Source organism: Lottia gigantea (genome assembly GCF_000327385.1).
Source record: "Lottia gigantea unplaced genomic scaffold LOTGIsca_11, whole genome shotgun sequence".
Lineage (NCBI taxonomy): Eukaryota > Metazoa > Mollusca > Gastropoda > Lottiidae > Lottia > Lottia gigantea.
This window is the reverse complement of record NW_008707001.1, coordinates 2,647,519-2,719,607: the sequence shown is the minus strand read 5'-3', so window position 1 is coordinate 2,719,607 and position 72,089 is coordinate 2,647,519. Positions and strand designations below refer to the sequence as shown.

Sequence of the window (72,089 nt, the reverse complement as noted above, 5' to 3'; positions counted from 1 at the left end):
CTAGGCACAAGAACAGGGGAGTCTTTAGATGATGAGGTAGCAGTTTTTGGCAAATCCATTGAATCAATTTCCTTGGTTTTCTTTGGTAACATTTTTGAAGCATCTTTTTGTTTGGAAGAATTGGTTGAAACACGATCTTTTTCTTCGTTTAACAATCCCATTGCGATACCATCCAATGTAGCAGCTGGCCCTTTATCCTTCTTGCCACCATTTTGTTTTTTCGGTACATCCTTTGAATGTTTTTGTTTGTCAGAGGCATTACTGGCAGGTAATGGAGACACATTTTCAACATTTGATTCAGAGTTCTCTCCCATTTCTTTATTTTTCTTTTTCTTCTTCTTTTTATTTTTTGAATTCTGATCATTGTTTGGATTGGGTTCACTTTCCTTTTTAATTTCCAAAACTGGAGGCGGATTTTCTAAAGCTGCAGTTGGAATTTCAAAATCGTCATCACGAGACACTTTCGGCTGATGTTTTTTATTTTTCTTTTGACCCCATGAGAGGTTATTATTAGTAACACTTTGTGGGGGTTTCCCACCACCTAAAGAAGGAAAATCTTTTTGACTTTTAGTGTTGACAGGTTTGCCAGTGTTTGTATTGGGAATAGTTTTAGGCTCCACAGGCTTAGAACTCGAAGTTGGAAAATTACTTGGACTTTTCATAATTATAGGTTCAATGGGTTTAGAGCTTAAAGTTGGAAAATCACTACTTTTGATGTTCACAGGTTTGGCACTGCTTGTATTAGAACTAGATTTTGGCTCCTTAGTTTTCGTACTTAAAGAACTTTGGGAACATAGAGACATTCCAACAGATGCAAGAGAATTCGATGCACTTTGAGGTCTAGGTTTAGGAACAGTAAAATTTGATTTTTGAGGTTCAACTTGTATATTTGGTCGCACCAAATCAGTTCGCTGACTACTTTGTGTCCAAGCACCTAATTTTATTAAATTGGAATTTCTATTTTTACTGGATGCTAAATCGGGAAAGTCCTCCTCTTTTACTTTCTTAGAAGTTGGCACCGGTTGCATTACCCTAGCAACAGGGGATGTTCTCCCTGTATTCTTTTTGTCCTTCACATTTGGAGAGTTCCGACCAGATTTTTCACTTTTGGTGTTATTTTTAGCACTATTTTTCTTCAATTGTGGGAAAGCTTTCGAACTATCGTCCATTTTATCATTACTGATGCGAGCGGCCATGCTGGTAGTTGGAGCTGAATTTGTATTATCAACAGCACTTGACGTTGTTGTAACCGCAGACGTGGTTGTTGGAGTACTCGCTGTTGTTGATGTGGCTTCTTGACTGGACAAAGCTGGGAAATCTTGACGAATATCTTCAGCTGACCAGGACATTTTTTTCACCCCTGGTGCATCTCGTTTCGATGCCTCAATTGCTCTCTCCAGCTCTTCCTGGTTCCTGAAAGTAAAAAAAGAGAATTTTATGAATATTCTTATTTGGAGGTTAACTCATGGTATTTATTTCTATGACTGTTGGGTGGTAGATGAGAAGCAGATGCTGATATCAGAGACCATTTATGACTGTCATAATATGTAATTTTAATATCAATGACTTCACTGATGAGAGTCGGAAGTGGACAAATTCAAGGTGCTTTTTTTGTCAAATCTCTGTTCGCAATGTTCGTTACAGACTTACAAAAAATCAAAACCAGAGCTCTCGAGTCAATTTTGAAAATATTTCCTGAAAATAAATAAGAATATGAGAAAAACTATTAAATACTTACTCTTGATACATGTCAGGTTTACGATGACCACGCCCTCTTGATGACCCAGGTCCGTTATAGCCTCCCCTTCCTCGTGCCCCACCCCCACTGCTGTTAGCTTCATGCATTTCTTCATAATCTCTACCAGTTATTCTGCCTGTAATTAACAGAAATTAGTTAACAATTTATAAATAATAAAGAAATATATTAATTAGTTTCCGAAATTCTATCTATGAACTAATTGGCTAGAGTATTTCTTAGATTACTGCCTTTTGCAAGTCCATTGGTATATCGCATTTTACCACTTATTATAAGACATGATAATTTGAAAATCAGCTTCAAATGAACTTCAAACTATCATCCATTGAACAAGAATAGTTGACTTAATCTTGAGACTTGATCATAACGTAGATTTCAAATTTGTAATCTTGCTTCGTTCACTATATTTCTTAAAATCTGGATTTTTTAAATATTCAACTTTAAATAAGGCCCAAGGAACACCAATATGAAAAATAGGTAAGAGTTACCTCTATCTCTGCCCTGTCGTCTAGGTGGGAGTTGAATTTCTATCTCCAAACGACTAGCTTCACGTATCTGTGACTTAGACATGCCTTTAGTATGGTGAGAAGCTTTGTGAGCCTTGAAGTCTATACTATTACGAAACGCGTTTGTGAACTGAGTGGTTGGATTCCCACAATCCTCTTCTTCACACAGGTAATGAGAATCACGGAAATGGGTTTTGAGGTCTGGATAATCACTGAAAAATAAAAAAATTTCGTTTTGTCATTTTGAGGTCATTCCATTTCAAATCACACAATGCCTTGTCAGATATAATATCTGGTTGTCAGTGATACACAAGTGCTTGTAATATTCCCTCTGTGATATATAGATACAAAACTACCTTGTTAATATAAAATCCATATTTGGTGCTGTTTAACTAAAGCTTATGTCTACAATAGTCCACATATATCAATACACTGGTCAACACTGCAGTAAGTATCGTGATAAGCCTATTATAGCAATCAGAAAACATCACGCCCAGTTCTTCAGCCAATGGAGCTTCCACATTGCTTCCAAAGTGGAATCTCAACTCCAGCAATTGTCCCCTTTGAGTCAATCTGACCTCTATTTTTACTGCCATTTCCAGGAAAGCGACGCCAACCCTTCCAACAGTAACCCTATTTTCAGTTGGAAGTGAGTTGGACTGTTATCTGCTAGACAGCCCTGGGTCTGAATCCTCCAAGTAAGATAAATTCTGATGCCTGTGCCATTGCTTCTGCAAATTGGCTTTCTTCACCCCCTAATACCTATTGAAAGACATTTTAGTACCCCTAGATCCAGGTTGCCACAGTTACAAGAAAATTACTTACTTATAATAGTCATTTGACCCATCCGCATCACAAATATGACAGAAATAATGATCTTTACGTAGATGTCTTAACAATTCATCATTATCCATGTAACGTTCATCACAAAACACACATAATGGATGACCTTTATACGATTTGTCATCAGCGTCTCCAACTCGACGATGCGTTGCTAAATCTTTACGATTGTAAAACTTTCTCTCGAATGGAAATATCTGAAAGAAGAAAAAATGTTTATCAGGGAATAGTAATTGAAACCTTGTTCAGTGAGTTCAGTTAATTGGATAATATGCCTTACATCCTGTGGCAGTGGAATAGTTCAGTCGGTAGCCAATTGGATTGTCGTCTGCTAGACGATAAGGTGCTGATTCCTCCTCCAGGAAACAAAAATTCTTATGCCAGTGCCTGTGTCTGCTCTCACTCCATCATACTCAATTTATGAATTTTCAGTGAGTTTCTCCACTTTGAGTTTGTCGTCTGCTAGATGATAATTTTCAGTGCATTTGATTACTCCTGAAAATGAGAAAGATCATTAATCATTCAAACTTTGTAAATTCCCATGTCTTCACTTTGAAATATTTCCTATCAAAAAAAATTCTCGCCATTACCCAGTCTGAAAAATAATATTTTTCAACTTACATTTAAATGATTGAGACAAAGATCACATAAGAATAGCGTGTGTTCCTTTCTCAGATGATCTCGCAAACTATCAATAGACTTATCAGCTGGTCTGTTCGGACATTTTTTACACTGGATGGTCAATAACTGTTTAAAAGCCTTCTCTACATCTTCACTTTCTAAATAAATAAATTTAATCTCCTCCTTAAAATTCTCAGTGTTCACTTTCTCAAACTTATCATACTGTTTCACAAATAAAACCTGAAATAGAAGAAGAGAGAAAATCTAACAGCTTCTGGACATTAATTATTCAAATTTTAAACAAGAAAAACTCCAAAAATACAATACATTTTTTAATGTGTTAGAAAGAATATTTCTACAGAGAATATGCTTTACTCTAAACCGCCTTATCATGTTAACACTGATTCCAAATGCTATCAGAGACTATGTTTAAAAACATTATAAGCTTATCTTATATAACAATATTCTTAATATAGCCTACAATGACATTTAAGCCACGCTTTATTATCAATGACAAAGTAATGAAATGTTTCATGATGAAGATAAACTTCACACTTCAATGAATAATCTTACAGCAGACGACAATGACAAACACTGAAACAGATCTTCCATTAACTTAAGTTCAACTTTGAGTTGACATTGCTGAGTTTGCTATTTCTAATAGCAGATGATTGATTTAAAATCTTTACAATTCTACCTAACACAAGAAAACTTTTCTAATTGCACTGTGAATCTATGAATCAAATAAAAATTTTAATATTTACCTTTTGAAGATGTCCTCGACAAATAGGACAGTACATCTGTTCACAGAGAATTCTCATTCTGCTGGAACACCTGTAACAAATTGGATGATTACAAGCACCAATGGCCAAAATATCCATGTGTTCATGGCAAACGGTACAAACTTCAACGCTTTGGGATCGTTCCATCTTCTTGAATATTGTAGAAATTAATGTAATAACTTCACAGAATATTTGAATTTAAAATGAGTTGTATTTGTTGGCTAAAAATGGTGAAATCGAAACGGAAATGGGAAACTTATATAAATTTCATACACGTCCTTTCTTGATGATGGCGCAATGATGTGTACACGTCACAAAATTGTGTAGTCTAAAAATAGATTTCAGTCCTAAAAAATTTCAAACTGATAAGAAATAATTAATTAAGAATAACAATTAAGGAATTTGCTGTTTTAATGAATCCTATAATGAACCGGTCAATCAAGTTCCCCAAACAAAAAATACAAAAATAAATGATATTTCATGACGTCATTGGTTTTTGTGATCACATTATTCGCAGCAGGCAAAATGTCGAATCCACAGCAAGAAAGAGGTGCCTATGGTGCAGGAAAAGCCGGTGGGGCTTTTGATCCCCTCTCTTATATTAAAAAACCTCAGGTTATATTGAGACTAGCGTCTTTGGTAGGTAGATTTATGATTAATTTAAGCGATATCATTTCAAAATGGCTGATTTACAGCCTAAAACTCGATGGAACCATTACTATTTTTGTGACTTTCACTGCAAGTTTGGAGCTGTAGAGTTATTGATCTTTCCTAATAGTTGCTTTGATTTCTTTCTATATTGGATAAATAACAACCTTGATAGATGTCAACCATTCTTTTAACTTTAAAGATATTTTTCTTTGATTATGTGGAGTTATTCTTATCAGTTTTGCAGTAGGAAGATGGAACTGGATAAAAATATATTTATGATTCACATTTGCATGACCATTAATAAATAGATCTACTGACTGGGCTATACAGTACTCAGTAGTTTATAGATAGATAGAATTCATTCAATGTTATATTGATTAAATGAATGGAGATTCTTCTTCCTTTTTTTCTGTTGGAAAGGAAACTTAAATATTCAATCATCATGTTTAGAGCTATTAAATGTTGTAGTAAAATCCGAAAAACGAATAGTGCACGCGATAGATTTTGTTTTGAACTAGGCTTAGCATACTCTTACTGTGGTGAAGTAAAAGCCATGAAATATCTGATTCTATGTCTTTTTAATTTTAATAAAAGTTAAGTTTATATTTTGTCGTCATAGAGGACAACAAACAAAGCATCAAAAGACATTGATATGGTGCAGCAAACTGAAGATAAAGTGTTTGACATACCGTACCTCACTATATCACTTCTTTGATTTTGAACATTGGTATATCATACATATATAAGCTTATTATCCAGCATCTACAACAGCTGGGGCTCATTGTCAAAGCATGCTACTTGTTTGAAACACTGTTATTATAATAGCTATCAGAATGTTATGATAATCATGAATATAAAAAAAAAAACATAAACCGAAATCTTAGTAAAGTAACCTTAATAAGGAAAGTTGTTAACTTTAAAGGAACTATTCTTGTCTAAACCACTATGGGACGAACTTGTAAAGGGGGCAAACCACTACATGCCAACAGGCCTAGCTAGCTGGTTAAACGGTTTTCTATCCAAAGAAAGATTTGATTGAAAAGTGCTCATAGAATTATTCAAATTTTAAAACTTATGTTGCCAAGGCTTATATCAGTTGTCTAATTTTTATGTAATTTGCAGTCTGATTAGAGTGATAATCTATGTTAATCATTGACAATAATCAACATGATAATCACCTTTCTGTCCACAATAGTCAATCATTGGTATACAGTAGTTACCAATTATGTATGATTTTAGGATGAGGTTAATTAGACCATTATTCAGATGGATTATGCTAATTGCTGAACATTTGATTTAATAAGCTGATAACTGCAAAGTGACAAATGTTATTTTGAACAAAAATTTGAATCTATAGATTTTTGGTCTCACTTGAAATGAAACTGAAATAAATGACTAAATATGAATAAGAAAGACTGTCAAAGATCTTTGTATCTGGAATCTTAATAAAACTTTCCAAACATTGGAAAGGCTGGATATAATTTACATCTGTATATTTCAGTCTCTTGTTGTGTGTGTTTATATTTCAGATATTTCTATGATATTGTGTTCGTATATGATTTCAGATATTTTCTGTGATTGTTTGTATAATTTATATCAAGAATAATTTCTATGATAGTGTGCTGGTTTATATTTCAGATATTTTTCTATAGTTTTGTGATGTGTGTGTTTATATTTCAGATATGGTTGTGTTTCAGATTTATTCCATATTTGTATTTGTTTATATTTCAGATATTTTCTATAGTAAGGTGTTTGACTATATTTCAGATATCTCTATAGTTGTCTTTATTTATATTTCAGATATATTCTATATTTGTGTGTGTTTCTATATTTGTGTATTTATATTTCAGATATTTTCTTTAGTTGTGTTTGTTTATATTTCAGATATTTTTTATGGTTGGGCGTTAGTCTATATTTCAGTTATTTCTATAGTTGTGTTAGTTTATATTTCAGATATTTTCTATAGTTGGGTGTTTGTCTATATTTCAGATATCTCTATATTTGTGTATTTATATTTCAGATATTTTCTATAGTTGTGTTTGGGTGTATATCATCTAGAGGTTATTATGTAAATCAGTGTCAAATGAACAATAGTGGTGCGTGTGGATATGGAGTTGGTATAGGGGTGCTAGCATTTTTAATATGTATCGGATTTTTAGTCGTGGATGCCATGTTTGAAAATCTTAGTAGTATTCAACATAGGAAGTATGCTGTAATGGCTGATATGGGAGTATCAGGTAAGCCTGGTGTATTTTTTTCATAATGTACTTAAGCTGTGAACTAATATTGGTGTCTTTCAGTCTGTCTGTGCATTCACATATTTGAACAAAAATATGATTGATTTTCATGATTTTTGTGATGGATGTTGGAGTTATTGCCCCAGAATAGCAAGAATATGTTGAATTATGTTTATTTTCCAGTCAGAACTTCTAATGGAATATAAAGTTGACATTTCCAGTTGCAGAGTGGCTTAACGTCTTTTGGATAAGTGACGTCATTTTTATCTCTCTTGTAGGTCTATGGACATTTTTATGGTTCGTAGGATTTTGTTTTTTAACTGATGCATGGAGGAAAACTGATGTAAATGCTGATTACTACAACCCTAAACACAATCCTCAGGACAATATTCAAGCAGCCATTGCTTTCGCTTTCTTCTCTATTTTCACTTGGGTATGTATGATATTTTGTTCTATGGGGAAGGAGTGTGGGCCAAATGGAACTTGTAGTGGAAATGATTTGTGGTTAGCCCAACAAGTAGAATCTTTGTTTCCAAATGGCAGCTGAGTTATGACTATTTTAAACCCTTACAATTAAACAGGAAGAATTTGTTTCCATTAGGTCTACGCTATGCTAATCCAGGCCAATTCATAGGGTGTTGTAGTAAATAAAGATTATAACACAAAAAAACAAAACAAATGTTTGGATTTCATAATTATTATAGTTGACTGGTAAATACAATGAAATCATGTACTTTCAATATGAAACTTCTAGTTTTAATGTTGTTGAATGCTCTATTTTCAGGCTGCAACTACATTCTTTGCTGTACGTCAATATAGAATGGGTGCTCAGGATGCTTTCGCTAGTGGTTACGACCCAGAACCCAACGTGTCCTCCCCCTACTCCTCATTCCCCGGTAGTGATACAGGCGACCCCTATCAACAACAACCATTCAGTCAACCTAAAGAAACACCTGACTTCCAACCCCACACCTACTAGATTGGGACAAGTCATGGTATAATAGTATTATTCATTTTATTTTGTTGAAGATCTTAGACTGACTTTATTTGTAGAAAGTTTGCCACATGGACATTATACTTATGACTTCATTTGTAGATCCGACACATGGATAAATACTTCTGACTTCATTTGTAGAAAGTTTGCCACATGGTTGTTATACCTGTAGTTGTATGATAAGACTTCATTTGTAGATCTGGCACATGGACATTATATTTCTTACTTCATTTGTAGATCCGACAAATGGACTTCTGACTTCATTTGTAGATCCGACACATGGACATTATTCTTCTGACTTCAATTGTAGATCTGACACATGGACATTATATTTCTGACTTCATTTGTAGATCCGACAAATGGACTTCTGACTTCATTTGTAGATCTGTCACATGGACATTATTCTTCTGACTTCATTTGTAGATCTGTCACATGGACATTATATTTCTGACTTCATTTGTAGATCCGACAAATGGACTTCTGACTTCATTTGTAGATCTGTCACATGGACATTATTCTTCTGACTTCAATTGTAGATCTGACACATGGACATTATACTTCTGACTTCATTTGTAGGATGTGGTTGTAATATGTTAGGTATTTTTTATAAACTCCAATCAAAGGCTTGTCTAAAACATTGAAACTTAATAACTATGAAAAACATTGTTAATACAAAAAATTTGGCATTTTCCAAATAACACTTTATGATTAAGAAAATAAATTTGTATTCGGCAAAAGGTGGCATCCTTCCTAAATTTGTTAGGAATAGGTAGGTAGGTAAATGAACAAATTTCCATCAAACACAATTCAGTTTTATGTTGTTAAAATGTTGATTTCTTTCATTTATGTTAAACATGCAAGCTTATGGCAGCTTCAACAAGCTTTACAGGTACAGGGAATAATTAGAGTTGCCTCCCTTGATTGGCTATTGTATATGAGATTACTACATATTTGTCTTGCATATTGCTGGAATATTTCTAATAGTGATTAGGCTTAATTCTTTCAAAATTTGCACAAAAATTTGCACCAAAATGTTATCAGCTTCAATTTTTAGCATATAATCAAATTTAACGCTAGCATTTGATTGACAGATTGCCCCAAGATTGATTTAAGCTTGAATATTATGTAAAATATTGCAAAACATTTTTGTATGAAAACAAATTATTGAACATATCAAATTTCTTCGCCTGTTACATCAGACATTTTGAGGGGTTTCACGGATCTCATCCAATGATCGCAAATTCTTAAAAAAAAGGGTTCAGATTGACACTAGAAATGACATCTTTTGAATAAATAAACCAAGTACTAACGATCCAAACCACAAAACATAACCTGAAATCCAAACAACATATTGACGAAATGTTATTAGTCGCTAATGAACTTTTCACATAAGGAAGTATTTGAATCATAAGTGAGGAAGTATTTCATAATGAAAAGTGGTAAGGCCTATCAGGTGTCTAGATGAGTAAGGGCTATTTGAGATCCAAGAAATCCCAGGATGTATCTGTTTATGCTTTGTATATATTTAGCATTTATTGAATTTGGTAATTTGGTGTTGGAATTTGCTTGTTTGAAAAAAAAACCTTCAATTTAATTTAAAAAAAGATATATTTCAAAATTGATACTCACTCAAAATTACGCATCAAAAAATGTATGTTAAACGCAAGATATGTAAAAAATGATTTATTTAAAATATGTTAACTAGAATCATTCCATTAAATAAATCTGCTGGTTAGGAAAGTTATCACATATTCTTTGCTTAAATGTCACACTTGATATTCCAAAATATTCATTGTATATATGGCATTAAAAAACTTGGCCTGTATTTCACTAAGAACTTAGTTTAGATCTGGTCTTGCTATTATAACTTGTGGTACCGTGATCTGGTTGGTTTATGAAACATTGTGAAATTAATTTCACATATGAGATCAGAAAGACCAAAAACTTTGATATAATATCCAGATATTTAGCATCATTTCAAATCAACATTGTATTAATTTGTTGCATGATTTATATGACACATCTGAATTTTGAGAAATCTCATTCTAAGTAATCCCACTAAGAAGGTTTCATGATAATTCATATTTTGTCTAATTTATGCGCTGAATATATTTAATCATTACATTAATACAATACTCCACATTATCAAGACTAAGCAATCAAGACCTGCTTTAAATATACCTGTCAAGTATAAATCAACTAATATACACCTGTCTAAGAAATCAACTAATATACTGCAGTTTAAGAAGTCAAATTAACAAAATGCAGAGTATAGAGCCATTAATTGTCCCTATGTAGGTTACTAATGTATCAATCTGTATTGAAATGTATCAATCTGTATTTTATCAGGCAAGGCTGGGAATAGTGTGCCAGCCATCTTACTTGACACCCAGAATCTTACTGTAATTTAACATTTCTGCAAATACAATCCAAATTATGCAGTAAGTTTATTCAAAAAATCTGGGGCTTTAGTAAGGAACTTTGTAAGCTTTTAGACAATCATAAACAATACTAGGAACTTTGATTAATTGATGCTATAGAATTGACCTATCAGATTTCTGTAAGTTAAGTAACGAAGTTTGAGACATTCAGCCCTAGGGGTGTTATTTTTTTGTCTGGCACTCTATTTCCAACCTTGTAGCTGATACTAGTGAATATAAGACACTGTAGTTATTGTTAGAATATAAACTCCATTCCACTCTAGTATATATTATAGTTTAAATGTTTATTATAATGAATGAATGAAAGAATAAATGAATGTATAGTAATAGAGGGCACCTGTTTTAGTTTTATGCTTGAGTTTATAACATTCATTTCTTTTTGTTGCTGATAGGCTTTGATTTTTATTAATACATGTACATCTAATATATCTACAGATATATCATCTCATGTTTGCCAGAGTCCTTTTCCTGTTTGTCATTTCTAGTGCATTGAGACAAACCTTTGAGCCCATCCAATGCTGAAATTTTCTGCTAGTGTGTTTTTAATTTGAAAATTAATTTTCAGAATTCAGTATACATAAGAACATCACACTTCCTATGTTTAAGAGTTGATAATCTTCAACTACTATTGGGTAAACTGAAAAGAGTATGTTATATTAGTAATATTTTGTCAGGGCCTTATTCTCGAAAACTTTGAAATCTTTTAATTGTTTTGAAAGTTATCATTTTGGAGACATTTACAAAGATTTGTAGTTTTCAAAGAATAAGGCATTGTATAGTATTTATCATGCCCATGGCTTTATATTTTTGTTATGTTTTTTGTATAAATCTTCTTATAATTTTCTCTTATTACTCCTTATTTATTCTAAGTCTAAGGGATTTGGGAAGAGCTAAGCTTTGGTAATATATGCGCATATTAATTTTGTTAAAGCATAATAATGTATAGTGTCAATCTATTAGATTTGGTGAATGTAAACAAACAAACAAATGTCTTTATTATGGTTAGAACTATTTCAATAGCTCATACTTATACATTCAAAGATTTGAAGGCATGACCAAATGTAAAATACATTGGAATTATTTTTATGCAAAAAAAGATATGTTTGCAAGAACCCTGACATTACATAACTCAAGATTGAATAATGAATAATACAAAATAATATTTGAGAAATGCAATTGACTTTTACTGATACATACAAAAGTTTATAACTTAACAGCCAATCCCCCATAATCCTTAATTTTTGATTTTTTTTTGATATTTTAAGACGTAACTATTTGTAATAATTTAAGATTATTTTGTATATTTCTGATTCAAGGTGTAATCTGTATAACTTTTATGTTATTTATGGATTTGTTTATTTGTTTGTTTCTGTTGAATATTGATAAATGTAATTTAAATGGTAAAGTTGGTTAATCATATATGTATGGGCATCCATATTTTCTGTTATCAAAATATTAACTTGAATGTCTTTTGATTTTTTGGACGTGATATAAACAGAAATTAGATTTCATTCTATTTCAAAGGATATCTGAAAGTTAAAGGGTTTTACTATAAAGTTAAAGCAGGATAAACAAGCCATGTACCTAATTTACCTTTAGATAGAGTGAACTGTTCCTCTGGATGTGCATATATATATATAGTTGACCTACTTCTGTTATTTAGTTAAATATAGATATGTGATCATTGTGTAGAGTGTTAAGCCGGTGTGTAATATGTTACAAAGTTATCTTTATAATTTTGATTAGGAATAAATGAGAAGACGAAAGACTGTAGCTCGTTAAAATCATGTTAATTGTTTAATTAATCAACATTGCTTTGATTATATGTCTCAGGGGTTTTAGGAAATTTCATCATTTTTATTGTATGGAGAAACGTTCGAAAAAAATTCTGAACTTTTGTGCAAATATTCATTTATTTTGAATCTTTTAATTGTAATTATGTGCAGTAAAAAAAAAAAGGAGAAACACTCAGACAATTTGGCCATATTTTGAAAATGTGTTCAATGCTTTACATTGATTGGTCCAAATTTAAACTTCGATACAACTGGCCAATCATATCAAAGGATTTTAATACTCTTCATTGATTGGCTGTAGTTCTATAAGATTTCATTCCAACTTAATTCTGATTGGCTTACATCTCATTCTGTTTATACTCAGTGAACCAATCAATCTAATGTTATACTTATTTTGATTGGATAAAATTATCCATCCTGCCAATCGAAAGGAGATCTTCACATTGATTGGTCACAAATATTTTAAAAAGCCAATCACATTGCATTTATATGAGGAAATTTAAGGGTCTACCCTGAACATTATAGTTAACTATAGCACATTATGCACTTCCTATAGATATCACCATTATATATAGATATTTATAGACTATATCAGATGTCATACATATACTCTATTCATGTTTTAGAGCAGTCTATTGTTTAAAATGGTATCCTCCAATCAGTCATACAGGCCATTTGTCATACAGCTTATAACTGACCTTAACTCGGAGTGTTGGGTCATACCATTACAGCTCCTTACCTAGTTACTCGCCTACTCAACTGTATGACAATTAGCAAAAACAAGGTGGATTACAAATGGCCTGTAGGACTGATAGGAGGCAATCTGTGAATTATATAGTATATAGAGAATTATAATACATCATTAAAGGGATACATCTGTTTAATTTCGACTGAGTCTCGGCCACCTAATGGGAATAACACTTTGATTCTTCCTGTAGTTGTTAATGTTGGCACGAGACATCTGTGAATGAATACATCATCACTTGCAAATCATTTTGTGGCATGATTGGCAGTTCCCAGAATAAATGTCCTTAGGGAAGCACTAGAGCTACCATAGTCAAAAAATCTACAGGTTTAAATTCAGCTCTATCAGCTGGTTATAGTTCAAGTTAAGCTCTATCAGCTGGTAATATTTCAAATTGAGCTCTATCAGCTGGTTATAGTTCAAGTTAAACTCTATCAGTTGGTAATATTTCAAATTGAGCTCTATCAGCTGGTAATAGTTAAAATTAAGCTCTATCAGCTGGATATATTTCAAATTAAGCTCTATCAGCTGGTAATAGTTCAGATTAAGCTTTATCAGCCGGTCATAGTTTAGATAATGAGGACCATCAAAACATACCTTGATCAAGTGAATATGTTATTAAATATATATTTAGCTACAGTATAAGTGTGATAAGTGTGTAGCCATTTTATCATGGGCATCATCACATAATCAAGGCACTGTATTCAAATCTATATTCTAATATAAACTTTATATACCATCAACATATACCTTGGTCAATTGAAGATGTAAACAAATATGTATTTAGCTACAGTATATAGATATAATTGTTTGTAATGTAGAGTTAGGTTTAGGAATATAATAATTATTATTGTATATTAGCCCCCCCCCCCCCCCCCTCTCTCATTAATTTTATTTGTTTGTTGTTGTGTTGGGGCTTGTTTATTGGGATAATGGTTAACAATAAAATTAATATAGAATATTCTCTGGCTCTATATTTAGTCCAGGGGATCCCCGGGGGCAAGATTTGAGTCCCCTTTAATACTTCACTGCCAGCTTATTACTGGGCAGTGCAACTTAATACCTGATAGGATGTGCGGGGTCACATTTGTATTTAATCATGTGCCCTGTGGGAATCAAAAACCCAGTTTGCTGCTGTCTCATCAAGACCTTTATGTCTTGGGAGATAATGTCCTCAATGAACACTGGAACCATTGCTGTTAGCCCAATTAGACGCTTTATCCATCTTGTGTGATGCAGTTAAAGAGGCAGTCAGATTAATAACAGGTTGACAAAGTGTATTTGGAGACTAAAGGGAGATAAATCATGTACACAGATGATTACAAATTTGTATGTATTTCATAATAATTTACAAATTCTAATTACAATATAATTAAATATATTAACAACATTTACAAATTTAAATACATGTATATACATAAACATAACAATTATTTTTTACAATTTACATTTTCTATTAAATAAAATTTAACATTGGAAAAGGTTAATAAAGTAAAAGTTAAGGCCTTTACAATCAAAACACGACACGACACAACTTTTTAAATACACACCCATTTACTGAAACAGCACGACAATATAATATTGCTGCAGTATATTCAAATGATAATATCTGCTCAAAAATTAACATCGCAGTTTTGTACTGAAAACAAGTGAAAAGTGCAACTGACCTGACAGAAAATAGAAATTTTCCCACTTCAATTTGTCATGTCAGAGAATATTGTGCCCTGTCGTGTTGTAAGTGTGTATAAGCTATGCAATTTATCTTGTTTCTATGTTTTTGTCGTGTCTCACCCTGTCATGTTGGATCTGGTGTAAAAGGGCCTTTAGCCTTAAAAGAAATAACATAATTAATTTGACATCATAGTACATAGTAAGTAGTCGAAATAAACTTATATTGATTATTATTAAATTCTAGGCTCCAGTTCAAGAAATATAATTATGTTTTTATCAACTACAACAATAATCACACTTAACATATATGTTGACCTTTAAATTTTTGAAAATTAGGGACCTGGATGAAATAATTTGAAATGTACTGTGTTGACCTTAATACAATAACAATAACACTAAAATTCACTAAAAAAATTCCAAAAACTTCACAAGATTTCCTTAAATATAACAACATAAAAGAATAAATAAAATATAAATATAATTCAAAATGACATAATTGCCAAACTTAAGTTAAAAAATCATGCTTCCAATAATTAGGTACAAGATAAAAAGGCGTAGAATAATTAACATATGAAAAACAATAAAATCATTCCAAGGAAAAAATGCTGTTTCAATTTTACAAGTATAATCGCTCTGGCACTTTTGCACTTTTGCAAAATAAATTTAAGGAAGGAAATATTTTTGAATCTAATTGGAAAGTACACCAAAAATATTGTTTGTTTAACCTTCAGAAAATGTGCAGAAATGGCATGATTCAAAAATGGAAAATTGTCAAAAAATACTAGCATGTTATAATGATATTAGTTGTACTATATTTATAAATGATTGACTAGTTGAAGAAAATATAATATGTATAACTTCTTTATGAATTATTACTGAGATCAGGTTGGTTCAACTCAAGTTAACTTTTATATAGTCAACTCTTAACCATAGCAGTTTTAAATTGGTTTAAATTGGTTTTGAACACAGTATTAAAATATTTAAATTGTAAAACATCATATACCCTTCAATCTTCACAATGTCAGCTATTACTAACTCCGTCTAATACCTTAACTGCAATAGCCACTATTCTTGTATCATGTACAAATCTGTATATGGTGAGATTTGGTTGGATTGTACAAAAACAAATACAGCCAATCACAGTGATCAACAGAAAGTCTGTAGACAATAAGCCATAATGTTAATAGGGCTATGATTGGCGGTACTTGCTATTGTACAATAAAATCAATGCTGCATTCTGTGATTCAAGAAAGGTGGCTATTGCAGTCAAGGTATAAGAGGAAGTTTGTAATAGCTTGATATTGCAAAGATGATACCCTACAGACTCTCAAAGCTCAAAACGTCATTCACACACTTGCAAACTATAAAAATACAGGTCATATATGGCAGCATGGTATTAGATGTAAAAGCTTTTAAAGCAGATGAAATCAACTTGTTTGATGTACTTTGATAATGGTCCTCGTTACATACCACTTGAGTATATATCACATGATTTTATGATGGCGTGAGCTTTCACTGGTGTTCAAAAAATTCTATTTGTGAAATTGTTTAATGTGGAAATATTTTTCACATCCAGGCATGATTCAAATCATTAACAGGTGCAGTCCACATAAATTCAAATAAAATTTAAAAATTATCCAACCCAACCTTAAATGTGTTCCTTGCTTCTTAAAAGCATCTCAAAATTTTTGTCTTTATGTTTTTCTTAATACACATTAATATTACGTTCTGTCTCACCCCAACTTCTTGATGTTTTCATCTGGACATGGTACGTATTATTTACGGTAACAGATTTTTAAAGATTTGCAGCAGGGTCAGTAGGGATGCTATGGATATATATTTGTATTATATTCGCTATCACATCATATGATCGTTCCCGAATGTGCGTAAATGTCTCTGCTCCACTGGACCCTGACTGACTCCACATGATATTGATAGATAACAATGTAATCTTCCGCTATAAAATAGACACCGCCTTGATATTTTCACGTAACACAGAATCCATGACAACTTGAAACACGACTTGTATATTACTGGTATCGGTTGCCGTGGTAAAATGAGGGTAAATGACTTTGGAGGGATTGTTACATTGCATGGTGAATAAATGTTGAATATATCGGGCTGCTGAGTCTACATCATAGTCAGGACCTGGAATAAAACAAATCAGTCATGGTAACATTTAAGTCCAAATTAATAAAAATTTGGAGGAATATTTTGAAATAACTAATCTGACTATAAAACAAAGTGTTTGATAACGTCACTAACGCAAAACCCTAAGCGACGTCATCAAACAATTGGTTTCAGAATTGCTGGACATCCACAGACATCTGACTGAAAATTGGAATGGTGCAAATTGATGCTATCAGTGTTCCTGATAAACATAAATAGAAAATCTCCTTTAAGATGTACAGTTTGTAGCACACAGAATCTTGTCTTTTTGGCCCCATCCTATGAAACTTTATCCATATCATCACTCACAGAAGGAAACCAGGATAAAGATCTGAAGTTATTATCTCAGTCTTCCTTGAGATTGAATCAAACCTCTTCTTTCTAACCCTGTTGAGCTTTAGCTTCAGGGAGAATCACCTTACTCTCTGTTCTGGTACAAAACCTCAAAATTTGTAGAATTTTTTCACACACTAAAGACTAAATCATGAAAAAATAATATGAAAATCTTACCAGAAAAATCTGGGAAATAATAGCGGAGATGTCGACCAGAATGACGAATCTTATCTTGAAATAAATCTAACTTATTCAAAAATAAAATCTGAAAAAAATATTTAGGTTATTGAAAAGAACAAAATTAAATATTATTAAACAAAAATATAGCTGAATCTTTGTCCTTAATATGCAATGCCTTATTATTCTATGGTATATTTCCGAAAATAATACACAAGCATGTATAATGCAGTTAAAGCCTTTTTAAGAGTAAAAAACTGTGCATTATACACGCAAATATACAGTATATAGAGCATTATAACATTAAAATTTAGAGCTCAAGATCACATAACATTAAAATTTAGAGCTCAAGATCACATAACATTAAAATTTAGAGCTCAAGATCACATAACATTAAAATTTAGAGCTCAAGATCACATAACATTAAAATTTAGAGCTCAAGATCACATAACATTAAAATTTAGAGCTCAAGATCACATAACATTAAAATTTAGAGCTCAAGATCACATAACATTAAAATTTAGAGCTCAAAATCACATAACATTAAAATTTAGAGCTCAAGATCACATAACATTAAAATTTAGAGCTCAAGATCACATAACATTAAAATTTAGAGCTCAAGATCACATAAAATTAAAATTTAGAGCTCAAGATCACATAAAATTAAAATTTAGAGCTCAAGATCACATAAGATTAAAATTCAGAGCTCAAGATCACATAAAATTAAAATTAAGAGCTAAAAATCACATCTGAGCAACAACAAATTTCTGTTCTTCAATGTTCTGTTTTGAAATTCCTATACAAGACATTATACAATTACTTTAACCACAGAAATAGTATCAATGTTATGCGTTTTGTTCATTGAACTGTAGAATGTAACTTCTGCTTCAGTAATATCACATGATTTTCCAATCAGTCAAACAATAGCCAGTCTAGTTGTATTTACAGATCAATATCATACTAGAGCAAAATCTTATTTTGAAGTGTTTAAAGAGTTAAATAATACAATATTAGACCTTCTAGTTATGAAGACAAATTAATATGAGAACTATATATGCAGGTTTGTGCACTTTTAAGGCAGTGCCAAAACTGTTAATTCAAATTAGAAAGAAAATATTGTCTTTCAGAGAAAAATCACAGGCAGTCAATTTTTTTTTCAAATAAAGAAAATAGAAAAGAAAAGTTTACAGGTGATGAAGAGGTATTTCTAAGATTCTCTTCAAAACGCTCACCAAAATATATTTATGCAACGTCATAGAATTTATCATCGGGAGGGAAGTTGAAGATTTACTAAGATAACTACGTTTACATGTAAAAAAATATAACGAGTTATTTTAAAATAGTAAAAGTAAAAGTAGACTACTGTAAACTTACCGTTGCTGTATTATTAAAGAATCTATTATTAGCAATACCACGAAATAATTTCAGGCTCTCTACAAGTCGATTCTGTAATGGATAATAAAACAATAATGCTTTGTGTTATCATTTAAAACACAATTAAAAGGGATGACCAAACTATTTATTTTAAGCTACGTGATATTGTCAAGGTTACAAAGTAAGCAAAGCTAGACAAAATAGGAGATCGTATTGGAACATAGGCGCCCAATGAAATTCAAAAAGTTTCTTGGTGCCTACATGACCTGTCCAAAATGTGACAAAATCACCAATTACCAAAGGGATATAACTCACCACACTAGGGTCTTCAAACAAAGTTAAATCATAACAACTTAAAGCTGCTACGAATAAAATACATCGAACATCATCAAAACATTGGATCCATTTTCTTCTTTCTGACCTTTGACCTCCAACATCAAACATCCTATGAAATTCAAAATACTTTGTATACCGTACAAATCAAAAACAAAAATAAGCAGTCAACTTGATTTTTGGGTAGAATTAATAGAAATTGAATCAAACCAAGATAGACTTAATTCATCAAATAATACTTAAATTTAAAATCAAGTGAATTGTTAATATCTATGGTGTAAGAGGGGCATTAGTTTTATCATCCAATAAGATAACTGTATTTCTTAAAATCTAGATTATATAAGAATAACATCCCTGAAGTGATTCCTGTAGTAAGAATAGATGGTATGAAGAAATAATATAACATAAAACCTACCTGATAACTCCACCGTCAATTTTAAAACAAGTTTCTATAACACCAGTTGTCCTCACTCGTGCTCGTAAAACATCTGTACAAGATGGCTGAAACTTTATACTACAGATCCTATCCATGTTCTCAAAATAGCTGGAAATAAAAAACATTCATGAATACAATGCCATAAATGTGTAATCTATCGATGTTGACGGATTTCTACCGCTTTTGCATGTAGTCCATGAGTTGGCCAGCTATGCTCATATGTGAAATGTGCATTGATATACCAAGAATAAATAACAGAAAGGTTCATTTTTATTTCGATAGTCCTCTTCTTCGAAATCTGCTGTATCAGCCTAACTTGGTAGCCTATTGGCTGATACATTGCATTAAAAAAGGTTTCTGAATCTGTTTCAAATCCATAACATTTTTACTGTCACAGAATTAAAACTTACTATATTGCAGAATCATTCAGTTCAAACTCGTATCCTCTAGAAACAGCCAATCGGATTCCTCGATCTTTCCATAGCGATTTCAAAGCTTCGTATATCTCTGGTAACATGGCATGGAATTCTTTATCATAGCAACACATACAGGACAATATCTTCTGGGCATACAACTGAAAAAATGGAATTTAAAAAAAAATGTTCAGCAAAAGGGGTAAAAGTGAACTCAATGACATAGCACTGTACACTCTGAAGGATACCAAGAGTTGAAGACTGAAGCGTTCTAATTTACAATGAGGCTGACTAGAATGGAGAATGATGATTTATTCGAACAGCATATCCATAGTATTTAGCTTCTTATCCAAAACACAGAATGATATACGCTCTTGATAATCTACAAAGTGAAATGATTCAATGTTTCTGATTTTCATTTTAAATTTGATTGATAGTTTATGATATAATTCTATACTCTTACCTTATTTTTAGGGTTTTCTAAATTCACACGTAGCATGCCCATTCCTGCTAAAACAAACTTCATTGAACTGACAAGATTGTCTAAAACTGCTGTCTGGAATGAAATAACATGTTTAAATTGTAGACTTATCTAATGTCAGACAGCTAAAATTGAAATCTATCAGCTAAGACTAAAAATACAACTTAAGGCCAATTCAGTTTCATCCTAAAACACGAGTGTTAGAATGTAGACTATTCCAAAGTCAAACTTCATTTTTACAAAAGATACAGACAGCTGAAATAAGACTCCGTCTGAAAGAAAAGTTTAAGAGCAAAACAGATAGATGGTTAAGTAAAGGGAACTAAGGTCAAAGAATTCCATGGACATCCCTCTTAATTAACATGAGCGAAATTTGAAAATCCAATTCTTCTCAAACTTAGTGGACTGTTCACTTGAGCCTCCCATAATAAGGAGGTTCAGTTGACCATGTAATTACAGATCTTTATCAAATGATTTCTTTATTGAAGATAGCCAAAGCCAACAAACACTAAACTCAGTCAAATGATAAGTTTAACATAAATGGCTTCAGCCCGCTAGGGACACCTTTCATTGATCTAAACTATTCTATAGAGGGCCGTAGAAATTACAAGGGTATTATTCATATAGAGGTAATTCAAGTGAACAATATTTAATGTCCAACTCTCTCCGTCAATATGTGAAGGATGTCTAAAGAACTCCCTGCTGATTTTCTTTTTTTTGGTCATTTTTTGTGAAGCTCATTGATAAAATATTGACTAGTTTTGACCTGATTTCTACAATAACATTACTGACTGAGTAATTTGGCTGAATATCATCTGACAGAAGTTGGTAGCCAAAACTTTACTTAAATAAAATCCACATTTTAAGAAATACACTAACTAAATTTAAAACTAATTTAAGTGATTGACCAATCAGGTGACTGGAACACTAAAATCATCATGAGTTAAGTTTTGAAGAATTTAAGTCCCAGTAGTCCTAGTGCTCAAACCATGATGCCCTAGGTTTCCACATCTCCTCAAAACAAGCCAGTTAGTTCCAGATCTAGACGAAACTCCATCCTCCATTGAACAAATGATTCCATGCATTTTTCTTCCGATTAAAATTAAGCTTTACCTTAAATGAGCGTAACTCGTGTTTTGAGAAGCCATCATTGTGAATTATTTTCATCTGTTTCACCAGGGTACTTTTACCTCCTTCTGCTGCCCCTGGAAATAGAAAATTATCAATTTCAAAAGTTTGTCAGATATTTTTGGGAAAACTTCACTGCATTATTGTTACCTGGTTGCATACATGAAATGCAACAAGAAATCAAATCAAGAGAAACGAAGGTTTGTATTTCTACTTTTGACTGATTAGTCGAATTAAGATAGTTAATGCCTTGCAGTGTGCAATGAGGGAAATTTGCCAAGAATTAAACGGTTAACATTAGCTGAACAGTCAAACTGTTAAATAAATCTCCTATCAGTGATGCTGGTTGGAGGGGCTCACATGTCATAAGCATTTAATTATTCAGACAGAACAATAAACTGAAGCCATTTGTGCTACAGGCTCTCTCAGTTAAAGATTCCTTGACAGTTGGAAATTGAAAAAGAGTAGGCTATAATGCTGCTGTCCTGGCAAAATCTTATACAAACTACATGGAAGTGCCCATCCTCATTAGCCTATACAGGTGCAGAAACTTAAGATGTAAAACCCTGTTTCATTTCAAGTAATACGAATGGTTTAAATTGAGCTTAATCAGCTGGTAAAGTAAACAATTACACGACCATTTCAATCTTAAAGTAAGAGTAACAATAAGAGAGAGATTGTTTGGTTGTACGGTCTTTGTTGATAAACCTGCTTCAATTAACAAATACTAGATCTTGTGTCTATATTGACTCTTGTCATTCTTATATTACTATAACTCCCATTTCACTCCACTATAGTCTTTATATTCACTGTACTTTTACTCAACATTTCCTTAACTATTCATATTTAAACTAGACAAATCCCATCAGTGGGAGGAAATAAGTTCTTGAGATCTCTCAGACACTTAGTGCGTCTTTAATCTGACCATCTTCACACTGTCAAGCTATTGTGAACTGTATCTTATACTTTGACCGCAATGGCCACCTTTCTTGTGTCACTGAAGTTTAATAATGGAGTGATTTGATTGGATTGTAGGCTAGTGAATACAATCAATCAGAGGCCTCGAAAGTCTGTAAACAATAAGCCATAATGTTAATAGTCTGTCTGTCGAGGGCTCTGATTGGCTGTATTTTCTAGCATACAATCCCATCAACTTGCTTCATTCCATGATGCAGATGAAGTTCGCAATAGCTTGACATTGTGAACACATTTAACCAGAAGTTGGAGAAGCACCCACGGAATGTCTACCAAGAATAAGTTTTTCCCCTATGTCAGAAAAGGTTGGCTCCCTTGCCTGTCGTTCAGTTGCTAATGTACGTACTTTTGTTTAGAATGAACAGGCCAGGGTCAGAGTCACTGGTATCACAAGAGTAGGAAGCAATCATGGGAAGATCAAAATATGCTATTAAGTTTTACCCACTACATTACAAAAGGTTGACCTCAGTTCTTTATAGCTCAGTATCCCTTGTCAATTTTGCTAGTAGCATCAGTCATTATCACATTCAGCTGTCAAGAGATCTTTAATATGCACAATCTGAAGCACACAGCTTCAATTTTTTTATCTCACCTGAATGACTAGCTGCTTTTACCACGTTACCCCTCAGACCTACATCAATGATTTGTGTTTTAAATATGTCATTGAACTGATCAAGGTTATGTACTTGACTTTGTCTGTACAGACCTACTCATATTACCCTCAAATCTTCTTTAAGGTGAAAATAGTCCTGAATTTGATGGTGTAATTTAACCACATAATAGATTTCACAATACAGACTCACAATTTAAATCTAAATTAATATCAGACATCAAAGAAAATCTAAATTGAAAAAATCGAAAATGTTCTTAACAGGTTAAGTTAAGTTCACATAAAAATATAGAATTAAAAAAAAAAAAATACTATTAAAATAGGAAAACACCAAATTATTAAAATAGGAAAACACCAAATTATTAAAATAGGAAAACACCAAATTATTAAAATAGGAAAACACCAAATTAGATAAGATTGATGTAGTTAAAATTATTCATTTTTTTTTTTTTTCATGTAATGACGACACGTGTAAATTGTGTTGACACATTATGTGCTTTGTTATTAAAGAAGTGTGTTATACCATAATATACCCCTTGTGTTTTTTGTTATATCTACTCTCCACTTCTAAATGTCTTTCAAATCTTAAAACTATTCATATAAATAATGATATATCAACACATCAAATTCAAACATTTATTAAAAATTATAAGACTTTAAAGGTGATGAGGGTTCATTTCATTTTTATTTCATTTCAGTTTTAAAAATATTGAGAACACACAGTTTTCTTCATGAAAAATTCTTGAAAACCTAACCTTGACAACACAAAATTATGATGAGTTTAATATGTTATATATGTTTTTGCCTAATTAATAAAAGGTATATCCAAGCAGTATTTTGATAAATTGTTAAAATATTCTAAAAAAAATGTGAGGCCTCTAGGACTGTTTGATATTACATCAGATTTTAAAATATCTTTTATTTATAACAAACTGTAGGTATCTTAGCCTCAAGTTATTTATTTTTACCATCAAAACTAGTTTGCTAAACTATTCACAGGCATTAACCCATTTTGAACACAAATTTACCGCTCTTGAACACAAATTTACCTGTATCAAACAGAATTTCCCTAATTTGAAGGCCTCAGTGGTATACATGTACTGTATATACAATAACAGGATAGTACGAAGTAAAACTCCATTCAATTCTACTTTATCTTATAAAGTTAATAAAACTTTCCTATTTTAAAGTCCTTATATATGTATATACAATATAGAACAGTAGGATGTAAAACTCTATTTCATTTCAAACCTATCTTATAAAGTTAATATCTCAAACCAAAACAAACACAAGTAGTGTATAATATAATGCATTAATAATAGACTCGTGTAAAGGTTTATCTTTCTCCATTTACATGCTTTTAACCCTAGTCTGAACTTCTAGTATAAATATACACTATCTCTACCAACTCCCTTATATATCTTTACTATGTCACCAGATAGTAGGACTTGTTAACTGAATTAGGGGGTAAGGTATAGCATAGCTTACATGGGATGTCTAACCTATGGGAGGACACTGCTAATATAAATCAAGTTTGAAATTTTCTGAATCTGTACTACCTTGAATTGAATCAAAGATAGATAAGAGCATGGTATTGGGTGTTGGAGAAGCACTGGCCAAGGTCACAAAAAGAGAACAGTATACATCTTTTACAAATAGAGCTAACTCAGGGACACAGAGGTCTTCCAGCTTTCCCAAATGCATTGGAAAATATTAAGCTTCTATTAAATGTTTTGTAGGCCTTTTGGCCAAAGTTAAGTCATTATCAGATAAACTTTGTCAGAAAAAAAGATGGCAATAAAATCTACAGTGGACATCAAAGATTATATTTAAACCCCAACAGACGTGTCGACAACCATGTTGACCACCTGAGAGTATTCATTAGAGTTATCTAACATGTCAACTCTCAGGTCAGAGTAATTAGACAAGGCAGATAATCACCTTGTAATTAAGATGTTTAACAAATAGATTACATGGTTTTGTCTATTGATGTTTTTAACACCTGGATCAGGTGCAAAGGATTGAAGAATTGAACCAAACAAACTTCATCAGCCGTATGGACTCACAGAGTTGACTTAGCTGGTAGCTAACACAAGTTTGACGCTCAAAGTCTAAAAAATGAAATGAAACTGAGTTTTACGTCCTATTTTACTGCATCATGCAGTGTCAATGAGGGAAAGTTTGATTGGACGGCTTACTTTTTTTTTTAGATTTTGAACTGTTGAGAGATCTTTAATTTAGGCTACACAGCCTGTAGAACACAGGACCCCAATATATTGTTCCAATTGAATAACTATCCACTTTTTCTCTGACATTCCCTCAGACCTGCATTATTAACAGGGGGAAACGTGGATAATCCAAAGGTATTATCTTGATCCTTCAGGTTAGCCAGCAATCGTCTAACTCACCGAGCAAATTTGGCTAAAGGGAAAGTAAAAAGACAATAAGTAACAATAATTATCAGGTAAAACTTTGATATATGTTATCAATATACATGATTAACATGATAATTTACACCTTGTCTCTTTGTAAATAACACCTGGTGGACCTGATAAGTTTTATTATCATAATATATCATATCATAACACATTGATTAGGCTACTATATGTTTATACACTGTTTTTTCATAGGCCACCCTCCAAAATCAATTGCTTTGCATCATATCATTGAGGGTAGTATATGAAAGTGTACAAATGTTAACCTGACAGTTGCTCACCAGACAATTGTAAGTTTGTGGTGAGCAATTTTACTATTTCTCATATATTTGGTGAGCAGTTGTCCAGTGAGCGAATTTTAAATAGTAACTGTCTTTACTCCCATTCAGGGGGCTCATGTCGATATTTGGCTAGTAGAGTCTTAAAGCAACATGATTTTCAAAGATAGCTAGGAAATGGCAGCATCTGGTAGAAGCCTGATCAGTTGCTGGGTTGTGTTAACCTAAACGAACATACTTCCACACTATACCTTAACTAAATGAATAAAATCAAATCAAAATGAAATGAAATGAATGGAGTTTTACATCCTACTTTTCTGCACCATGTGGGCTAATGAAAAAGGGCAATGCCATGCAGGGTGCCATGAGGGAAATTTTGCCAGGACAGCAGCATTTACCTGCTCTTTTTTGATTTCCAACTGTCGAGGGATCTTTAACGTGCACAGCCTGTAGCACACAGGGCCTTGGGTTATTGTCTCATCCGAACGACTAGACGCTTTTTCCTTGTCAGCCCCTCTTACCTGCATAACTGACAGGGGAAAACCAGGTTGAAAAATCCAATATCAAATCAAAAGTAATTTGTTTTTGACAAATGGCAACCTTTTGTCACTCTTTTTTAACTTGCTTAATTGAAAAATCAATTACCAGAGAAAAAAATATACAGGTGATTTAAAGGTTAATGAAATACTTAAAAAAAAAAAAAAAACAGATGAAAAAAACAGCATATCTTGCTTCAGGCAAAACAAATTAACATTACAACTCTGATCACTTTACGATTGGGTTGTCAGTAAATTACTGAAATACTTGATGAGTAAAAAACAAAGGAATAAAGTTGAAGTTAATTATCATGAACTATGAATAAAGATTGGTCTGTGTCCTAGCTTTAGGCGGTTTGTCCTAGCTTCAGGCGGTGTGTATCTAACTTAATATGTTAAATAGGTATATCATCATTACCATTATAATCATATTGACAGTAGATATATCAAACATTACAATCAACCACTAAAACACAACAAAACTGGACATAGCCACAGTGGTGTTTCTATTAATCATAATGTGGAGAGTGAGGGTTGGGGGGAGGGGAGGCAGCGAGTAGGGGCGAAAGATTCTTTACATTTCCTATCTAAAATGATATAACATTTTAGAGTATAGTAACTGTTGAAAACAGACTTTCAAATTCAAATTCATAAAGAGTAGGCATACTTGAGTAACAACCTGAAAGACTCTTCAAAGTTTGTTTGTCCTCTTCTCAACATTTGGCCCACTTTCAGGCCTTAATAAAATTCTTTCTTTTTGGTCGTTACCAACTACATCAGAATATTGGTACTGATACCAAGACAGTTTCTACATAACACTTGGTCATATAGTCTCTATCATAATGAAAAGTTTGGAGTACCAGTGGGTAACAATTTTTTGCAAAGATTATAATTATCAGATAAACTAAGGCTTTTCTTTTTAAAACTTCATGTAACAGGCCTGTTGCTCTAAAATGTGGCGTGACTAACCCCGCTCTCCCTTACAGAACCATTCCAGTGGAACTGTTGGAGAACTGGGTAGGAGGATAACTGTAGAATTGTATTATTGAATCATGTTACAGACAACTTAAATTGTAGCTTGATAACTGAAATATCTTGATCTCTTTTTAGAAGATTAAACATAAAAAAATTAATCCATAAATTTGGAGTGTTAAAACTTTGAAAGAGAGCACTAATATACATTTTTTTATTGTTTTTAGTTTTAGGTTAATCTTGATAAACAATGAGGAAGAAAAAACCGAAGGTGATAAACCGATTGTCTGAAAGGGATTAGGAAGTGTAAATCCTATAATCCCCTTTAAATACCCAGATGATAGTAAAACTGTAGAGTTTAACCAGACACTGTGATGGACAGAAATTGACCCTATTAAATATAATCTCATCCACATTAAAGCCTGGATGTACTCGGGTCTCCTGTTGGTTAGAATCACCATCTAGTCACATTTCTGATACCATGACCAGTGAAATAGTTAGTCATAATAAAATATCTTGATCAGTGGTTTTGAACCTTTATCACCCTTCACACCTGGAGCAATCATTTGAAGCTTTCACATTCCCAAATTTGTAGAGATATGAGGTGACTTGAAATATATTCTATTTTTCACAATTTAAATAAAAATTTATTCAGTTCATAGCGTAAAAAAATTCTTGAAAAAATTGACCCAATGACCTTCATAAATAAACATTTTTTCTCTTTCACCTAATTAAAGATGTTCACAATAAAAGAAGACATGTTTAACCTTTAGTAACATGTTTAAGTCTTGTCACTCTACTTCTTTTTTAAACTGTTTAGTTCATTCTATATCATACTGGATACTGAACTAAACTGAACTTTTCAATCTTAGGACTGCTCAAGTTATTGGATTGAAAGATAACTGGTCAAATCCCAAAAAATCAATATATCATGATGACCATGAAAAATTTGAGTGAACAAAATTACCCCTCCAGATTCATTACCTGATCCAATAATTTTATTTTGAGGTCATCTTTAACCTCATTATTTAAAATTCAGAATAAAATTATATAAATGAAATATTAATCAAAAATTCTGGAATGTATAATTATATATGTCCATGCTTCAGGGTAAACTAGGCACTCCTATTCATGTTATTTAAAGTATTCTGTGTTAACGGATCAGGTATATATTGCATAAGTATGTGTCCGATAAACCAGCCATTAGGGTTAAAGGGTTAAGGCGTATGGTGTTAATGTAATGTGTCATCTCATGGTACCGGCCATTTTACCACCCTCTTGGAATATATATATACAAGTATCTATCTATAAAATTGTGTTATTTATCTATATCTTGTTCCTCTAATATGCAATTGAAAGATTATAAATATACAAGGTAATTATGTAGCCAGTAAAGCAGTCGCTTGTGGGTTAAGAAAATAATATGGATGTGGTTCAGCTTCAGAGCAAGGTTATCACTATAATGTCTGCACCAGCACCTTGTTGTATTGATTTGTCTGCTCTCTATTGTTTTCTATTGAAAATTTTACACCACTTTTATACTTAAGTACTAACTATGTTAACTCCACCATTTGTGATCTCGACCAGGAGTTTTAATGAACTTCCTCACTCTTAATATAAACAACATTGGACACCATACCTCAAACAAGAAGTTAACATGTAAACAGGGAGACCTGTATATAAATAAGACCTTCATGTAAACATAGAGCCTATATAAGCCAACACAATTGCCTACACAGGTGTTATCAGTGAAAATATAAGCCCACTTTCAAACCTGGGTTTATAATAATTAATCAAAAGATTATTAATCAATATCTCATTAACCCAATCAGTACTAGCTGGTCAAGCACCTGTAGATGATGTAATATTATAACATGTTACCTGTTAATTACAGGTGTAATTACACTGACAGAGGGTTAATATTATTGTTTCAGATCAGCTGTTTAACAGATGATTTGGTGAGGAGATCAGCTGTTTAACAGATGATTTGGTGATGAGATCAGCTGTTTAACAGATGATTTGGTGATGAAATTAGTATTTAAAACTCCATTTCATTTAAGTTTCCTAGTAAAATCAATACTATGATCTAACTGAAGGGTGATAATATCAGACCACTACACTACAGTATTTACTACTAGTCAGATTATTGATTTTAATTTCCCATAAACAACTTTGGTATAGTGTAGAGTATTTGTTAATGTGACTGTGCTAAAATTTAAGAGGAAGATTAAATGAATGTCTAATTCTAAATGTCATTTACAGATTAACCAAAGCTTAATATAGAGTGTAGCTTTAAGCTCTTATGGCTAGGTAAATCAACGCGCCATTCCTTTCTGAAATTTACCATTACTCATAAAGTGTCTTTACTAAAGCATGATTCATAATGACTCGAAGACAATGATCACTGAGACTGAAATTTCACAATTCAATATCAATAGTAGGACTATCATAGGACAATCATCTTGTCAGTGAATGAATGAAGTCATCTATTTATTGCCCAGCAAATTACTGATAACTTGAATGAGATGATTAAACTACTACAGAATGAACATATTGATTTCATTTTCATCTCAATAATGATGATACAGACACGGAACTTTGATGAATAAAACTGGTACTGCATTTCATATATAGTAAAGTTGTGTCTGTATTCTATTCCATTTTTTTTTAGCTAAATCAATACATTTATCCCTACAGAAACTTGCTAATATAAAGATCATCTTTAAAAAAATGTACTGCTATTCAAAAGTCCAAAAAAATAAAAACAAATGTCTATAGATTACAAGGATAACATCTAAGATTCTCATGGATCTACAAGTTTGGTTAAGGACAAACCTCTTGGCATTGATCTTTCCTGGATTGACTTATACAACACCACTAACTTCAATTAAACACAGTTCAATTCTTCATAAGAAATTTAGGCATTTGTAATTTTAAGTGTCATTAGTTTTTCAGCTCATACTGCTGTATAATATCATAATATTCATTGGTTTAGTTTTGTTACAGAATGTTTTCAAAGATATTAAATTTAACACCATTGGATAAAATCTATTGATGTAACCCATTTTACTCCATCAATCATATATCTAGATCAACATTTAAACTAACATGTGTAAAATTTAGAATAAGATCTATTATAAAATCTCTTTCAATCATATGATGTATATCTTGTGGTTCACCGACCAATTAAAATCATCATTCAGAAAAACTGAATTCACCAATACCACAATACTACAACCACCCTCTGATACAACCACCCTCTGATACAACCAACCTCTGATACAACCACCCTCTGATACAACCACCCTCTGATACAACCACCCTCGGATACAACCACCCTCTGATACAACCACCCTCGGATACAACCACCCTCTGATACAACAACCCTCTGATACAACCACCCTCTGATACAACCACCCTCTGATACAACCACCCTCTGATACAACCACCCTCTAATACAACCACCCTCTGATACAACAACCCTCTGATACAACCACCCTCTGATACAACCACCCTCGGATACAGCAACCCTCTGATACAACCACCCTCTGATACAAAAGGAGACATAAGGCTACAAATAACAGTCACCCTCTCTGAAAGATTGGCAGATCCAGGTGGGGAGTGGAACCAGGTGATATAGTCAGGTAAACCTACTCTGCCTTGCTTGAGACACCTGCACCAAAATTGTAGCTTAAACTTTGTAGACCTTAATCCAATAGCTTAAAGCTATATTAAGATGTTATGTAGGCCCTTTTTTTTTAAACATAAGCACCAAGCTAACCTCACCCACTCCCCAATCTAAAGAGGTCACATTTGCCCAAATAAACATTACAAACATAATATATGTCATGCTTGAGTAGCCCACAATTCAGACTCCTTTACAAATTATTACAAAACATCTCAAATTATACAAAATACATAGTCTGGGTTAGGTCAATGAGAAAAGGTTTGGTTGGTGAGAAATGCCCTGTAAACCTTAAGTATACCTGAGCTGTGTTGTTAAAAATGTTCGCAGCGAGATATTTCACTCAGTAACTTTGTGATTTGTTGTCAATTTTCAATGTGATATTTTCATGGCAGGACTGAAGAAGGTTGAAGATTTGAAATTTCAAAAATAAGAGGGACAGTAGGCAAACTACATCAATCCAACTGAGAAAATAAAACATGACTTAAAAAAATACCTCAACTCAAACTTAATAAACATCCTTAAACTGTCAAAACAATCTAATTTATACAGTATATATATATAGTTTAATTTTGGAGAATTTCTGGGAGGGGCAGGATGAATTGGTTTAAATAAAAATTGTAGCAAAGAAATAAAACTATCTTCAATCTAAGAAATCCACTTCCATAAATTCTAAGCATATTAAGTCGTAAAAAAGAAACTTGTCTTATGTCTACACTTAGGTAATTGTCATGAAATCTCTATAAGAATCATAGAGGTCAATTGAAAATCAATTTGACCAGAGTTTGGTGCCACTTGGGTGTTCTGATCAGAACCATGGGTAAGAAAACAAAACCCTTCTGTGGTAGACCTACTTGCATCATCTCAACACTTTTCCTCACTGCCCGTAAGCTTCCCTTTTGGGGTTTGACCCCTGTTAATTTGGAGAGTTCAAGGTCATTTGAAGGTGAAGCAAGATGACCATTAAACCTATCATTGATATACCTGATATACCTGGGGCCAGTGGGGGATATTGATATGATTGACAGGTGATTGACAGCTAATCTATTTCAGATATTCATGGATTATTACACCAATAGCTTACAGCTACAACTTGTCAACTAAATTCCTCACTCTGGGACAGTGAGCGAGTTCCTTTACTGAAACACTTATCAACTGTATTATACATATTCAAATGACCAATAGATTCCTATATTCAAAATAAAAAACTCATAAGCATTAAACAACCATCACATTTATGAACCATCTGAGATATAACCCTTTCAGCAGCACGCATAATTACATGAAATATGGTCTTAGTCATTCTTTTGGAATACTAAAATTGTTCATCTCTGAAACTCCTTTTATGGTCATAATACTTTTCAGTATTTCTGAGTTATTGAGGTGTCCATTCTTAACCTTTCACCTATATTGAAAGAAGACAGTGGCATAGCGAGATTTTTATTGATGGAGGCAATTTGAGAATACATCTAAAATGATTTTGGAAGTGAAAGTAGAATAAAAAATTTCATTTTTTATGGAATGGCCAAAAAAATTACTGTCTGAATACACCACTGAAAGAGGATGACAAGAGAAAATCTTAAACAATTAATAAATAAAATAAAAGTATTTTAGAATAAGATGTCTAATCTGTCTGTCAAGATAATAATCTTACCAGACATATATTTTACCACCTTTATGTTACATAGTTTGTACTCGTGTCTACAGTTTGACATTAGTCAAATACCTAAACAGATAAAAAAACGATTCACTTTGTTTCCTCTTGTTTGAAGAATGTGAATAATTTTAAATAAGAGAAGATAATTAACATCAAATATATTTCATCACATTCTTTCCATTCTCTTTTAAAGACACCACTTTCTGAATTCTTCAAAAGTTTTTCAGTCTGTGTTGAGGTTCAATATCATATTTCAGGGAAGGGTTAAACTTCCTCAAATGTTTGTGATTGCCAGTAATCCAGAAGTCCTCAATGGAGTGGTCGAATAGTATCTAACAATCAAAAGAATGTCAACATTTTTTAGACATTACCAATTAAATTTTTGCTGAATTTTTTATTTTATTTACAAGTCTAATGATAGAAATATTCTGGTCTCTATTGCAGTGGCGGAGCCGTCCCCCCTAACAGCCCAGATGGCATGTTTTTCGGGCAAAAAACCTAGGTTAGAAATTCAGGAAACCTCAGGTATTGGGCCCCCCCCACCCCAACGTGGATGTCAACCTGGCTCCTCCACTGCTCTTTTGGCATAAGTCTTTGATGGAGTGGTTGAAATAGAATATTTTTTTTCATGTAGGATTTGACATTGAATCCCTTTTCTAACATATTTGGTATTTCACCTACATTGTAATAACATTCTTATTTTCATATTTTAAGTGGTTACTTTGTTTTTTAAAATTTTGCAACAAAAAAAACAACAAAAAACTGGGGTATGATCTCATCTACAACAATTTCCAAAAGTGTAAAAAAAAGGAATTACTTTATAAAAACAAAACTGGACCTACCTAGTAACAGTATTTTTATCACATTTGAATCTTGTTTAGCCCATGTCTGTAGATTTTTATCTATGACATCACTCCGGGCTCGGGCCTTCAGTTCCTCTTGATCCAAACTAAAACACAGACCCATAGTCAGTTTCTAGCATGATGCAGCCAACACACTGCTATATTCCTTTGATCTTTGGTCAGGTAACTTTAGGTAATTTACAAGTAAAATCTCAATTCAAATAGTGACTTTCAAATCACAGGTAAATTGTAATTACAAATAAATTTCAATTCACTCCTCAAATAGTAATATCACCTCAATCTTTGCACAGGTAAATTTCAAATCACAGGTAAATTGAAAATTACAGGTAAATTCCAATTATCTTGCTACACAGGTAAATAACTTAAATCTTGGATCCAGTATACTTGATTCCATAAAAGTCAATTCCAAATTCCATACACACGTGTATCAATCTTCAAATCTAAGTAATTAAATTTCTTTAATATTTGCTGAGGTAAATCTGAAATTACAGGTAAATTTCAATTAGAAAGATGCACAGGTAAATTCGATTTTCTCTGCCTAGGTAATGTCTAAATTTAGGTAAATTGTGAAATTTGAGCACAGGTATATCTTTGATCTGAAAGGTAAAATTTAAAATACAGGTACATTTCAATTAGTTTAACACACAGGTAAATTAAATCAAAAATTCTGCTTGTGAAAAAATTTCTTTGATCTCACAGATAATTTCATTACAAATGAACTGAAGTTTGCAGGTAAACTAATAAAGCAGGTAATGATCATATATTAGGCTAAGGTAAAGTTCTATTTTTCCCTTTATCTTTCAACATCTAAAATCAATCAATAAACGATTTTCATTAACTTAATGACTCAAGTAAAACTCTTTACATGTTCAACATTTTAATTTAAATTCAAAAGAAGCAGGTCTAGAGTGTTCTTTGTTTAATATTTGTATTTACATCAAACAGGTCAAAATACCCTTGTTAGGAAAGTAGGTCCTAATCTTAAACTTTCTGTTGATTTACTAACTTTACCTAATACAGGTAGATAATCAGTCCTGTTCATTAACTTAAGGTATATCCCAGCTCATCCTGACTACAGGTAACAGCATTAACATAGAGGATTACAGGTAAACTCGTTAACTTAATTAATCCTAATTATAATATCTATATCCTTAATATCAACATTGTATCCTTGTATTTTATGTTTGTTCAGTAGTAAGAAACTATGAGTTCTGATTCCTCTTTCAGAAAAGTTGACTTTCCGATGCCACTGCCAGTGATTTTGAGAATAAAAATTCTCAAAAAAATTGGTTCAATTTCAAAGTTATATAAAATATTTTTTTTAAAAAATGCTTCATTGATGACATCAGAAATTTTTCTATCTAAAAGTAGAATTTCCATATGAAAAATTTCTGATTTGTCCACTAGACTCTATAGATGTCTTTTGAAGAGTAAAAATTCTTTCGATTCAAACTTGTAAACACAATAAATTCCTTTGAACAATAAAATATACTCAGGTATTCCAATCTGCTATTACTGTAATTACAATTTCTACTGGTGAGTTTTAATACAGGTGAAATCTTTAACTATTACAATGTATTTGAACACACCTTAAAGAAAATAAACTTTTAATCATGTAACTATATCAAAATTTTATCTTCAGACTCTTTTCACCCAAAATATTAAATTTATCTGAGTTATTGAACTTCTAGAATATATATCACAATATACAAACCACAACAAGAAAATATTTGGTAGATATCTTTACCTGTCATAGGTAACAATATAATATATCCAATTATTTAATCCAGATATTTGTAACTGAAATATTTTTTTTTTAATGACTGTAAACAAAGTTGCAAAGCACAATAGGAAAATTTTATAGATTATAGATATTCTTACATAATAGTGGTATTTGAGAATATGTAATTGTTGAATACAAACAGAACTTTTTAATCCAATATCTTGAAATTTCCAGAACTTTTTAATCCAATATCTTGAAATTTCCCCTGTCACATCAATCTACAACATCCTCACTATAGTCCAAGTAACAGTAAAGTTGAGTTGTAAAGGAGTAAAAATGTAAACAGTAAAAGTTGGCCAAGATCAATGTTTCTACTGAACGCGTCTCAGTTGGTCACAGAAATCTTGAGTGACAATCGCAGTCAATATAACAGTAAAATATCTGTACCTTTCATGAGCTATTTATCACAGGCTGATAATTACAGGTCGGTAGAGGTTATTACCTGCACAGGTGTGTCAATAATGCATTTGACTTGAGAGCTTAACGTTATTTATAATTGTTCAGTCGGAGGTAAAAACTATTTGAACAATACAACACATTTTGGTGATATTTTAATGCTAAACATTAAGTTTAGACCTACATTTTAATTATAAACCTATTCCTTAAAGCTTTCTGGCTTCCAAATTGGTTCTGCCAAGAGAAGATCCTAGAAAGATTTTATTTGAATGATATGCACTTTTGTATATACTGTCTTGCGAACTTTGGAAACTTTAGGGTCATATGCGTAAAATTTGTTGGGTGGGTGTGGTCTGATAGGGTTCGAGCAACTGTTGGATTAGAAAAGTTCCGGTTAAGATAATATGTAATTTATCATAGCTGAGCAAAAACTTCAAAGGTGTATTTTAGTTGTCTCTTAATTGTAAGATTAAAGCTCCTAGCTTGAATTGTTTAAATATTTAGCCTAAAGGATAATCAGTTCTAGTGGTAGGCTTCATGTGGAATCATAGTGTCACAAAAGGGTTAGCAGGGCCTGCCTCAAAGCAACTGCATCTGTTAAACCTTCAGATGTGACTTAAAACTGTCCTCTACCGGCCTGTATTTACTACGGCAATACAATATACTATACAGGTAAAACGAATAATATAGGTAAGTAGGCGGGGCGCGTGCAATAAACATTCACATTTCAATATACAATAGTATAGTCATCTGAATAAGATTTGTGATAAACTGGTGTCGCACGACTCATCATTAGTAGTAAAAACCATAAATTGATAGGCCCACACCTGTCAATGTTGGAAAACTTGACATAAGGCAAGGTCACCTGCGTTTCATTCTCAAGTGATATCTAAAATTTAATTTATTCCGTAAATTATTCGAGTGTTGATAAAATGAATAAATATCGTGATAAAATGTATGTCTTACATAATTCTAGGTTTGTGCTTGTCAAAACTTTTTTGGAAGCGAACACAAGCAAATCATCTCTAAAGCTATCACATTTTGTGGTAAAAGTTTCATTAGAGATTTTTAAAAATTACACAAATTCGGCACCAGTCTTGTCGCATAAAGTCTATCATTAGCATACATCTTGAAGCGTTCAGGCAAAGTGAAACATATGTGGTCCGTAGTTAAATATTCTGAATGGATTACTTCCCATCTTATTCTAAACTTTTCAACTTACTGTAGTCTGAAGTAATTAAGGTTTATTCCCCTTTATCGATTCTTCTGTTACGGAGGTAGAAACGTTATGTAAACGGCGGGAAATTCTGTCAAAATATAACAATATTATAACTACATTTAATTTATTACCAATAGATCTAAACAAACCAAGAAGATCCGATTTTGAAATTTTTTGCAGTAAAATCGAGCATTCTCATTTGCTTCTATATAATTCTGTCTTTGACAAAGCTTGTCATTAGCTGTCTTAGTCAGTGGTCTTGCTTAAATGGTTGAATCGCAGCTTACGGTCTACATTATAATTATATAATATATGCAAGGAGAGGGGGATGGGCAACTACAGCAAGAGACATTCTCCATGGGGGATAGGGAATAAGCAAGGAGCCAAGATTGTCTTAATTCTGGGGCATCCCTAACGTCAAGAGATCTGCACATGCTGGACATAACTTGACTTGACAAAATGACATGAAGTTGATAGCATACATTTGAAATGCTTAAAAAAAGGGCATGTTAAAAGGAACTTTTTAGGAGCCAATTGAGCGTCCGTCTCTAATTCACATATTCATTTATTCATATCAGAGTTGATGGTCCATGCAGTCCCTTTATACCAACTCTATTTCACTCTATGTGAGAGACTGTTTTATCTATTTTGTCTATTTAGTAATTGTTTCAGAAACCAACATGGAGAAAAGTGAAGAAGAAAAGTTGTTTCTTGCCAGATTCCAAAGTTTGAAATTTGATAAGAATCTTGAAAATGGAACACCATCTGAAAAGGCAGACATTCTGAGAAATATAATTGTTCATTTGAATTTAGCTCCTCATCATAAAATGTAGGTTCAGATTTTGAATTTATAATATAAGAAGATAGGACATTAAACCAAGTACACTTGTTCCACAGGCTGTACACATTAAAGATCTATAGTCGGATAAAAAATCCCACTCTCATGGCAAGGTTCCCCTCATGGCATACTGTATGGTGTTGCCTCTCTGCAAACTGGAGCATAAAAGTAGGATGTAAAACTCTATGCCATTATATTTTATCTACTGTAATTACTTCATCACAGTGGGATTGACAAGCAAAAGAGGGCAAAAATAACTAGAGGCTTTTCAGCCCCTGTGTAGGCTACTACTTACATATAATATAACAAATGTGTTAAATTTCAGAGTTTCTGATGTAACAAGTAATCAGATGAAGGAAGAATATGTCAAAAAATATCAGTCAATTGTGGATTGTTTTGATGAAAGTAAAGGTAATTTCATTTTGGACATGTCAGCTGTTTTGAGCTAAAAGAAAGGAGGCCTCTGCCATTCTGCACCCATTTTGCACCCATTTTGGAGATTTCATATAGCTAATTAGACTTATTTGGTATTTAATTAGCAGATGTGAATGTTGGTATTTGATTAATATAAGCACTTGAGAAGATGATGAACCAATCAAAAATTTAACTTTCCATAGCTGATAGAGTTTCAGTTCCTAACCCTGATTCATTTCATGGTCTATCTTTTTCAGGTTTAAATAATTTTGCTGCTGGAGCATTGGCTCTATGTACTGGAAAGAAAAATGGTAAAAGATGAATATTTACGTACATTCTTCTTTAGGAAGTGCAGTGGCGTGGAGTGAATTAGTCATATCATACTGGCTAACTTGAATTAGAGACATTTCCCATATTTGGCTGAGATTGTATCTCATATTGCCTTACAACTATGGTCCTACCAAGTTTCTCTTACGTAATATATAGATTTATCATGCCTTGAAGAAAACTGGGTTGGGTCTGACTAAAACTATGATATTGTTTTATTGCAGAGAGTCAGTTATGGAAATCAAGTTTAGATTTAGATACACTGAAGAAGGCGGCTTATTTTCAAGAATATATTGAAAGGTGTAAGGTTGGTATTCTTACATTACCAATATCATCTAGGTATCCAACAGACATGTGTTGTTTTGAAATCTGACAGAGCATAGTCAGATATGAAAATTTGATGATTGCTATCCCAATACATATGTTTATAAGTATTTTGAAATTGTTCTTTGTCTGATCTTTGAAATGTTTTGTTTCAGTCAAAATCAAGTTTGAAAGATAGTTCAGAGCCATTGTTTAGACCCAGAAAGACAAAATTTGTGCCAGATGTTGTTACTAATAAAGAATCCGAAAAACCAAAACTTGGTCTGCCTTCATATTTTACTGGTGCAGGAAAGAATACAAAAGTTTCGAACTCAACAGCGCTATCATCACATCACCCTGATGTCAATCGGAATACAACCATATCATCAAATTCCACAGGACCATCTCTCTTTAATGTTTCTGCAAACTCAAAAGGATATATGGCAAATTCTGCTTCAAACAATGCTACATATGATAATGTTCCTCATGGAGCTTCAAAACCTGGTCAAGCAGGCTTCAACTCAAGTGGTGGACAACAAAATGTAATTCCAAATAGGCACCAAAATTTTGTCTCTGAAAATACTGGAAATAAGCCTTTCCAAAATCAAATCACCAACCGTCCTAACCCAGTTACAGTGTATGGGAATCCCACAAACACTGGCCGGGGATACAATACTGAAGGTCAGTGTGGTTCAAGACCATCTCAATATGAACAAAAGAAGTCTCTATTTAGCGGTGAGTAGAATAGTCAAGAAATATACTTTGGGATAAGGGGGACTTTGAAAAGGTTTCTTTTGGTATGGTTTGGGTAGTGGTACAATAGTTTAGGTCCTTGACTGGTAGGTTGAATTGGTCAGTGGTCTGTTCAGTTTGGAAGAAATATTAACAATTTTCTGTAATCAGCATTTGAAATAGGTTGGTTTGGTATATCACATCAGTTGAGTGTGATTAAGATATTACTAACTTCATTTTAACCCAATTGTCTTTTCTCTAGAGAACAGTAGAGGTAGTCATAAAGAAAATTATGGAGGCAGCTGGAATCAAAGAAGGAAAGAGGTACAGAGTTTCTTTACAATCTGAGCACGAATATGTCTTAAGTGATATACTGTCTTGATTCTATCAACTGATCTTGACATCCTCCAGGTGTCACGTGCCCACCCAAATAGTAGGAAAAATACAGCATACACTTAGAGGCTAATGATTATTTAGCCTAGGAATTCTAAAAGCACACACAGCTCCTCATCTCCTTTCATGTAGGAGATTACACATTATTATGTAATTAATGTTTTTTTTTTCAGTGGAAGAAAAGACAGAGAGGGGAGATGGAAGATGAAGAAGAAGAGGAAGATGAAATCCCGCAGAAACCTCCTTCTGGTCCTTTTAAAACTGCTAGAGATCAACTGGTTTGTTTAAATTTTTTTTTTTATAAGTCTAATAATTAGTAATTAGTAAATATATCAAAGGGAGTTGAAAAATCCAGTTGTAGAGTGTCATCAAATGATGACTTATGCCTATGGAAGCCAAGGAATGCCATTCTATAGCGGCCTTTTTGATCAAATGTAATAAGTAAAAAGATTTGAAATAATTCTAGGCGATAGATCAAAGTAAGAAATATGGTGGAGGTAACAGAGGTCAACCACAAGGTCAAATATCTAATACAGCCTATGGTGGAGTGAAAAAATCTCTTGGAACCAGGTCTGTTTTTTGTTTACCCCTTTCCCAGGAACTGTAAAGTTTTATGTGGCTAATTGGAAAATGTGAATTCAATGAATCCAAATAGAGCTGTAATAAACTATAAATGTGCTGGCAGTGACTTGTGTTTGTGATCATTAATGTAGTTTCAACTCAACCCAATAATGTATTGTGGGATTTTGATTAAAAAATAGTGTCCTAGTGACAAGTTGTGTTCCTCCATTGAAGGATATCAAGATCTATCTGCTTCAGGATTTTTCAAACAAGTTTTTAACATTTCAGGAGAGGACCCAGCAGTAAATTTATTCCACCAGTCATCAGTAGGGATGAAGATGGGTAAGTTCTGTTATTTTCTTGGGTTGGGTGTAAGAAACAAAAGGGGATCCTGTCTACCAGTTGGTCTTTGCCAAGAAAGCAGGAAACAGGGATCCTATTTACCAGTTGGTCGTTGCCATGACTTTGGCCTAGGAGAGTAGAAAAGGAACTGATGAAGTTTCTGTTTATTCTATTTTTAGGTGTATGGTAAAACCTGACAATAAAGCTGGTAATGATGATACTGAAGAACCAGTGGATGAAAGATTGAAAGGAATTGATCCCAAGATGATTGAGCTGATTAATAATGAGGTATGATATCTTTTTTCAAAATAAAGACTCTCAGAAATTATCTAAGTGATTTACCAGCTTAGCCAGGTTGTATGGTTGAAAGTTAAGGATTTGATTTTCTTTTTAAAAAATGTACCAGTATTACAATTTTAGGACTTAAGTCTTTTAATTTTATTTTCTTTTGAATAGATCATGGATCATGGACCAAAGCTCACCTGGGATGATGTGGCTGGTTTGGAATTTGCCAAGAAAACTATAAAAGAGATTGTAGTGTGGCCAATGCTCAGACCGTAGGTATATTTTGATAGATTGAAATCTCCTAAGGGATAAGACGGCTGATAATTTCAATTATGGTCTACTCTGCATCTCAAAGAACCTATTTAGTCCATAATTCTTACTTTGTATACTTAGTATATTTGATATCCCCATTCTAGTGACCACTTAACTAATAATGTTTGCCATTTTGTGTCTGGTTTTGTTATGTCTGCAATTTTTTCAGAGAGTCAGCATATAGGAAGACTGAACATCATCCACTAGCAACTACATTAATACTAAAACTTGATTTTAATGGTGAAATTTTGAATTTTATTCCAGAGATATATTTACTGGGTTAAGAGGTCCACCTAAAGGTTTGTTACTATTTGGTCCACCAGGAACAGGCAAGACCTTGATTGGTAAGTAGGCTTTGATGAAACTAAAATATTAATGAAACATGCATCTCAATGGCCTTCTCTAAATAAATATATATATCTGAAAATAAAGTTTAAAGAGATTTATCTGTGGTATCTTGATGGTAGCTTTCATGTCCAAAAAATAAGCATAAAAATCAGAAACAGTGAGAATAGTCTAAAGTGATATCTTATTAAAATATATTTTATGTTAATATTGTAGGTAAATGTATAGCAAGTCAGTCTAAATCAACATTTTTCTGTATCAGTGCCTCTTCTTTAACTTCTAAATGGGTAAGTTAATGGATTAGTCTTCCCATTGCTTTTTAACACCCACTTTGTAATGTGCAGATAAATTATCATCAGAGCTGAAATGATTAAATCACTGTTGGTGAATCTCGGTTATTTATATGTTCCATAACACATATTTTCCAGAGGTAAAAGCTCATTTTTTTGGCTGATACAAAACACCAAGAAGACATGCAGCACATATAGAATTTAACGGAGTTATTGTCATAATCTATTTGTAAAACTAATTAGTTTATAAGATTTATTGTGAAGCAAGCTATCTAGGAATGTTCTGTATGATTATTGATAGTACTTCAATAACATTTAGGCCATACAAAATAAATATTCTGTTTTACAGGCTTTTTTTTTCAAAAATTGGGGCGAGAGGGCAAATTTATTATTTATTAGCGTTTTTTTAGTTTTCAAACTGGAATAAATCGGAGCAAGCGAAAGCATTTATTATTTATTACCACAAATTTAAAATACTTTTAATATTAAGGCAGCAATCAGGCATTTTTGGGCCTGTGAAACAGATTATTTATTTTGTATGGCCTCATTGATATTTTTTAGGGGGTGTAGGTAGAAGGAGAAGAGAATATGATGTGAGCATTATGTATAAATTCTGATTAAGGATTATTGTGAAATAGGAAGCTATAATATAATTCTTAATAGTTATTTTGATGTGATATTTGTGTTATAGGTAGGAGAAGGTGAGAAGATGGTGAGAGCGTTGTTTGCTGTAGCGAGATGTAACCAGCCAGCTGTGATATTTATAGACGAAATTGATTCTCTCCTGTCTCAGAGATCTGACAATGAACACGAGGCGTCTCGTAGAATTAAAACAGAATTTCTCGTCCAGTTGGTAGGTGCTTGTCAGAATCACTCCCTAAAAATCCTAAAACTTAGCCAACCTACTCCATTAATTATGTCACCAATCTGCGTTTATTTTCTGTTGGCAGCAAGACCTTATGACAAACAATCCTGTAGGACTGGACATTTCTAACAATGTACCATGAATATTATTGTTATTATTATCAGTGGGTGTTTGAGAGGGTCTAAGCTGTTCTAAATGGAGAACAATATTCCATCACGAATCCTCTTGAAGTGATGTTTGTAGTAAATCATTTAATATGTGATCTATTTTCAGGATGGTGCTGCCACTGATTCTGAAGATAGAATACTAATTATTGGTGCAACAAACAGGTCTGTGTTTACAGAACTTCATATACATTCTTACTTTTTATCACACTTCTCATTTACTGCTGCTTCAAACATGTGGCAAAGTGACAGACTGTCATTAACAGTACTTCTTTTTTATTTTTATTCAATATTTTATTGCCTTAAGACTGTAAATTTATAATGAAATTTTTGTTTTTCAATCAAGGGATATGAAACCAGTAGATTTCATAATAGAACCATTTGAGTTAAAGTTCCAGTTCATACAGGTGCTTTAGAACTCAAATACATGTAGTTAGATAGTATATATTGGTTCTCCCCTTATTTATTCTTTATCTGAATAATGACGGAATTTAAATCTATTTATGATAGACCTCAAGAGATAGATGAAGCAGCACGTAGAAGGTTTGTAAAGAGATTGTATATACCTCTACCTGAAGATATAGCACGTCGACAAATAGTGGTCAATCTTCTAAAACAACAGAAACATCAACTTACAGACCAAGATTTAGATCTCATCTGTCACAAATCAGATGGTATGTAGTCTCTATTTTCTTATTGCAAATTTTCATATTAAGAAATTAATGGAGTTTTATGTCCAACTTTTCTGCATTATGTGGGCTAATGAAGACAGGCAAGGCCATTCAATATGCAATGTGGAAAATTTTGCCAGGTCAGCAGCATTAGCCCACTCTTTTCCAACTGTTGAGGGATTGTTAACGTGCACACCCTGTAACACACGGGGCCTCTGTACATGTTCATTCCATGTCATGATTGTGTTAGATGAGAAGATAGTCTCATGAAAGCACTGGTCTAGGTCACAAAGTAAAGATTTATGATAAACAAGTTGCAAGTTAAAGGTTAAGATAATTAGATATGTTAACTAAGGATGTCTCTGTAATACTATCTGTGGTAGTATCTAAGGTTAAGATAATTAGATATGTTAACTAAGGATGTCTCTGTAATACTATCTGAGGTAGTATCTAAGGTTAAGATAATTAGATATGTTAACTAAGGATGTCTCTGTAATACTATCTGTGGTAGTATCATTTCTTTAGCTGAAATAGCTGAAAATATAAGAGTCAAACGTTCTTCTGATATATCAATAATCATTATAAGTGTTGGACTACCCAACATCTGGCCTTTGATCAAGGTCTATGAGATTCATTGAAACAAGATATCATAAACTTACCCAGGGGTTAAAGAGTTTAATGTAATGTACTATTATTGGTTTATTTCTGTAGGCTATTCTGGAAGTGACATGGCTAATTTATGTCGTGAAGCAGCTTTAGGTCCTATTAGAAGTATCCCGTTCGATCAGATAGAAACCATAACAAATGATGAGGTAGGTAGCACAGAAATATAGAAAATATTAACACAAATTCTATTGACATGGGGCAGCTTAAAATCTTTGGCTGTAGCATTTAAATTTTCTTGCCTGCAGCCTGGGCCCTGGGGATTTAGGGACCTTAAGTAGTGGATAGCTCACTAGGTGACGAGTTCTTATTTAAGGAATTCTGCTAATAAAACAAAGTACATTTTAATGATCAACCTTGCAAACTGGAATATTATGATGTTAGAAATGCATAGCATGAGTAAATGATGAAATTTGTGGTATATTTTATTTTTTAGGTTCGGGCCATAATTTTAGAAGATTTTTTGGAATCATTGACTCAAGTTCGAGCCAGTGTATCAATTAAAGATCTTGATTTATATATAGAATGGAATCAATTATATGGTAGTTTTGGGAAATAAAACTTTATTGAAAATTAGATATGATTTTATGTTGATTAATTAGATAGTCCTCAGAGCCAAATACTTTCTCTTCTATCCTGACCCAGTGGATAGGCTCCTGCTCAATTACCTGCAGGTCCTCTGTATGGCATCAGTTATGGAATGACTTTGTTTCAGTGGGGGAAAAAAGTGGCATTATGTGCTATGATCTTCTCAATTGAAAATAGAAACATAGAAGGCTAAAAGCTAAAGCTATTGTCCACTGACCAGACAATATTTCACTCATTGAACACTGCTTGGTGTCGCCTATCTTCCTAAGCTTCATCAGATGGGGAAATCCCACATATCTGATAGAACTTATATAAGCTTAGATATTTGATTTTGAGTGAAGTTGGCAGATGTGTTTCAGATGAAGTCATGCTTTAAGAGATTAGTTTGAGTTTAAGGGTAGTCCTAAAGATTTCAGGACTAAGTTTTACATGCAAGAATAATAGGGCTACAAATTTGGTGCATCCTTGAGAAAATTTGTTGACATCAATCTGTTTTCTAGTTAGAAACAATCTTTCGTATGACACATTGACATCATGAAATAAAATTTAGACCAGAGAAAGGCTGCATACTCTTAAAACTTTTGCACTCTACTTTTTTTATTTTGGGAATGAACGTATAACATACAAGTATTGTGGGCTGTAGCATATAAATGTAAAATGAGGTTGTCTCCCTTAGACCAGTATTTTATGAGAACCGCTTCACTGTAACCATCAAAAAATAGTTCTAATTCGTTCAGAAACTTTCCAGCATTTTTTAAACAATATAAATGCTTTTTTTCGTTTTCATTTGAAATAAAATTCGTCAATTTTAATTCATTGTTCCCACAGAAAGTCTATTCACCAATATTTCCATTTTGGATAGGCCGAGTTTTTAGCGTACAGATTTTAGTCATGCGCATTTCAACTTAGGTCTTTTCACGTGGGTTCGTCCTAGCGGTATGTAGTGTTCCTCGGCAGCTCTAAAAAATAAACCATTAATTTTCCCCCTGATCGTTTATACGATTCAATTTGAATAGAATAAATAAAAGGTTTCCCTGGACTGAATTCTTATATCTTGGGCCTTGATTAGGCTACCGTACATCATTACATGTAATGTCAGAATGAAGCATGGCCAGCCATGTGGCATGATGATCAGAAACATGGCAATATTCATTTGCAACTCGTACTTGTTCCAATAAACCTTTGGTTTAGAAATCATCTATCATCTTGATGTTTGATTAAACTCCGTGGCCAAGATAAAGCCCAGTCAGTCTTGTCTTGCAAATAACCATGGGAGAAATCTTCAGCCCTATGCTATTGGTTGAAGAAGGGTTTTGGATTCAGATGAATTAAAAAAAAATTCATTAATTAACAAGACTCAGATTACTCTTAAGGACCATTTTAGGGAAATTTTCATGTCCGTTGCTGATGGTAATTAAGCAATAATGATGTATAAATTTCCACTTTTACAGACTAAATCAAGATGGGTCGTATTCCTAGAGTCCAGAGTAAAACTTACGCCACCCCAAGACGTCCTTTTGAGAAGGAACGATTGGATCAAGAATTGAAGATAATTGGTGAATATGGTTTAAGAAACAAGAGAGAAGTATGGCGTGTAAAATATACCCTCGGTAAAATCCGAAAGGCTGCTCGAGAATTGTTGACACGAGAAGAAAAAGACCCAAAACGTCTCTTCGAAGGTGAGGAAATACAAATATACAATCAACCATAAAAACAAAATAGAAAAAATTCAATTCCGAGCCCACTGTGGTTGTAGAGTAGGTCTTGTGAATTGACAAAGCAAAGTGTTTTTTGAAAGAGGTGAAATTTTTTGTGTGATCCTTTCTAATGATCTTGCATTTTCCTATGTGTTGATGCACACTGGTCATTAATGATTTATGTTGAGCTAAATTTTGAAATTGAAATTTGTCTATTTTTAGGTAATGCCTTGTTGAGACGGTTAATCCGAATTGGTGTCCTTGATGAATCCAAGATGAAACTGGATTATGTTCTGGGTTTAAGATTGGAAGATTTCTTAGAAAGAAGACTCCAGACCCAAGTATTTAAACTGGGTTTGGCCAAGAGTATCCATCATGCTCGTGTCCTCATCAGACAAAGACATATTCGGTAGGTACACATAATTGTTATAGAGTTTGACAAAACTTATCCTTTGGAGGCATGGGTTAGCTTATATGAGCTTCAGTGCTGACATTTTATGCAGGAAACCAAATTTAGATTTGTGTCAAAGTTAATTTTTCAGTATTTTTCTAGCAGGATAATAAATTTATTATTATCATTCAGAAAATTGTAGCATTTCTGCTTGGAACAATTTGGTATTCCAACTTTATTTTTCTGGGAGAATTAAGCACAGCTTGTGTTCATAGTCTTGATACAGTTAATCCAGAAGTTAAATCTTTATATCTATAATGGACTGTCTCTAGATTCCAACCTTCATAATATTCCTTTAATCTTCAGCAAGGATTTTATATAAAACACTCTAGTCCACTGAAACTAAGTTTTACGACTAAGAGTACGGACAAGGGTAATCTTAGGACTACAGGGTTATATTTATGGTGAAAGCTGGTTGAACTTGGATGGGAAATGAAACAAAATACATCCTGATCCAATTTGACTAATGTCATACGATCATGGATTTGTGGATTCCATTAAAACAACCAAAATTTCATCATGGGCCACTTTGACTATTGTCATATGTCCACGTTTGTCCATTATTTTGTTAACAAAGGTATGTCTTGTCAATGTACCGAGGTGTAGAAATTCAAAATTACTTTCTGTCACAAAAGGAGAAAGTCTTGTTCAGTAAGCATGGAATAAGATGGTCTGTGTTTCTCTTTTACTATGCTTCATGGGAAATGTTACTGTGTTTTGGTGCCATTGTGATCACTGATTGATGCCTTGAAAAGGTATCTGCTTATACATAGGAAATCACTGAGTGTAATATCGATGTATTTAAATCCTGGAATATAAAATTGGTGTCAAAACAATTCATAAAATGTTTGCTTATTTCAATATTTCAGAGTACGAAAACAAGTGGTGAATATCCCAAGTTATATTGTACGATTAGATTCACAGAAACACATTGACTTCTCTCTTCGATCACCATATGGTGGTGGCAGACCAGGTATGTCCAGATTTCTTTATTAAGTAAACGCCTTTCAATATTCACAAGCAGACACAACTGGTCATCTCTATAGTGTAATAGCACCTTGAGATAAGAGTACAGACTAATGCAGTGTTTAACAGTTAAAGAGACTTCATGATGTGATTGTATTTTCAGGTCGTGTAAAGAGACAGAATATGAAGAGAGCCGAGGCTGGAGGAGGTGGAGATGAGGAAGAGGAGGACTAATTTACACGCCCCCAAATCTTCAAAATAAATAAATTCTAAAAATATATTGTCTTTATTTTGACCCAAGTAGAACTTTTGCAACTATTTAGGTGAATGCAAATGTCTTTTGAGATGGTACGGTGAGGGGGGGAGATTAGTATACTGTGTTCTCGTTGTCTGAAGGGGTATATTGTTTGAACTAAAGAGAATTGTACAAGGGATACATTAAACAGAGAATGACTCTTGTACTCACAGGATAGCAGTGAACTGTAATAAATAATACTGAATTGAAGTCTGATGGGAAATTCACTTCCGTTAAGTCAGAGCATTCATTTGGATCTCATTCTGTCTTGACTGTATATTACTGAAAAGTTGAAATATGTGAAGCCATTATCTCCACCTTTGCACGGATTGGACCTTTCAGATTTGGGAGAAGTGTCTTACTTATTGAGCCACTTCGGCTCCTAGTTGCATAAAAGAATACAATTTTGTTTATTAATTTATTAATTAGAAACAAAATGTTAAAATAATATCTTCTGGCATTTAATAAAAACCTACTAAGAAGTCAATGGCTCCAGTCTGCCACATACTGTATATTTGTGTGCACATTACCCTTAAAAACGTTTGAAAAAACAGGGGGGAGAGCATGTGACGTTAACACTAAATCTATTAATTCAAACACCGGGAAGATTTACGACCCTGGTTATCAATAACCTGATTCATACTATAATACTACAATAAACTACTGAATATCAACATGGTAATGACTTCTTATCGGGTTCCACAAAACTGAAAATACAAAATATATCTGATATAAATTTGAATTCTCATTAAAGACAGTTCAGAGGTTTCAGCTTCCTCCTGTGATCAGGATCTCAGGGTCCCTCATTAAGAAAAAAAAATTTTGTCATAATTTTGTATTCCTCAATTTAAATTTCCACACATACAAAATTCATTAAAAGTGTCTATCTATACAAAATATTCTTATATGATTTTTGAGGAACTGGGTCCCATAAATCTTAACAATCACATCTATTGCATCGCAATCCAACACTTGGGACAGATTCGCCTGTTAGTCCCCCTTGACAGTTCTCTGCCTCTTCTTGAAACCCTGCCCTCCCCCAGCTTATTCAAACATAGAAACTCCACTGTAATTTACCGTAATCTAGCCTCACTATTGGCTAATGTTTCTTTACTATAATACTGAAACAATAAACTGTTGTCCAGTAAATGTTGATTTTGACGGAGAAAATCATCGAACGAAACGTCACTGGTAACCTTATTGATGGCGTCTGTTACCAAGTGAATAAAAAACATGGTGATGGTTTCGTGATAGCCTGTTTGTATCTGAAATAATTAACATAAACATCAATATAATATCAATAGGTATCTTATAAAATATAATAATATAATAATTATAAAATATAATAATATAATAATTATAAAATATAATCATTATTATAATATAATAATTATAAAATATAATCATATAATATAATAATTATAAAATATAATAATTATAAAATATAATAATATAATATAATAATAATATAATATAATAATAATATAATATAATATAATATAATATAATATAATATAATATAATATAATATAATATAATATAATATAATATAATAATTATAAAATATAATCATATAATATAATAATTATAAAATATAATAATTATAAAATATAATAATATAATATAATAATAATATAATATAATAATAATATAATATAATATAATATAATAATTATAAAATATAATCATATAATATAATAATTATAAAATATAATAATATAATATAATAATTATAAAATATAATAATATAATATAATAATTATAAAATATAATAATTATAAAATATAATAATATAATATAATAATTATAAAATATAATAATATAATATAATAATTATAAAATATAATAATATAATATAATAATTATAAAATATATAATACTTTTATTTATTTCTGTGGGTTATGAACATGTCTTCATTGTACCTGGATTAAAGTAACCCACAAGCAAAAAACAGAAACAAAATATTCAGGGATTGAATCCTCAGGTAAAGATTTGGTGTAAAATTTTGACGAACAATATTCAATGATAAAACTCATACCTTATCCTTGTTCTTTTCATTATATTTCTGAATTCCTAGTCTACAATATACAAACAATTCTTAAATACCTCCTAAAATAGTCGTCTGACATGATCTTACTGAAGTTGTGTGGGTATTGAAATTTTTCCATTTAAAGACCAAGCATTAGCTATTAGGGCCACTTTGTCAATTTGTTTCTAATAAAACAGTATATCTTTCAAATCATGAGATGAGGCAATTTGAGGAATCTTTCATAATCAAATGTTCAGTTGTATATCTTTATTTATTAAGAGGAAGAAGGAGCAGCAGGTTCTTTACTCACTTGATATAAGGTGTAGCTTGATCTCTACCATATTGTTTGATGTAGTTCCACGCCATACGAAGATGAGCTTCATGAGTCCAGTCTTCAAATGGTAGAGTAGCATCTTCAAACGCTTGTAGAAATACCTGATCACCTACAGAACGGAATGACCTGAAATAAAATCAGGAAAGTTACTGCAATAATCACAGTGGATGTCATATGGATGATACTTGGGAGATCAGAGAAGCCCTGATGGTCAACTCATTATACATATATCAGACATGTCATGCTGATGTAAAACTGAATTTGTCCATACTAAATAAGATCTAGCTAATTGGAATTTTAACAATAATGGAAGAAGAAGCGGTCTATGTTGAATACCTACCTCACAAAGTATAGCAATGGATCTTGTAGATCATGAGAGACACTGGCATTCTGTATATTACCATAATAAACCTGATGATCCCCTACTGTATGTATAGAATGAGTAGTACACAGTAATACAGCTAGAGACCCCATTATTATAGGTAATCCCTGAAATAAAACCAGTAGCTATTCTAATATTCCCCTTCATTTTCTTAACATTAAAGTTTGTATGACACAGCTTTTAAATCTGAATGCTATGTTCATAATGATGTGTTCTAATTTCTAATGATATTTAACCAATAACATGTTCACAACCTTTGTCCATGAAGTGTGTTGAATAATGAGAAAGTCTGTTGTTAATGTTGACTAGTTGAAAGCAAGTGTCAATCTTTCACCGCTACATAAAAACATTCTCACCTTTTCTCCCTGTACATGAGGTACACTTTCGAATTGACACGAATCACTGGCCCAGGATTTAGCAAAATGTAAACATTGATGTATCTAGAAAACAACATTGACATTGTAGACAATATAGAAATTCAGGGTTGTTGGGTATAACATTGTTCAGAACAGCTCTGAGCTTTTAATACCTTAGCTATCTATAATTTTGAGACAATTCCTACCTCAGGAATCCTAATCCTGAAAACTTCAACAATGTTTCTTCCATTCTAAATACCCTATGACAGAAGCAATATAAACTGTTTCAACTGTAAATCTAATTGAAAATGTAGGTAAGATACCTAGAAAAACTATTGGCAAATGGAGATTGATCACACCTTGCAGTGTGCAATGATGGAAATTGTTCTGTAAGAAAGGAAATAGAAACAAGTACCTGGTCTTGAGCTAACACATGAACTGCAAATTTTTCATTTTCTTGTAAAATTTCATGGATTCGACTGAAACAAACTTTCAAGAATTAACATCAGTCTTTAAAATTATCACTCTTTAGTGTGTCAAGGGAGATAATTTATTCTGAAGTTCAACCTTTATCTGATTATCTCACCCTTAGTGTGCCAAGGGAGACAATTTGTAAAGTGTCAATTTAACTCTGAGAAGTCAGTATGACATCCTGTAGTGGTTTCAAAATATTTATTGAATAATGTCAGAAAAAAAGAAGAAAACTATGGTATATTATAGAATAAAGGGTTAATTCTCTTTCTGTTTTGCAAGAATATTAATTGAATATACTTTTCTTACCTTGGTGTATGAATACAGAATGATAAAATAGGTGGTTTGATAGAAACACTGGTAAAGGAACTACAAGTTATACCACGTTTTACCCATTTCCCATTTTTATCTTGTTTGGCTGTGGTTACTATAACAACTGAAAAATAGAATAGTTGTCTTATATCATTATGTATTATATCATTATATATATATATACCGGTATGTGTTATATCAGTCTAGAAATCTTTGTAAATGGTTAAAAAATACAGAAGAGTCTATGTACTGCTTGGCCAGTACTCAGTTGAATTGCTGCATAAAGAACCTGCTCCACAGGTTTCCCTCAAAAGTGATTTATCCACTCCAACCAATAATATTACAAATTACCTTGTTGTGGAACTTTTCTCATGGCTGACTGAAATAAAGTAATCAAATCTTCTTCATTTCCAGTATTTTTCTTTGGATCCAACAAAACATCAAAATTATCAGTTGCTGTAAGAATAAGGTTAGCTGATAAAGTTAATAACTAGCTCTATATTGAATCATAATTGACATTAGTTAAAAGTAATTATAAGTGTACTGTATACCTGTATTAGCTTTCTCTTTCTCTTGCTGTGATATTGCAATAATCATAATGATGTACACAGAATAAATAATATTAAGGTACAGTTCGATACGATTTGTGCTCAGGATAGATGGCACCTGCAACAACAACTTTGCAATATTTAGACTACCATTATTCATTTCATTAAGGTAAATATAGCCTACAGTTTGAATAAAACTCACCATTCATAGCACAACTGTTCGATCTGGTGGAACTAAAATTCCTAGTTTTAAATGTATGCCTACAGTCACAGGAGTGAATCCTGAGCCTTGAGTTTTTGTGGTCTGAATTTCTGCTTTCTGAGAATTTGTCTCCTCCACACACACCTAACTTTGTTGAAACTGATTTAAGATTATTCTGCATGGATTTCCATTCAGCCAAATTTCGTCTGAAGAACCTTGAGGAAATCATTGTTGATAAAAGATTGGTAATATAACAAGTTTAACAGATAAATAAACATAAGCAGACGAATTTTCTATTTTTTTTTAACTGTGTTTGAGGATATGAGGGATATCCTCAATGACGTCACCGGAAATAGGGAATTTCTAAAAAAAATGACGTAACGGAAGTAGGGAATTCCTGGGGATACCCTTCCCTAAACAAAAGTTAAAGCTCCTAAGAACATGCCATTAATAACGTTTCATCGCATGTTAATTGCAAATTTTGAAATCAGAAAAGTTTGTCAGCGGCATCTTCACTTATCCAAAACAGTCGAAAAATTGAAAGGAAAGGGCAAGTCTTCACAAGAATGGTTGAAACGGCAGGCCAGTGACCCATACGTTCAGAAAGCTTTGGATGAAAATTACCGATGTCGAAGTGCCTTCAAATTGATAGAAATAAATGATAAATATAAGATTTTACGTCCAGGACAAGTTGTCATCGATTGTGGGGCTGCACCAGGTTCTTGGTGTCAAGTTGCAGCACAGAAAGTTGCTAAACACAAGCAAGGTATGGTTTATTTTAGCTCAACAAAGGAGGATGGAATCCCCCAAACACCCACCAACCCCACAATACATGGAAATCGAATTCTGTGTTGTACTTTATGGGTTGATAAAAACAGACAAGACCTTAATTTGTTCATGGAAGTATGAGAAAGTCTTGTATAGATGGGTTCTTAATTAACCATCCCATCTAAATAACAGGCTGCTTTTCTCGAAATTCTATCACAAGTACAATGTCTTGTAGACTGTCACTATCTTAGTTTCCCAAGAAAGATTATTTAAGCAATACTTGATTATATTCAAGGTTATGATTTAAAAGCATTTCCTGTCTTTGTTTTTTAAATTTTGATGTTACAATTTGTTATTTACATTCTTCTTTTGCAGGAATTGGAACAGTAATAGGAATAGATCTCCAGAATTTTGAACCAATTGATGGTGTCCACGTTTTATCAGAATGTGATTTTACTCTACCAGAATCTCAATCTAAAATATTGGACATCTTGAATGGACAAAAGGCTGATGTGATTTTGAGTGACATGGCTCCAAATGCTTCTGGTATCAAATCCATGGACCATGATGTTATTATCGAACTGTGTCAAGCTGTGCTTCAATTTGGACTGTGGGTTTTAAAGCCAGGGGGAACAATTCTATGTAAATTGTGGATGGGAGCTAATCAGAAGAGTTTTGAGAATGATTTAAAATCAAATTTTGAATCAGTAAAAGTGGTGAAGCCTGCATCAAGTCGATCTGATTCTTCAGAAATATTTTTATTGGCCAGAAATTTTCAATTGATCACTTGGCCTGATATGTATAAGTGAATGAAAAGAGTACAGTTAACTGTGTAAGTACTGAGGTTTTACTATGCCTGAATGAAGAATAAATGTGGTTGAACTGGTTAATGGTAAAGAGAGTTGTTTACATGTTTTGTCCCATCTGATCCTTTTTGCCAATTTATACAGGTGAAACAGAGCATGCTTACTCTTTTTGAAATACCTGATGGAACTCCCCCATAGAGGAGTCCACTACTATACTCCTGATTTTGTCATTCTTAGGAATTTTTGATTGACAGAATTGTCTTGCTTGTACAGATTTTTCTGCACACATGCTAGGACTGCACCACAGACCTGAACTATGGAACTATACATTGCCATGTTAATGAACTAGCAGCTAACCGACTTACTGATTAACTATTGCATCTCAGTCTTGAAACAAAAATCTCAATATAAATAAGAATGTGAAAAAAATGAAGATAATTTGAAATAGATAACTCTAATATAACAATATTAAAGATTTTATTATGAAAAATAAATGCAACTTAAAGTAATATTAGGCATTGTTATAATGTTATATCACAATTTGTTATAATGGTTTAAAGCCAAGTCTAGATTATATTTTAGTATATTTGGTGCACACAACCCAAGCATTTTGAATCCTTGAAGGTGATTGATATCACCAAACATCAAATAATGTTATGGAAAGCTCAAATTTGTTGACATGAATTCTATAATTTCATAGAAAATTGCAATATCTACATATATCTCAATTCCTTTCAATTCATATTTCAGTAGATATTTATTGTAAGATTGTACATGTACATGTAAACAGGTGAGGAATAATATCTGGAGACGTCGGTAGAAAAATCTGGAGACTTCTTCAAAACATGTAATTTCATGAATTTCATTTTCCAAATTGCTCCTTTTTCCAATTTGAACAGAATATATAAAACTATACAACAAGTTTGTCATTGTCATTACAATTTGAATAAATTTGCATAAATTAGATATTTGTAACAAATAATAACATGGAATATTATAAACCTCTCAGAATATTAACAAAACAACAAGATATATTTATATGGAATTTAAAAATATACCAAAAATATTATAAATAAATAAATAGGTTTATATATTAATTGCAATTTCAATCAGCAGTGTTTGTTAGAATGGACATCATATTTATTATAAATTGAGCAATATATCAATATAAAACTTGACAAATAACAAATTGTCATGAGTTGGTATCACTTTTTGTAGTAAATGAGCAATAGTAAAGAAATATACACCAATTATTTATGAAAATACAAAATAACCCTTTAACCAATGTAAACATGGAATGATGTATAAATAACAATGAAATATTATGGATATGGTCATCTAATTATTTACTGTACATTGCCTTCTGAAAGCTCAATTTTAACTACTAATAAACATTTTCAGAAAAAATTACGTAAGCCTATTTAAGCCTATAAATAAACTATAAACATTTCAACTTGACCTCAAGTACATTTGATCAAAACCACTTTTTTGTTGACTTGAGCCAACTTCAAGTACTACCATACATTTTAAATACTCATATGCCCATTTTTACTTTATAAATTGAAATTCTTTATTCATTCAGGCTTCAAGATTGTGGTATTAAATTTGCTGATATTTCAAGGTATCACAGACATCAAATCACACTATAATGAATGTATAAGCATATGTGGATATCAAAACATGTATTATAGAGAATCATAGGGCTACCAGATACATGTAAAACTGATTTGTTACTACATAAGCCTATAAGTTTCATCATGAAGTTAAGATGAGATGAAGGGAAGAACAATTCAGAGAACTGCGAGAATGATTGACAGTTTAATATTGGCCAATCCTCTTCAAATGAAAGCGACAAAGAGTGTCATAGATATATATATATAAGTATCTGATAAAATGATATTGAGGTGTGCATGGGGAACTTGGAATGCAGATGAAAGCTTGTTTGTGGTGAATAACAACGGTAAGTGGGCGGAGCGTAAGCTGCTCTGGCAGATTCGTGACCCAATGACAGGATTTGTAAGGGGTGGGCAATGAAGTCTCTTTAACAAACTACAGTCTGGTATAAACAAGATGATAATGATGTATAAAATGATGCTGCCAGTATTTTGAGACGCTGCTGTGAGATCATTCTTAAGTAATTCTGGAGTTATTCATGCGTTATTGCCCCTGTTCCCTCTTTATTTACAGTGATCTCAACTTTTGGATTGTTGAATTTAAATTCCAGAGGATAGTCAATTTCTTTCTGAAAAACATAATTTCAAAAATATTTCAAGTTTGCTTTAAGGCTATCTGATTTCCCAAAGTTTTCCAAGAACTATTTTTAAGCCTATATTCCAATTCACATAAAAATAATAGAGTATAGATGTCTTAACAGACAAAATTATGTGTCATGGGCATTTTATATATCTTAAAATGATACGGTTCTGAAAATTGCAAATAAATATTATCAAAATATTAAAACTTACCTTTTTATTTGTATCTTCTGGTTGTAAAATTTCAAATTCTTTCGCCATCTCGTTGATAAAACTGGTGGTACAGAAAATCTGAAATGAGATCAAATACCATATCTGATTTTACTCAATTTAATTGAAACTAAATTAATACTATGCAGTTTTGATTCTGTGTAGATTTCAGAACCATGTTTAAAACTTGGAATTTGACAGGTGTTTTGTTTTGAAATCTTTACATCTCTTTCAGATTAGCTAATACTAAAAATTTGTCTTTGATATTCGAGTTAGTCAACAAAGTATTAAAGCAAAAGGGTATAAATAACTAATATTCTACGTGGAGTAAAGAAAGATATAGACCTCACCTGTAGATATGTGCCTTGCATTTTAATTGGATCTTTTTCTGTGACAAAAATTCCTTCTGTATCCTTCATATCAGCTGGTATTAAATGAATAGCTAGATTCTCTGCATTGTGGAATATAAAAAATAAATCTTTCTTTAAACGTGTTCTGAAAGAAAAAACATATGATATTGGAAATTGTTTTATTCATTGAATATCTTGACTGAAGGAAATCAAAATAGAGTTATCTTGAGCCACTTTACCAGTAAAATTTCGCTCATTACACCTAAGTCTCACATATAATGGCCTTGACCTTTCAAAGTGATTCACCCTTTTATGAGCACTCTCTAATACAAATAGAAGGCACAATTAAGCAAACAGTTTGATGCCTACCTTACAACCATGGGAAGTAACTCTGCAGCCCTTGCATCAAAATAAAGATGAACTGAGTCCAGATTAACTGGTACTGGTGTATCTTTATAAACTATGTCATTATATTCAGGGAATACAGGTGGGGTGTTCTCCGCCTCATCTCGACTGATATCTAGTTTCTCTAGGTAGGCCGATGTATTGATCATACTGAAATATTAACAGATTTTTGTCAAATGTTGCACAAAAACTTCCCTATATCTCAGCAATATTTGTAAGTTAGATTCTTCATTTTCGTCAAACACCGATTTCCAATGTTTCTTCAAGACCCGCCGGCCCGTCACCACCTGATTTCACACATAATCAGTAGATGGAATTTTATCACCAGGGCTCTTCATACAATAATCTCCCAAATAAAGTTTGCATGTGTATTCAATACTCATACAAAGACTAGAAAACAATCTTCACAATTCTTTTAAAATTGTTAAGTCAACTGAAGTAAGACAATACCTGTTATCTGTAAAACATTCAGACCATGAACACATGGCTGTCACATGACCTAAATTAGAGCCCTCCTTCTCTATGCCTTCAGTCACCATTTTCATCAGAGTGGGATCGTGATCAAAAATAGATTCCTTTCTATTTACATCTGTGATATAAAATGGACCTACTCTGAAGAATAAAAATAAGAGATTATAGCAAAGACATACATAGTAATTTTCAATTCAAGATAGGTTGATGAGAAAAAGAGAAAAAAAATCATTTTATCAGGATAACATCTCAGGTTCAAGAAGATCCTATCAACCAGCTTGTCCTAAGCTAAGCCTCTTAGAATTGACCCTTACTAGACTAACAGTACCCATTTATAACTGGGTTGACTGGGATTATGAGGAAAGATAACTTAATCAGTTCACCAGACTTTCACAAGTTAACTGAGATGACAACCACTTTTTCGATGTAATCACTTTGCAGCACCAACTTTTTTACCGAACCCCTCAATATGAAACTGATGACGAAACAGACTAGCATGGCCTGGCCTTTTCTAATACTAACTCTGGTAAATTTGGTAAGAGTGATAAAACTCCACTTCCTTTCCATTTCTGAGCTGTCTTCACCTCATCATCTGTTACTCCTACTATCTATATCAAACATATTTTCATTATTCAAACAATATTTCCTTTATGAGCTGTTTTGTGATATTGACATTATTTCTATAACTACAAGAACCAATAACAGCAGACAGAAAATTGAAATGATGCAAACAGAAGCCAATACACATAGAAAGTTCAAATAATCTCTTTACAATTGCCTCCAGATTTCAGAAGCCCAATCATCATGCGTGCAATTTCAACAGGAGGATAATAACAACCACAAAGTTTGAAAAGTGAAATAGGTCGCATATCAATCGTCCAAATTTCAGTGCAAAGTTGCTTAGGATTACAACAACCTTTCTAAATAAAAATATAGAATCTCACCTGTCTAAAATCTAGTACACCATGTTGTGTATCAAGATCTAATAATTGAGGATCCTCGGCAATCAAAATATGGGCAATACGAGATTCTGGATCACCATTCAATGAGTCCCATGGTATATGGTCACCAATATGTAAGACATTGCCTGAAATAAAGGACAAGATATTAATCACTTGACAGTCAAATAGATAAAACAAATTTGATTTACATTTAGTCAAAGTTATCATGGTTTAATCATCGTCATTTCACTTTTACTTTACTGTTCTCTGGTTATTTCATGTTCTTTCACAACTAAGCAAGTACATGTTTTAATTGAAACTGTACTTTCACTTAATACATACCAGTTTGAAACACATATCTAGCTAATCTATTCATTAAAGTTGAAGGCCACATTGGAGGTGTTTCTTCTTCAGGGTTCCTCTTTAGTCTAAAAGTCAGCTCGAAACCAAACCCACTAGCTTCTCCTCTCTTAGATTGTCTGAAATAAAAATATCAAGATCTTACTGGTACAAATCATCGGTTTACAGGTGTAAGCCTATTTAGACTATTTCATTTAATTTCCTTGTAGAAAAATAAGATTTAAATACTTTCCCCTACTATGAGTCAAAGTTATAAAGTTACAGATTTAGATTTTTTCAAATAGCAAAAACCCTAATTCATGAGGGTGTAAGAATTTTTGCATTAATAAATTGGTTACCCCCAAATATTAAGTTGTTTTGTTTCTTGCCCAACTGTAAAACTGTTGAAACAGTTCTTATATAGGGCTACAATTTAAGAAAGAAATATTTACCTATGTACTCTACCATCACCATGTAAATCACTGAAACCATAGCTGATGTAGTGCCAGTGGGGTGGAATATTTTTACTTAAATCACCTTCGTTACTGTACATACTGATATAATCTAACGGGTCTGGTCCACCCAACCTACAAAAATAATTTGACATCTTTGATAAATTATTTTCTTTTAAGTTTGACTGATTACATGAAACAGAAACAAAGAATGGTATAAAGTATTGATATTTGTACACTATGTTTTGTAAATTATTCCAATGCAAATTTATACAACCTTCATTTAGGTATTGAACCCACAGCACCTAATCGCCTAACGGTAACGGATGACAATCCAACTCACTACCGATCGAGCTATTCCACTGCCACGACTGCATTCCAACCCAGTGTTAGTGGGAAGTATTGACATTTACAAAGTTTGAAAGTTAACCTCTTTAAGGAGATATTCATATGGGATAGGCCCACCAAAAAATAACTTTCGAGCTTCTTTAAAATCAAATAAGGCTACCTTTTTGACAATATACACTAATATGTTTTTGGGTGGAGAAATTTCGAAACAATTGTATTTCAGGGGGAAAAAGATAGCCTCCACTAAAGCACTCCATCCTACTCTAATATAAAACTATAAAGTTGAAACTACTATGTCATAAGCTTACACACCCAAATGTCATAAAATGTAAACAAACCAAAATTTTATCATGGCAGAGGCTTGTAGAGGGTTTGGCTGGTCAGGGTAAATAATGCGACATGCTCTATCAATGGCATCGATACCAAAGTGGTCAAAAATATCCGCGTCATCATCGGAATCATATTCAAAAGCTTGTAAATTTTCAGTGGAATCTGAATTATTCTCTGCGGCAGCTTCTTCGCCTTCCATTTTTTGTTTACAACAGTTAACTCCCTTTGGTAAATATACTCTCCAATCTAAAGCAAGTTTAGAATGATATTCAATGTTATTTTATGAACAAGTAAAAGACGACATTTATTGAAGAAATTATTCATCCAATTTAATTATAATTTAGAGCTGAAGGCCAAAGTTTAGCTCAAAAAGATGTTTTCACAGTTTTCAAATTTAATGACATTTGTCTACTCAACATGGCGGAGTTCACGTTGGTTTTTTGGACGACAAATATTTTTTCTATGAAAACGACTGTTTATTAAGCTTATTTATCTTGACAACATGTCAGTCGACCCTCTACCAAGTCCATACGATGACGGAGAAAGTGATCCACAAGTTTGGCTGCTTCCAGTGAGCTTTAATGAAGCCCGACATACCGACAAAATAACTGGCTGCAGCACCTTGGCTCAGCATGCACAATCATGGAGGATGAAAGAACGGGTTTGTTTCCCTTGAATCGCTTTCTTATTCCCCTTCCGTATTCTCTGTGTTACTCTATGTCAGCTTTATTTCCCTAATCTACTTTATGCAGAAACAGGAAACAAATGTTTAACTCTTACTCATATTGCTGTAGAGTCAGAGGTCTACACCCACTTGTCTTATGTTTGATTCTTGAATGAAATTTGACAAGTGATCTTTTGGTATTAGCCTTTTATGCTACTATTTCACAACTTGCTATATGCACTATTGCAGTCTATGACATTGTAATGTGAAATGTCCCTGAGGGACCTTTTTATTTCATATGTTTTAAGTTTTTTTTATTTTCTATTTTAGATGAAGACTGTCAGTGTAGCTCTGGTTCTGTGCTTAAATGTGGGTGTGGACCCTCCAGATATTGTCAAGACTTCACCTTGTGCCAGACTTGAATGCTGGATTGGTATGTTGATAAAATCTTCCTGAATTTAAACATCCCTTGCCTAATGTTTCATGCTCTGCTGTTGAAAGTTGCATTTTCATTATAATTATGGCCTTTCTAACTTTGGAATTCGAGGGATGGTATTCAGGTTTTCAAACCTTTTATGAATATATCAGAGACACTAATAGCATCAATTTGCACCATTTAAATTTCCAGATGATAAAACTAAAAAGCCCTTGCATATTATTGGCAACTTTTCTAATAATGATGCCATATATGGATAAGCATTTCTATAATTACAGGAACAAAAAATTTGTTTAAGATCCCTGGACATTCCATCTCATTTCAGATCCTCTGTCAATGAATGGTCAGAAAGCTTTAGAGACAATTGGAGCTCAGCTACAGAAGCAATATGAAAGATGGCAGCCCAGAGCTCGATACAAACAAAGCTTAGATCCAACTGTAGATGAAGTTAAAAAATTATGCACATCTTTAAGGAGAAATGCTAAGGTATTTTGAATATTTGTTACTATTTTATTTACAGAATTAATCAAATGTGAATAGTTTTGAAATATAAAGGAAAAACTTTTCATTCAAACACATGAAGGTATCTTCCTCTCAGAATAAACATAACATTTAAACGCCATTTTTTTAAATGCTTTTTTTCAATCATTATTTAACACCTCGAATCAGACTTTAGTTCAAATCTAAAAGACAACAATTATTTTTAAGTTTTAGTAAAGTTAACATATGTTTGCCATTTTATGATGGTTGTATTTTACATCAAGAAAAAGAAATTGAATTTTTTTATATAAAATTTATGTGTTATGTAACTAGGAAGAAAGAGTGTTGTTTCATTATAATGGACATGGTGTACCCAGACCTACAGTCAATGGTGAAATCTGGGTCTTTAATAAGGTAAACATTGACTCTTATTAGATATTGAACTCTTCTGTAAATAGTTAATAGGTTGGAAGATGACAAATTAACGTTGCGCTTCCAGCGGATCTTGATATCGCAAACCAATAGTTGATACAAAAACAAGGGGCTTTATTCTCAAAAACTTTAGGTTAATTTAATGTTCCTGTCACCTGATTAGTTAATTCAAGGTTTTAATTCATTATCCAATCAGATTACTGAATTTCTTCAAGTCTGAATTAGTTAAATTTCTTTTCAAGAAAAAGGCCCCTAAACATGTAAATTTTAGAGTCTCATGTATCTCTTTGTTTTTTTGTTTTATGATCCCAAATCTGTTGACCTTTTTATTGACCTTTTGATAATTCATGGTCAATTTGGAGCCCATTTCAATTAAAAAGTTAGATGTGTAAGGAAATTGAAAGGAGACAAGATACCTTATGTTCTCTTAATTGATTTACTGTAATGATATAATAAAACTTTGATCTATATTTAAAAAAAAAATCTTTTTTTTTTTGGAGAACTATACACAATATATACCTCTATCAATATACGACTTACAAACCTGGATGGGCAGTCCTTCTATCTATGTGTACGACTGTTCTAATGCCATGATGATAGTGGATTCATTTAAACATTTCGCCACACAAAGAGAACAAGAAATGGAGGTAAGAAAATCTTATTATTAATATTTGTGTGTATAGTGCTTGTATTATTTATACTTAAAGGGGCTTGTCAAACTTAGAGTGCACATTATAGACAGTGACAGAAAAATTAGGACTTTTTACCCAGATGTTCCCTAGTCAATGCAATTCTTTGACCGAAATGAAAAAAAATGCATTAAATTGCATAAATACCAATTGGCTTTGTATCTATGGGGACAGTAGAGTGGATATACATCGTAAAGAATCATGATTAAACCCAACTTTCTTTTCGTTCTTTTATTAGTTTTTAATTTTTAGTATAGCTTCTTCAGAGTAGGGTCTAACTACTGGACTCTTGAACATTCGTCAAAATATTTTAACCTGCTTTAACCACTGAAATTTACGCCAACTACAGCGTTGGTGTTTTGTGAGAGATTGAAGAAATTTGATTGGTTAAAGTAGATGTCATCAGATTAGGTCAAAATGTTAATTTTATGAATGTTCAAGAGTCTTGCTGTAGACCCTACTCTAATTTGATTAGAATGCATTTTGCGAAGTACAAGGACATAGCTAGTAGGACATGATGGTTTTCTCATGGATTTTCAATGTGATTTTGTTTTTTAGAGTAATGCAGTTAATGGAGGGCATTGGACAGGTTCTGGTACCAATACAACCAAACACTGTATCCAACTTGCAGCTTGTGGTTCTACAGAGTTACTGCCCATGAATCCTGATTTACCCGCAGACCTTTTTACCTCTTGTCTTACTACCCCAATCAAAATAGCACTGAAGTGGTATGTGTTACAGAACAACAGTAAACTTGTTCCTGGTCTCACTCTAGAAATGGTAGACAAGTAAGTATTATGATATTCAAATTGATATATTTGCAAAATGTAAATATTATTTTGCATGTAGATCTGATGGATTTTTGACTGTTGGAGTATTAATTATCAAGTCACTTGTTTGTTTTTTCTTTAAAATATTTGAGGTTGTGACCCAGTGTGTGCCTTTCTTACAACTTAACTGGAGAGAATCAGTCTATCAGAAATGAGAGATTGAAACATTAATTCCTAGAATAAAATGTTATCTTTTACTGATATAAAAGGTTTTTTACTATTTGATTAGAATACCAGGGCAGTTAAATGATAGGAGAACTATGTTAGGTGAATTAAACTGGATATTTACAGCTATAACAGATACTATAGCATGGAATACACTGCCTAGAGGTTAGTTACTTCTTCTGGTAAATCAGTGGACAGTAATAAATGTTTTCTGGGACACATGCAAACATAGGCCTATCAGAATATGCTTGAAGGAGGTAGAGGAGCTAAAAACGAAAGGTGTCTTTCCAAGTCAAGGTCACTTTAGACTGATGTTTGGGTGTTGCCAGAGGCCCATAGAAGCCAACAGATTTCAGATGCCATGAGATGAAATTTGAAATTTAGAAGGCTTAATTTTCACTTTAAAATGAAACCTTGCACAGGCCTGAGGGCAATCGGATGCATTGCCCAATTGCTCACCTCCTAAATATGCCACTGCATGCATACCTGCAACTGAGTGGAAATAGCTTGGTCATGTACTTTGTGGATGGGTCTCTTTATGATTGGTCAGTCAGTCAATATGTATGCTAATTTATTTAGTTATTTGGCAGTTAATGCATTGTTTTTAGTAGTTTTAAGTCAACTTTTGTTTATATTTTCAGAATTGTTTCAAAAATTATTTCGTCAAGATTTATTAGTAGCAAGTTTATTTCGTAACTTCCTACTGGCAGAAAGAATTATGAGATCGTATAACTGTACGCCTGCATCTAGTCCCAAACTACCACCAACATATCAACATCCTATGTGGTAAGTGGCTTACAGGACAATGTTTCTCTGTAATCATTTTAATATTTACCCAACTTTGAGACATGCCTTTCTTACAAGTAGTAATGTAAGTACTTTAAGGAGTTGTTAAGAGGTTTTCTGGTTGTTTAATGATTATGTTTATAGCTTTAATTTTCATCATTCAAATTTTCCATCAGATATCTGTAGTGTTTGTAAGACTTCACTATCAAAATAACTGCTAATAATATCTAAGGTCCTTTGTGATAGCTACCTCATAAATTGCAAAATGCTTAGTTTTATTGGAATTGTAAGACCATCTGTTCTATTTACAGGCAAGCATGGGACCTAGCATTAGATCTGTGTTTAAAACAACTACCACAGAAAGGAGAAGAGGAAGGGGCTATATTAGCTCATAGTCATTTCTTTGCTGAACAGCTGACAGCATTTCAGGTGTGGCTGTCTTATGGTTATGAAGAGAGACGTCCACCAGAACAACTACCAATAGTCTTACAGGTATGTAGCTCATCCTGGGGTGTTTTTGTTACATTGGGCGCAATAGTGAGTGGTGGATGACATGTTTTGATTCACTATGTCAGAAGTGTTGTAACATGCATACCTACAGTCAGACTTTTTACTCCCATGCTTGACATCAAAACATATATATGTTTGATATGTACTATTCTTGAAGATTGCCTTGATCTGCTATGTTATATAAATAGTGCTTCACTGTGAAGCAATCATGTTAAAATATACCTCAAAAGAAGAAAAGATATATTATGCCATAACCATTGATGTTTATTGAGAATTTTCCATAAAAAGATGTTTAGCATGTTTTTGTTTGTTTTGTAGGTGTTATTAAGTCAAGTACATCGGTTAAGAGCTTTAGATTTACTGGGTAGATTTCTAGATCTAGGACCATGGGCTGTTAGTTTGGTAAGTCAACATGATTAATCCATTCCTGTATATATGATTAAAGAACTACTATCTTAACGGCTTGATATTGATTCTATCAGCTGGTAATGGCACTTGCAATTTAGGTGGAAATCACTGGGATGAGATCACTGTTGTGAAGTTACTGTAAGCCATGGAAATATTTAGATGTCTTTACCCTTTAATGTATTTAGATTAAAATAGAGTTCATACCAGTTTGTATTGAGATGTTGACTGTTTAGTGCATCTAAATTCATTTCTGAAACTTTATTGTGAATGAGTGAAAATAAACATTGATTATTTCTTTTTAGGCCCTATCTGTTGGAATATTTCCCTATGTTTTAAAATTATTACAAAGTTCAGCGCGTGAACTACGACCCCTATTGGTGTTTATTTGGGCTAAAATATTAGCCGTCGACAGTGTGAGTATGAATTGATAATTTCACTATCACTGGGAAATTCAAAGGACTAGAAAAGTCCAAAGAAATATGTTTCATTACATATGTTTCTTCTGGGGGTAACTTTAAATTCCAACCATGATATTATGAAATTGTAATACATCTCCTGTTCTGTGTCATTTAATATTCAACCAATCAATTGTTCTGTTTTATATAAAGAATTCTGGGATATTCATTGTTAAGCATTGTCTAACCGATCATTAATGCTATTGGGTCACAATTGGTCACATTCCCATCTGACCCTAACCTAAAACCCAATTTAAAGAAACAGATTGTCAGATCATGGATAAGTGAAGTAACCTGCAGAAAAAAAACATTAAACAAAACAACATCTGCATTTTTCTCTGTGTTGCTTGGATAATAATTTTCTTTTAAGAAAGTCAAAATGATATAAGCCTGTAAAATTTTGCCATTTTCTTTGTTTCAGTCTTGTCAAGCTGATTTAGTTAAAGATAATGGTCACAAATATTTCCTCTCTGTTTTAGGAGATAGTTATATGTCAGTAAGTTCTCTTCTTTCTTTACTCCCCTCCCATACCATATCAATACTATCATATTTGTGAACTTCCTGAAAAGACAAGGGCAATAGACAATCACAGATCAAATAATCAGGCAGATGATTCCATGAAATTAGGCCACAAAGTTACAGTCAAAAGAAAAAAATTAAGTAATATGGAGTTAAATGTTTTCCTTTTCTGCACCTGATGGGGCTCCAAAGATAAGATGAAGGGTATAGTCTTAAAAGTGTCTGTGTTTTTCAGGCTGAACATAGAACCATGGCAGCGTTTGTTTTATCCATGATAGTTAACGAGTATAGACAGGGTCAGGTTAGTATTATGGGATAGATTTGGTTGATTTTGTCCCTTAATATGTATCACGCATAGCCTGGTACGATCTTTGCGCACTTGAAGCCAATGTTAAAATCTACTGTCTTCCACATACTGATATAATGAATTTAATTTTACAGTTCTCCTGTTTTTTGTACAAAATAAATAAAATGCTCTCCTTTTCAGGAGGCAGCTTTACAAGGAAGTGTTATATCAACTTGTCTTGTTCAAATTACAGATCCAAATCCTAAATTTAGACAGTGGTTAGCTCTCTGTCTTGGAAAGGTACAGTCATTAAAATTTTTCATGAATTTTTGACTAAAAAAAAATTAAACGAGGGCCCACTACAATGTATCAGCTGATGTTGTTCATTTAATTTGCTTATTTTCTTACAATAGTCATGTCATCTAGATGTCACTGTATTATTATTGGTACATGTAATGAGGTTGGCTTTATGATATTTAATATATCTGTATATTGTATAGGTGTGGGTAAATTTTGATAATGCTAGATGGTGTGGTGTACGAGATTCAGCTCATGAAAAGCTCTATAATTTATTAGACGATGCTTGCCCTGAGGTAAGAGAAAGTTTCCAAGTATTCTTTGTGACTGCTGTATATTATGAGATTTTTTTAATGTTTTTAAAAGGAACTGTTTTTGAAATCAGACTGAATCACAAGCAGTAAAGAAAATAAAAAAATCAGTTTAAAAACCTTTGTTGTTGAATACCAGAAATATGCAAATTTAACTGATTTAATTTTTCTGACTCACGACTATGAAATTAATCAAAATACATTTATGGGTCAATAAGTTATAAACAAGGCTTTTTTTTTATCTTTGATTTTCAATTCCAAACATTTTTTCTTCCACAGGTGAGAGCAGCAGCAGTGTATGCGTTGGGTGCATTTATTAGTTCCTCCTCCGAGCGTACTGACCATGCTAATAATATAGATTTAGGCGTTGGAATGAAACTAACACAGGTTGGAGCAGATGGTAGTCCCCTTGTTAGAAAGGTAAAAATATTATTATTAAATATTGTCATGGCTATGCTATGCAGAGAGATTAGATTGTTTTTGGACGCATTACAAAACTTTGGTATTTTCAATTGATTTGTAAATTGTGATAGCTATGAAATGATATGCTATGATATGATATGCTATGATATGCTAAGAGAAGTAAGTTTTACTCAATGTTTCTGAACATATTGAAAAGACTATAATTAAAATGTTGAGTAGATTTCCAAACACCAAATCATTTTTGAAAAAGAAACCCTGTAGGGCAAATTTAAAGAAATAAATTTTTTAGTTATTAACCAATGAAGTTTTAAGTAATTTTGGATTCTTACTTATTAAATGGAATGAATTGAAGTTTATAATATCCATGTTTGTTTTTCTCAGGAGTTGGCTGTAGCATTTGGTGGATTGGTCGTTCAATTCGAAACACATTTTGCTGCTGTTGCTACTCAGTTACAAGATGACGAATCAAAGATCATCAAAACAGGACCCGTGGTAACGGCAGAAACGGCTGGTGGGTGGAATCTAGTTAATCAATCTGGTAGGGTCGAGTGTTCAATTTGATTAGTCTTTAGTAATTAGCTTGACAATTAGCTTTATTAATACTAAAATGTTTGTCATAGCTCTTCTGATTATTACTTACAAGTTTGTTGTGTGTGTTGCCAAAATGTTGTCTGATCATTACTTACGAGTTTGTGCTGTGGGTAGCCAAAGCTTTTGTCTGATCATTACTTATGAATATGTTGTGTGGGTAGTCAAAGTCATATGAAGGAAAATATAATATCTAGGTGTATCAATGAAAATGTATCTTGGATGGTTAAAGAATCAATTTTATTAATTTGAAGCTTGCTGCTGTATATTTCCCCCTCACGATTGTCACAAACCCAATAGAACCCAACGCATGATTCCATCCTTAACTCCTCCACCAAACACTAGTCCATTCTAATCACTAGTATGTGCATCAAATACCAATTTTGCAACCACTTTTTTACTCCCCTTTGCATGTTGAAACCTACATTTTATCAACACAAATATGAACATTTTGTTTTTTAGAAAAATATGGATAAGTGTTTAAAAAGTTTCAATTTTTTATTTGATTGTTTGTTATGATTTTTCTATTCGATATTCCAAATATCCATACTTGCTTCGTATTTTTTTGCAGATCCCTTTATCTCAAATATTAAGAAAAGTGCGTCAAGAAATAGTCTTAAAGGAGTGAACCTGTGTAAGCTTTTTAATTGAAATTTCCTTTCTAGAATTTTGCATGACTTTTTTCATAATTTATTAGTTTTTGTTTGACTCTTTCTATTTTGGATAAGCTGAGATGAAATTTAATGCCTTTGTAGAAGAATTTAAGATGCATTCATGCTTATTAATGGTGAAAAATAACAGAGGGCAAAGGACTAATATCATGAAATTAATTCACAAACCATTCACCAAGCCCTTTGATACCCGTACAAGACAGTGTTATATTTGAATCGTTCATTTTATTACCACTATCTGATCCATGGCTTTACCCTTGGCTGAATATAATGTGTTTATTATTTCTATCACGTTTACTTGTTTAATTACGATTACAGTTAATTTTTACACTACTGAATGTTTTAAACTGTTGTTGTTTTTTATATTAAATGTCCCATGATGTGTAGACATATGTTTGAATTTAAACAAATTTATAACCAAATTTTTACTGTCAAATGTTAGTCATTTTCCATTAGGTAATAAGTAGGTAAATACACTATTCACTATATGAAATCTCTTAAATTGACTGATGTCAATGTTTTCCCTGTGTCATTTTATAAACAGTGTAGGGTATGACCAGGATCAGTACAGGGCTGTTGATTTCATTCTATTTTAAACATTTTAGGTGAAATTTCACAAATTTAGCAATTTTTAAGGAACCATGTTATTGCTTTGAAAAGACTGAACCTCAAACAGATATTTAGATACTGCTCACATGAATGATAATTGCCATTAATTTGGTCACCATTTTAGTTTGCTTTTTATACAGTTGAGAGTATAACCAGGATCACAGCACGGCTCTTGTTTCATTATTTTGGATATTTTAGCTTGTGATTTCATAATTTGAGCAGTTTTGAGAAAAATATGTTAAATCATTTAAATTCAAGTGCAACTTGTATGAGCCTCCATTTAGTTTGACTTCTATTTGGACAATGTGTGTAATAAGGAGGTTTTCAAATTTTTCAATATTGATGACCCAGTGAATCAATGAAATTACAAATAATCAAATGATTAAATCAGAATCAAAAATTTACCAAAATGAATTTGAATCCCAATACTCAACTATTCGTATGAGCTCTATCTATCTAAATACAGAACTGATAAATGATAATTTTTTCTCTAAAAAATCACAGTCTACTGGCTATGACTGTTAAAAACAATGAAATCAGCAGTCTTAAAAATAAAAATCATCATTTTATGTTCATGTGTCACTAACCCAGTTCGCTTTCACCGTATGCTATATTCTATTTTCATAACAGCTAGTACAAGTTTAGTAAGTATGGATGGTTCAGGGAGTTTCGAGAATTCTTTAACCATAGATAGAGCCAGACGTTATTCATCAAGCACTTCACTTGCAGGCACGATACATAGTTTTAATAACGTCTACATCAATGTATGGAAAACTCTACTACAACTAGCTATGGATGCTCATCCTGAAGTAGCTGATATGGCCAAGACTATTGTTAATTCTGTGAAATCAAGGGTAAGTTTAAAGGGCTTGTTAAGAAACTTTCTAGTCTTTATATTTCTATTTGATTCTTTCTGAGCTTCCAAATGGTACATCAGAACGGTGCAAATTGAAGCTGTAAGTGTTCCTGGTAAGTATACACAGAACAGTTGAGAAATTCCTAGAAAAATGACAATGGGTTGTTGAATACCTGAAGGCATATTGTAAAACTTGTTCCTGGAGTGAAAGAACTTGTCTTGTGTTGAGATTGTTATTACTGAATGTCAATCCATGTGCAACATATAATAGATTTGATTTTATTCCATAATTGACATGTTTTTCAGGCAACTACCAATGTAAAATCAAAACCAGTGCAAAGTGTTGTAATGACAAATTCAGCCCCATCTAGTCCTTCCAACAAACCCCCTGTACATATGACAATAGGGTAAGGGTTGTTTTGTTTTAGTAGATACTGGAGATTGGCACAGAATTAGGTTCATTACATCAAAGTGAATGGTCTTGTCTAACAGATATAATGTATAACATGAAGTGTTAAAAGGTCCATTAAATTTTGTATCGAAAATTATTTGGGAGGAAGGAGGAAAATATCTGCA

The 72,089-nt window shown here is 32.6% G+C and overlaps 9 protein-coding genes across 9 annotated transcripts in view; 5 read left to right on the top strand and 4 right to left on the bottom strand.

The window, feature by feature from the left end:
• Window positions 1-2,182: 2,182 nt before the first annotated feature.
• On the bottom strand, window positions 2,183-4,652 carry LOTGIDRAFT_110165 (hypothetical protein; the record flags this gene model as incomplete). Its single annotated transcript, XM_009047173.1, has 4 exons — window positions 2,183-2,474; window positions 3,088-3,299; window positions 3,724-3,963; window positions 4,488-4,652. 4 exons carry the CDS (start codon window positions 4,650-4,652, stop codon window positions 2,183-2,185), a joined length of 909 nt encoding a protein of 302 aa, XP_009045421.1.
• Window positions 4,653-5,030: 378 nt separating this feature from the next.
• Window positions 5,031-8,372, top strand: LOTGIDRAFT_156540 (hypothetical protein; the record flags this gene model as incomplete). Its single annotated transcript, XM_009047172.1, has 4 exons — window positions 5,031-5,144; window positions 7,177-7,393; window positions 7,672-7,826; window positions 8,178-8,372. The coding sequence occupies 4 exons, from the start codon at window positions 5,031-5,033 to the stop codon at window positions 8,370-8,372; spliced, it is 681 nt and encodes a 226-aa protein (XP_009045420.1).
• Window positions 8,373-16,607: 8,235 nt separating this feature from the next.
• On the bottom strand, window positions 16,608-33,995 carry LOTGIDRAFT_185322 (hypothetical protein; the record flags this gene model as incomplete). Its single annotated transcript, XM_009047171.1, has 9 exons — window positions 16,608-17,185; window positions 17,717-17,804; window positions 19,091-19,162; window positions 19,406-19,535; window positions 19,839-19,967; window positions 20,270-20,433; window positions 20,736-20,828; window positions 21,867-21,958; window positions 33,872-33,995. The coding sequence occupies 9 exons, from the start codon at window positions 33,993-33,995 to the stop codon at window positions 16,995-16,997; spliced, it is 1,083 nt and encodes a 360-aa protein (XP_009045419.1). The 3' UTR covers window positions 16,608-16,994.
• A 7,388-nt stretch (window positions 33,996-41,383) lies between these two features.
• LOTGIDRAFT_212112 (hypothetical protein) lies at window positions 41,384-45,370 on the top strand (the record flags this gene model as incomplete). Its single annotated transcript, XM_009047170.1, has 9 exons — window positions 41,384-41,488; window positions 41,657-41,757; window positions 42,062-42,141; window positions 42,359-42,429; window positions 43,124-43,285; window positions 43,571-43,626; window positions 43,972-44,135; window positions 44,844-44,944; window positions 45,232-45,370. 9 exons carry the CDS (start codon window positions 41,384-41,386, stop codon window positions 45,352-45,354), a joined length of 963 nt encoding a protein of 320 aa, XP_009045418.1. The 3' UTR covers window positions 45,355-45,370.
• Window positions 45,371-46,302: 932 nt separating this feature from the next.
• Window positions 46,303-48,776, top strand: LOTGIDRAFT_230231 (hypothetical protein). The gene is made up of 5 exons (XM_009047169.1): window positions 46,303-46,319; window positions 46,835-47,062; window positions 47,303-47,489; window positions 48,401-48,504; window positions 48,661-48,776. Exons 2-5 carry the CDS (start codon window positions 46,846-46,848, stop codon window positions 48,729-48,731), a joined length of 579 nt encoding a protein of 192 aa, XP_009045417.1. The 5' UTR covers window positions 46,303-46,319; window positions 46,835-46,845; the 3' UTR covers window positions 48,732-48,776.
• A 676-nt stretch (window positions 48,777-49,452) lies between these two features.
• LOTGIDRAFT_230230 (hypothetical protein) lies at window positions 49,453-53,273 on the bottom strand (the record flags this gene model as incomplete). Its single annotated transcript, XM_009047168.1, has 10 exons — window positions 49,453-49,499; window positions 49,870-50,057; window positions 50,831-50,870; window positions 51,132-51,281; window positions 51,496-51,644; window positions 51,894-51,977; window positions 52,309-52,372; window positions 52,674-52,800; window positions 53,028-53,132; window positions 53,228-53,273. 10 exons carry the CDS (start codon window positions 53,271-53,273, stop codon window positions 49,463-49,465), a joined length of 990 nt encoding a protein of 329 aa, XP_009045416.1. The 3' UTR covers window positions 49,453-49,462.
• A 618-nt stretch (window positions 53,274-53,891) lies between these two features.
• LOTGIDRAFT_109890 (hypothetical protein) lies at window positions 53,892-55,003 on the top strand (the record flags this gene model as incomplete). Its single annotated transcript, XM_009047167.1, has 2 exons — window positions 53,892-54,192; window positions 54,570-55,003. The coding sequence occupies 2 exons, from the start codon at window positions 53,892-53,894 to the stop codon at window positions 55,001-55,003; spliced, it is 735 nt and encodes a 244-aa protein (XP_009045415.1).
• A 3,618-nt stretch (window positions 55,004-58,621) lies between these two features.
• On the bottom strand, window positions 58,622-61,297 carry LOTGIDRAFT_110283 (hypothetical protein; the record flags this gene model as incomplete). The annotated part of the gene is made up of 6 exons (XM_009047166.1): window positions 58,622-58,829; window positions 59,211-59,296; window positions 59,633-59,775; window positions 59,972-60,108; window positions 60,421-60,555; window positions 61,107-61,297. 6 exons carry the CDS (start codon window positions 61,295-61,297, stop codon window positions 58,622-58,624), a joined length of 900 nt encoding a protein of 299 aa, XP_009045414.1.
• Window positions 61,298-61,600: 303 nt separating this feature from the next.
• Window positions 61,601-72,089, top strand: part of LOTGIDRAFT_230228 (hypothetical protein) — a gene marked incomplete at both ends in the record, with an annotated part of 16,976 nt that continues 6,487 nt past the window's right edge. The window contains 19 exons of the mRNA XM_009047165.1: window positions 61,601-61,759; window positions 62,093-62,195; window positions 62,524-62,684; window positions 63,012-63,092; window positions 63,611-63,757; window positions 64,358-64,587; window positions 64,859-64,959; window positions 65,436-65,580; window positions 65,892-66,072; window positions 66,409-66,492; window positions 66,801-66,911; window positions 67,375-67,449; window positions 67,708-67,773; window positions 67,960-68,058; window positions 68,259-68,351; window positions 68,646-68,786; window positions 69,171-69,300; window positions 71,288-71,511; window positions 71,820-71,920. Coding sequence (XP_009045413.1) covers window positions 61,601-61,759; window positions 62,093-62,195; window positions 62,524-62,684; window positions 63,012-63,092; window positions 63,611-63,757; window positions 64,358-64,587; window positions 64,859-64,959; window positions 65,436-65,580; window positions 65,892-66,072; window positions 66,409-66,492; window positions 66,801-66,911; window positions 67,375-67,449; window positions 67,708-67,773; window positions 67,960-68,058; window positions 68,259-68,351; window positions 68,646-68,786; window positions 69,171-69,300; window positions 71,288-71,511; window positions 71,820-71,920 — 2,432 coding nt within the window. The remainder of the gene's footprint in view (window positions 61,760-62,092; window positions 62,196-62,523; window positions 62,685-63,011; window positions 63,093-63,610; window positions 63,758-64,357; window positions 64,588-64,858; window positions 64,960-65,435; window positions 65,581-65,891; window positions 66,073-66,408; window positions 66,493-66,800; window positions 66,912-67,374; window positions 67,450-67,707; window positions 67,774-67,959; window positions 68,059-68,258; window positions 68,352-68,645; window positions 68,787-69,170; window positions 69,301-71,287; window positions 71,512-71,819; window positions 71,921-72,089) is intronic.

Coding starts and splice junctions, on each gene's coding strand:
- LOTGIDRAFT_230231 (XM_009047169.1), top strand. CDS start 46,846: ATGGGTCGTATTCCTAGAGTCCAGAGTAAAACTTACGCCACCCCAAGA. Junction 47,490..48,400: donor ATCAGACAAAGACATATTCG/GTAGGTACACAT, acceptor TCAATATTTCAG/AGTACGAAAACAAGTGGTGA. Junction 48,505..48,660: donor ATATGGTGGTGGCAGACCAG/GTATGTCCAGAT, acceptor TTGTATTTTCAG/GTCGTGTAAAGAGACAGAAT.